The 71,410-nt window shown below is 41.3% G+C and overlaps 2 protein-coding genes across 3 annotated transcripts in view; both read left to right on the top strand.

Moving 5' to 3' along the window:
• The window catches only part of ANK3 (ankyrin 3), a 203,057-nt gene extending 197,751 nt beyond the window's left edge, over positions 1-5,306 (top strand). The window contains 3 exon segments of the mRNA XM_086616892.1: positions 3,148-3,231; positions 3,356-3,415; positions 5,238-5,306. Of these exon segments, the coding sequence (XP_086473018.1) occupies positions 3,148-3,231; positions 3,356-3,415; positions 5,238-5,306 (213 nt within the window).
• A 12,291-nt stretch (positions 5,307-17,597) lies between these two features.
• On the top strand, positions 17,598-71,110 carry CCDC6 (coiled-coil domain containing 6). Of its 2 annotated transcripts, XR_015222346.1 has the most exons (10): positions 17,598-17,906; positions 38,625-38,774; positions 47,381-47,509; positions 52,501-52,604; positions 54,706-54,866; positions 57,416-57,572; positions 60,836-60,936; positions 64,732-64,856; positions 67,194-68,148; positions 70,286-71,110. XR_015222346.1 is itself a non-coding variant. In XM_086616750.1 (9 exons), the coding sequence occupies exons 1-9, from the start codon at positions 17,598-17,600 to the stop codon at positions 67,383-67,385; spliced, it is 1,428 nt and encodes a 475-aa protein (XP_086472876.1). In that variant the 3' UTR covers positions 67,386-69,870. The 2 variants fall into 2 exon arrangements, 1 of the variants encoding a protein (XP_086472876.1); XM_086616750.1 differs by lacking the exon at positions 70,286-71,110 and having other exon boundaries at positions 67,194-69,870.
• Positions 71,111-71,410: the final 300 nt, after the last annotated feature.

Below are 71,410 nucleotides of genomic sequence, written 5' to 3'. Positions count from 1 at the left end.
GCAGCCTGCAGCCTTTGTGTGCTTTAGTCCCAGGGATATAACCGAGCTTCCAGTAATCGCAGTATTAAGTTTTCTCCCTGCCTTTCTAAAGCTCTTGGTATTGTGACAGTGATTTCGACTGGTCAAGGGTAAAATGAAGCCCACATAAGTATGATGCAGCAGAAAGAATTTTATTCTTTAGCTGTGACGCAGATGCACCAGCTTTGTGTTTAAAAACAGCTTTTGTTGACAAGGTCATCTAATGTGCCATTCTAACCCAAAGCTGGTTTGAGAGCTGACAAGTAAAACTGCCAGTGGGTAAGGCTTTTTTTTCCTAGCAAACATCCGTCTTTATAACTGCATAGGATTAGAAATGTCGGTAAATCAGATCTACCTCCTGCCAGTTGTGACCCCTCCTGCAATTTGTTTAACTACCCACCAGCAAGAGAATTGTGAAAGCTGGATTTCATGTGTGCTGACTGCTGAGACTTACAGCATTTATACTAAAACTGTGCTTAAAAACGTAGATTGACCATACTTATAAAACAGCATTTTCTTCCAAGAGACATCTTTAAGTGCATCAATACATTTTTCATTTTAAAGCTGAACGCAGTAATTCTCACTACCTTGTTTTAAGGAATAACCTCGCTCATAGCGGCAGTAAGGAGTCAGAGGACCAGTACACGCAAGCAGTATTGGTGTGCCAGGTAGTCTGGTGACCTTGCTGCTGGCTATGTTGTTTTATTTCTGTTTTCACGGTTTTTATTGTAGTAGCTTTGGAGATGCTGTTCATGAGAGCGTGGGAGGGACGCCTGGGCCAGGTTTTCCTCCCGTCTCTTAGGGCACTGTGCGTGAGCCCGCTGGGGAGTCTCTGAGCCCACGAGTGGGAGGTCAGGAAAGAAACTGTGCAGCTAGTTCCCCATCTGCTGTGCTTCTGATTAAAGTATTAAGTCTCCAGAATGAGTACTTCCCCATTTCATTGTCGCCAGGAAACCCCACAGGTTTTGGTTCCCAAAACCTTTACCCAGTGGTGGCCCCCCTGCCGCAGCAGCAGTCCCGGTGCCCTTCTCCTTTCTGCTGCCTCATTCACGAGAAAGGAAGGAGCAGGCTGCCATTGTCGGGGCCCTGCTCACCGAGGGGGACAGCCTCTTCCCTCCTCCTTCACGTAGCTTGACCTCGATACTTAGGCAGGTATATAATTTCTTTTTTCTGCGACCCCTCAGCAGAGTCCTCCTGGGAAATTCATTGTGTGGGCCCAGGCTCTGTCTGAAGGATTTGGCAGCTGTTTGTTCTGCCATGCTTCTTGTAGGGGTGCCACCGTTGCCGGGCCTGGGGACCTCAGCTGGGTCGCAGCAGCCCCAGGTGTATGTATCTCAGACACAGGACCTCATCCTCACGTCCCTATGCAGCGACGTCCACCTGGCTGTGGAGCCTGCCCTTCTCTCTGTGATGCTTGCTTGAAGCATCAACATTCAACAAGTTTATATATAGCCTGTGAAAGGGTGAGGAAAGAGATATGTAAAATGGCCAGAACTGTTTAATTACTTATTTGTAAAGTGGTGATTTGGATACAGCGTTCACTACGAAATAAGCAAAAATTCTGCACTTCAGAATAATGACAAACGGTGACCAAGGGCTCGGGTAGGGGCAGAGCTCTGCTCTGCTCGTCAGGACTCCCCTCTGGCTCGTGCCTGCTGCGATCCTTCTGCAGTGAGGAAAATGGAAAAGCTCGGCTATAGACAGAACCTCAAATGGCTTGTAACCAAAAGGAGAGGTTTATTTGGTTTAGAGCTTAGAAAAACATACAAACCTAATGTTATAATGTACATATTGAAAAAGCTCTGTTTGTAGGGAAAGTGGTTAAAAAGAATAAACATGGCATCACTGTATTTGTTCAGTATAGAGCAGCGCCCGGAGCTTATGTAGACAACTATGGAGCATACAGACCACAGTAAACAGGAATTGTATTTGCCCTGTGCTGCTTAGTATGTGGAAGCATTATGAAAGCTTGATGTTGAGCTGTAATAATCTCATTCAAATATTAATTTGTTGTCAGTATTGATATAATATGTTTTATACAATGTTTCTTTCTGCTTCCTCCCTCTAGTTGCCATTTTTCCATAGTGGGTTGAGGGTGAGGGGAGAAGATGTTTTAAGGATTTTTTGTATGTTTGTTTAAAAGGTTATTCGTTTACATTTGGAAATTTTTCATATGTAGGCCAGCTACACTATGATTATATTTGTTTTATTTATATGAAATAAATAAGCACAGACAATGGATATTTTTGAAGCATCAAATGCAGTGCTTGCTTCAGCATCCAGGTTGGAATGATGACTTTATGAAGTAAAATTGTCCAAGTTCTTCTAGAACATAAGTTCATGACTGCCAGCTAGCCTTAGACTCTAAAGTAATGCTGAGCATTTATTTATAGTTTGAGCAATAATTCTTGTAGTGGTTTTAAGTCACTACTGCAGCAGTTAGAAAACTGCTTTTACATTTATTTATGCTGGTCCTATAAATTGCTGGGACTACAAGAAGCAATGGCTGGGGTGCTGCCCGTCTCAATAAGTCATGCACCAGGCTGCCGAGGCTTCTCGGCGGGTCAGCAGGCGTTACCGTGCCAGCAAAGTGCCACGTAAGATACCTTTCTCCCTCTTGTGAATGCTGAGAAGTCTTGTCTTTTGTGCATGTGTTTAAGATCTTGTGTTTAGAAGGCTATAGGTAGAGCTGACTCTTTAAATCTCAAATTTCCCCCACCTTACTTTGGTGTTAGATCATGTTTCTGTGCGTGCTGGGCATGGAGAAGCTGTGAAAAGCTAATGGAGGTCCAGTTGGAGATTATAGCATCATGAATTTGTGCCTCCATCTCATAGGACTCAGACTGACCACAAGATGATTTGTTGCCCAGAGAGCTTCGTGTCACGCATTAGTTAATAAAAGCAGTGTGCTAGAAGCTCACCACAGGCTTTAAGGTCACATTCTGTAGAGTAAACGCACAGGTATTGGCATGCTAAATGAGCAAGGCTTTCATACTATGTGTGTGACATAAAGCAAACTGTTACATAAAGTTGAAGCTAGCATGTGCTTGTTGCTTGGATTGGTGTGGAAATATGTGTGGGTTTGGCAGAATATAGGCTGTGTTGCTAATCTTATAACACGTTCTTTAGGGTGAGGAAGCAAAAAACATTCCTGGTGAATCTGTAACAGAGGAACAGTTTACCGACGAAGAAGGCAACGTCATCACGAGAAAAGTAATCATGAATTACATCACTGCTCTGAATCTTTACATTCAAGTAACTTCTTTTAACATACTTTCTCCCTTTAGAATCTAGGGGAAAAAAAAAATCAATACTTTTCATGCATTGCTTCCCACAGATCACCCGGAAGGTAGTAAGACGTGTTGTTATCCCCCATGAGAGGAAAGTTGGTGAAATGGTAATGGAACGGGGACTACCAGGAAATAACAGTAGAGGCAAAGGCTTGTGTTGACTGCTAGAAAGTGCTGCTAAAGGGCTGGAGGTTTGCATTTAACAAGAAGCCTTGGCGAAGCACGGCGCTTGCGGTTATCAACAGGTCGTGCGTTCGGGTAGTGGGGCAGGGGTCTCTCCGTGCTGTGCGTGGGCAGGGCCAGTCTCCAGGGGCCCGGCTGGATTCTGTCGGCACAGCAGCACTGAGGTCTGTTTCTGCCTGTGGGCAACAGGCTTAGACCATGGGTTTGGGGCCTGTTTGGTGCCATCAGGATGAGCCGTGTCCGTGTGTTTCGTTAAGCCCTTGCAGAATGCGTGCCTTACACTCACAGGTGCAGTGTGTGGCTTTTCCACCAGCCCAAAGGAACGAGCTGCAGTCTGGTCCCCACCAGCCTGTTGCTCACCTGCGTAACACCCTGTGCTGGTGACTGAGGGTTTGCAGGATTCAGGGGAATGTGAACATGCCCAAGCAATGGTGTCCTTGACAAGCAAGCACCAAGACAGGATTTTGTTCCTGGTGATTAAAATTGGAAGCCCTTCTGCAGGGCTGAACTGTGCCCAGCTTCAGCATCCTCAAAAAGAAAGGAGGACAGCAGGAAAGGCAGCCTATTGTGCCCCATCCCCTCTTGCAGGAGGCTCTGAGGCTCTGGGGCTATGGGCAGGTGCGGGCAGGCTGTGCCTCTGGCTGTCCCAAGGAGGCCACAGGGGAATGGGCAGCACCTCTGGAGACAAATGGCTTCAGGGAAGCTCATGCCTTGTTCCCCAGTGCATGGGCCTGGGAGGTCTTTGCTCCAGTAAAGTTGTCATTGGGGTTAATGGAATTTTTGTCTGAGTGAAAACAGATTCAGAAACAAACAAAGATAACAAATACTCTTTATCTGCTGGTAGTAAAAACAAACAACAAAAAAAGGAGAATGACACAGAAACAGAGAGTTGAAACAAACATTTCCATCCTCTCTTTTGTAGCCCTTTATCAGGGAAAAAATAAACGCTGCCCAGCAAAGGGGAAACATTTTTAATTTGCTGCACCAGATTAGATTAGTCAGAAACTACAAATAGTTACAAATACATCAATGCAGATCACCCGAGGGGTGCATTCTGCTGATAACCACACATGAACAGATGCCTTTCTCTGATGTGAATGAGGCTTGTGATTACTGGAGTATTTATTTTTAGATTATTATTGAGCTACTTGTAATGAGCAAAGATGAACTTTATTTGGGGGTTTGCCGTTTTAAAGATGCTGAAACCTGCACTGCGTGTCACTGTCACTGGTTTTACTTCTGCGCTGCTTTGGTGGTGTTTTTTGCTGGCTTTTGTCCCGCTCCCTTTATTCCATTACTAACCTGCTCACTTTAAAGCACAGATGTTGTGAAACATCATAACAGCAGCTGTGGCCAGTGCTGTTGGAAATGTCCGCCAATCCTGGCTGACCCAGGAGGCCGGTTGGGAAAGGTGATTTTCCTTGACAGCGGCGCTGAATCCCGCAGCAGTTGACGGCAGGGCCTCTGCCGAGAGCTGCCAGTTGGGTGCTCCGGCCCAAGGCTCGTGCTCAAATTGTAGACCTGCATTTTCTACGTGAAGATGATATTTCAGGCCTGTGCTTTTGCAGCTCAGCAGAGTGGAGTGGATAAGCAGATTGTGTGTATCTTTGCAATGAAGCGTTAATGTGATTTAACTGCTTTTTACTTATCCTGTTACAGCAAAATGTGGAGCCTGTTTTGGAAGCAGGTTTGCAATTACAAGCCATCTCTGCAGACTGTGTTAATGTTTATACTTTTCCTTTGAAGCAGGGAGAAGCTTATAAGGTTAAGACGAAGAAAGAAGTCAGACATGTGGAGAAGAAGAGTTACTCGTGAAAGCTGAAAGCCGACCACTGAACGGTCAGTGTGACCAGTTTTCTCCCATTGCTAAAGCCTTTTGCCAGCAGAGCGCTGCGCGACACGGGGGCTGGTGCCTGGGCTGCGCAATGGCTCGTCTCTGCTACCTTGACATTGCTTTTGAGCTGCAAAGCCGAACCCTTGATCTTGGAAGCAGAAATGACCTTGAGTTCATGTGGAGAAACTGAGCTTTACTTCTTGGAACATAAAGCAAAGCCATAATGATGCATGTGTAAAATTTCTGGGAGTTTTACAAAGTCTGGTGTTTATAACCCATAGCGCTTTCTATTCCTGAAAGTCAACTTACACACAAATAGTGAAGGAGCTGCAGGCAAGTAAATCTGCTGGGAGTGAAAGGTTTCTTCCACTGTAGGGCATGTGATCTAAGGACACTTCTGCAAGTCAAAGTCCTTGTAAGAGTCAGTGAAACGTCTCAATGTTTGCCAACAAATAATCCTTCCCAACTGTTTCTTGTAATTTTATTGATCCAGCCTTAAAGACTGTAACAAAACAGCAGCTGACAGTGTAAGGCTTCCCAAACTAAAGTCAAATGCACAGACCAAGACGCCCTTGCAGGGGCTCCGTAACGGCGTGCCAGAGCACCGCGAAGCCAGAGGCTGCTTTGTCTCAATCGCTTCGCTGTAGTCACGCAGCAGATGTGCCTGTAAATACGGGAGCAGCCAGCCTGTGTCTGTCGATGCTGGTCCGTCAGTCATGGCTTCAAGTGCGTGTGTTTAACACGTTCCTGTCTTTTTTCTATTTGGAACTCTTCTTAACTTTGGTGGGTTTTAGGAATTGGGCAGAGGAAGAGTTTATGATGTGCAAGTCTATGTGTTATTCTTTTCCTATACGTCTGGTATAGGACTGACTGTAGGATTTAAGACCAGGATAACCAGGACCTGGAAAACACACCGAATAGCGATGTGAAAGCAAAGGACAGAACCAGAGTCTCTCCTGAGTCACTAGTCCCTTCCAACTGCTGCAATGTAAGGTAGCCCCTAAAGCCACCCGGCCCTGAGGGCTTTCTGTGTGTGTGAGTAGTGCCATTTGAGACCAGCAGCACTCGGTGTGTGGGATCTAGCTGAGGGCTTTATGATATCAAGCTGTAAGGAGAAAGCTCTGCGAGGCAACTGGCGTGCTTTCAGCATCTGGTAAGCACCTACTGCGTCCACCTAGCACAACCGCTGAATTCCTGCTTTTATTGAGAGCCCTCCCATGTGTGCTAATGGAATAACACCACTTCACGTGGCTTGCTGCTCAACATACTCATAAAATATTTAATGTTTCGAAAAGGAAGGTGATTCTGGTGACACGCCTTTTCTCCTTCATGAAGCTCAAGAGTACGGGAGGAAAGCAAGCCAAAGGGAATGGTGCTGCTTGTATGAAATTGTGTCCCAAGTTGGCTCTCGTGCTTCTCCACTACCCATCTACAGGGGGAAACCGGTGGAAATTTGTGCATTGGAAGGCACTGAAGGCAAGATGGGGCATCAAACTCCATAAGCAGAGCAGATAAAGAGCCTGCTGGCATACAAGCATGATGCAAAACACATTGGGATAAGGGAGGAGTATTTAATTTTAAAATAAAATGGCATTAATAAGGCAGTCCTTGGCTAATGTATGAAGCATATTCTGACCTTCAGAGAGCCCGAGTCCGAGTTCCTTGGAACTAGATTTGCTCCTATGACTGCTGATGCATTTCTACTGTGATTTCCAGAAGGCAACTCTTCTGTGCAAGAGCCCCTACGGAACTTGGAGGGTATTCCTTAGATAATAAACCTTTGTTCAGGAGGGAACTTTGTCCTGTAAGATGAATCTCTGTGGTCCAAACTTTGATATGATAAGCATGACCAAGTGTGCGTTACGTAATTGTGAGCTCAGTCAAGAGTCTATTGAAAACATTTTATTTGAACGCAGAAGCGGATGTATCTGCACAGACAGGGAATTCTGATAGAAAAGCAGCTTGTTTATTGATCACGAAAGACAAAAAAATCCTGTTCGGGAGGCAGAGGTGTTGCTTTTCCTTTGAATGTTTGCAAAAAAATCACAGTTAATTAGATTTTGCTGTAAAAACGTCCTTGTCACCAACGCAAATAAACCCATTGCGAAATCCAGGTGGAAAGGAAAAGCCAAGAACTTTGGCATGCGATTCTGCAGGATGGCACTGTACGATGCGCTGGCGCAACTGCTGCAATGTGAATAGGCGGCTTTTAGCGGTAGGATAGATTTATGACAACCGTAGACGTGGGCAAGGACAGATTGTTTTAGCATAGAAGTAGAGTGCGAGCACTCCTGGGGAATGCACGTGGACTTGTGACCTGATTAGTAAACAGGCATGTCCGTGCCAGCCTCAGTCCCGCAGGCGCTGCGCAAGCTGCGCTTCCAAACAGGCTTCCCTGCGCCCAGGTGCCAGGCAGCCTGCAGGTCTGCCAGCTCCCGTTCGCCGGCGTGTTTGTCTTTCTGCTTCCCAACTCCTTGCTGCAAGACCATCACTGTTGGACAACAGATGTAACGAACTTGCTGTCCTTATGTGCATGGCTGTGTGGCTGTTTTTGGATGGGCCAGAGAGCAGGAGCTGGACCTTCTGTCTCCTCGGTGCCGCTCATGCGAGCCAGCCGGGAGATGGATGGGGCGGCTCCTCTTCCTCGCTTTGTCCTTCACCGAGCCTCCTAAAGGCTGGACTCCACATTCCTGGCTCTCCTGGTCACGTTCCTCGAGCGACTGGCAGAGACGGATATGGAAGGAGTGCAGATTTTCCACCACTGTGGGGATGCTTGCAAACAAGAAACAGAAACGTGCTGTGAAAGCAGCAGCGCTCTCATTCCAGAGATGCTGCTGTTTTTTCTGCCATAGAGAGTACCTGCTCTTTGTCGTCATCGGATCTGACGAGCTGGGGCTTTGTCTGGGGTGATGAAATGCAGCGTGTTGCAAACGCATTTGTAAATCAGTTCACGAGCAACGTGGATGTCTGCAGCTGCATTTTCCCTTCATGCTGGGAGCTCAACCAGTGTCGTTACTTACCTAGAAAGTGTGTGATTTATCCTATTGAAGAATTCCGTAATGCCGATTAGAACTTCTCTGTTCAGTCAGGGAAAGGCATGAAATTGATTCCAGTGAGATACTCGGAAATGATTTGTGCTCTCTTTTCTCTCCATAGGACTGTGTGCTTTTACTGCCAGTATTCTAGAGGGACGCTCACGGAAGAAAAATCAACAGGAATTAAACATTCACATATAAAAGTGTGCGTGTGTTTGCTGCTTCCACACATTAACCGCATGGTTTTTATGCAAAGAGAAAAACAAACAAAAAAAAAAAGAGAAAAACAAACAAAAAAAATAATTTAGCATGAGCCAATTTACAGAGCATGGAAATTTCACGTTCATTCCCAGGATTGGAGGGTGCACAGTTACCAATGTAGTGTATATACAAGATGCCATGCTGTTAACAGCTTCTTTCAAGCAGTTTGATGTCATCTCAGAAGAAATAAATTCCTGTGGCCAGAGGGGACGTATGAAGACGAAATGGTTAAACCATGGAAAGACACTAAAATTACTAAAATCCACAACAGCTCGCCTTATTTTTCTTGGACCCAAACTGTCAGGGTATAAAACACTATTTGTTTCTTTTTTAAACATCAATAGTTTTGCTGTAAATAAGTAACACTGTATAAATTCTAACAAAATAGAATAAATGTTGATAAGGCACTGCCTTTTCGATCACAAACAGAATATTGCAAACGCATTGAGCAGGCTAGGTGTCTCAAATGGCTGCACCTACAGGGATATTCTGGGTGTATCTTCACGGATTCTTGTATATTAGCAATTATAATGTTTGTATATGCAAAAACGCTAGCTTGATTTTAAAAAAATCTTTAAAATCTGCTGCAAATTTAAATGATTCCCAAAATGAGGAATTCTGTAGTTCTGTGAAAATTTTTCTTCAGAGTACTAATATTTTGATGCATGTGTTTCACCTTATTTTGATTAAATCTTTTCCAGTTTTGCAAACACTATACCGCAACATGAAAAATAAGATTTTATCTGTAAACACAAAGCCCTTCATCTAATATTTGTTGCTGTTGCCAATTTTTCAATGAAATGACCTAAAACCCATAACATATACAGTAGTTGCATTACGGGGAGGGGGGTGCTATCTGTTCTCGCTTTATAACGGGGGTAATGCTTGCAGCTTTAGAAGTTGGGTTGGTGCTCTGAGGAGCACAAGTTTGGGATATTTTTAAATGAACTGAAGAGAAATTATTAGCTAATAGACTGGCAGCACGCTGTAAAATTATTACTGTATTGTGTACTGGCTATAAGATGTAGAATCTTTCAGTAAGCCAATCATCTGTAATCATCCTAGCAGTGTAATATTAGGTTGTTAAGGCTGCTGTGTTTTAAAGGGCATTTTTATTTGGGTTTTGGTGAAATACTTTAATTTGTTGATTATATTCATATGGAAACAGCATTCATTGATAATAGCTCTAATTACATATGTATGAAAACAACAAACACTGGATGATCTAGTTGATTATTTAAGCATAAAATAAATTGTGTTAAAACTCTTGGATAACGTGTATTTGGCACTGTTCTTGTACCCTCCAGACATGTGGCTTCGCAAAGGCAGCCGTTAACCACCCCTGGCTTCTCGCTGCTTTTCCTCTCCGTTCCTTTTGTCTCATCCACCTCCTCGGCTGCACAGGGTGGCAGGCTGTCTCCAGGTGGGGGAAACGGGAGGAAAATGCAGCAGCCAGCACATCCTCAGCAAAGCTAAGAAAACCGACCTCCTCGGGCACAGGGAAAGGACCTGTGCAACAGGTGCTCGTCTTCAATACGTGTTAACTCTGGACCTCCTTTAATTTCTTTTTTCCCATTGAGAACCAGGAAAAGCACTACTGAAAGCAGGTTTTTTTTTTCCCCAGCGTGTATCAGTGAGACCAATAACCAGTTCACAGCAGATGATGTAAACAAAGTGTACATCTCCTGTATGTTGCATGCACTTCCTGTATATTACAGGCGATGGACCACTATCTATATTAAAATGTTGCCGAAACACCATTTTGCAGGCAGCAGCAGTGCACGTCACTGCTCTGGACCGCAGGCTGCTGCTCGGGTGCAATAAATGGATTTTATTACTCAGGATCCAGTTTTACCTGGCTTTCAAGGCAACGTGAAGATGATGTATTTTACCCCAGCTTGGCACCTGAGGAAGCTCTGCTGTTACAGATCCAACTCCGTCTACTTGTTGTCTGCTGACCCACACAGGAACCGGTCCTCCCCTGGGGTCCATCAGCAAAGCTCCCCGACTCCGGTGGAAAAGCACTTGGCTTCAGGAGAGCGTATCAGGTTGGTCTGTCAGCGTTTCCAAGTCAGGAGGGCTGCCGGCTTTTGAAGCAGTGGCAGTAAATGAAACGGTTTTCATCGTTTTAGCAGCCAGCCTGTGTTGCAATGCCCGTTTTAGCTAGGTCAGGACACCGCTGGTGCAATGCTGCTGGTTCAGGTCCTCATGTCAGAGTCTGGAGGGCAAGTGCTCCTTAGGCTGCTGGAGAACAAACATGTCTTACTGCAGGTCACAGTCCAGCAGCAGTGATCGTACTCCCGGAGACCTCGCTGTCCAGATGCCTCCCTCCTGCCCACGGCTACCCAGATCAGCTGAGTGAAAAATAATGTTCTTAGTGGATGGTGTGTGGATGTATATATTTAATATTATATGATGATTTTACAGTTGGAAGCGAAGGCTGTGGTGACCCACCAGCAGGAAGGCAGGAGCCGCGCTGCAGAAGAGCCTCACTTCACCTCTCTGTAACAGCATCCAAAAGGCAGCATTTCCTTTGGCTCGTCTCTCTCCTCTGCCTGGTCCCCTGTTAGTGCTGATACTGATGAGGAAGACAGCTGGGATTGCACCTGGAATGGGAGTTCTGGCAGAAGCTCTCTGCGTAGGCAGAAAAGTGGGGTTGCCTGTGTGAGTAGCAGAGGTGTGTAGGGGAATCTTAACAGGTCTCCTGCCACTGGTGGTGATTTATGGGGCCCCTTCAAGCTCGTCGAGTTGGTGTTGACCATCACAGTAGCCGTGAGTAGCTGCTGGCTCAACTCGAGGCTCCTGAGGACGCTTCTTCAGCACAGCCCAGCCGTGGGTAGTGCTCAGCGCCCACGCAGGCTGTGACTGTGGCAGATGTGCCTCTCAGGCCACCTGGGCCAGCGCCATATGTGCCCAAGCAGGGTGGTCCCCCATTGCTGGCAGGTCCCAGTCCTCCAGCTCCTGCTGTGCAGGCTGGCCGTGACACCGCTCGCCGCCTCCCATGAAGCTTTGATACAACAGAGACGGCAAAGGTTGGAACGGGAGCTCCGTAGCTAAATTTACAGAGTTTAAAATTTCACAGTAGATGTTGCACAAACAGGGGGTTATGGGTGTTGGTTTGTTTGGCACTGAGTGTATTGATTCCAACAGTAGCTCAGGATATTTGGGAAAAACAAGGTTGAAGTGTAAACGGTCATTTGAGAAGGGAAGCAGAAATCTCGCCTGTACCAGCAAACAGCACAGGCAGCCCTGGAGCCCATGAGGGCTCTAGCTCTAATGTGCACTTTTGTCTTTTTTTTTCACATTTTCTCCAGTGAGAACGTTCCCCTTAGAGGCAAAATTGTAAGTCACGGGACTTTTATTGCATCTATTAAAATAAACTCAATTGCTAAAGACGGCGTTCTTTTCATCCTTTGATATTTGTTTTAGCACTACCTAATAATTAAGCTGCAGAGGATCCTATCGTACTTTTTCCTTTTCTGAAAGAATATCAATTACATTTTATTTGTGGCCAGTAATACTTTTAATGTGAGAAATTTTAAAGAGCTCCCGTAGTGCAGAGCTGACGTTAGTGGGAGAAACGGCAGTCGCTTGCAGGATTGCAGCACCCTGCTAATTAATGCTAATTTCCTGGGGGGTTGGTTAACACAGGCTTTGTCTGTAGCACGCACTGCGCAGGAAATCCAGACGTGCTCTCCCAGGGGCTGCTGCAGCCTGCCGTGTGGGGCACGTGCCCCCAAAAACCTCTCCGCGCCCGCTGTGGAAGGAGATTGTTACCAGGGCTTCTTTGGGTTCAATCAAGTCAAGAAAATGTGATGAAACTCACTGAAGTCCACCAGCAGCGATCTGCACCACGTCACCCACGCGATGACAACAAACTCGGCATGAGCAGCTTGGCCCGGAGGGAAGCAGCCCGCCAGCTCCCTCCCCGGGAAGGGGGTGCAAACTGGAGGGCTGGGGGGTGCCTGGCTGAGGCTGGCACAGGGATGCTGGGCAGGGGATCGGCAAGGGGCTCGTCTTTTGTCCTAGCTACGTGCACGACGTATGGGAAGGCTACCACTGCCCCGTTGCATCCTTGGCCCTGGGGTCACGTGCTGGGATTGCCCAGGGTCGGCAGGAGGGGGTGGATGCAAACAGGACCTCTGTTTTCAGGGCAGATCCCCCAAAGCGGGGCTGGAGAAGGAAGAGCTCCCGGCTCAGCTCCCCTCTAACCCCAGAGTGAGCGAGGGAGGGAAAACACAGTAGTAGTGAGGAGGAAAGTATTCTCACTTTGTTGAAAGCAGAAGAGTTTTCCAATGGAGATGCAGACGCTAGGGTAGGGAGAGGGAAGAAGGAAAAGTTAGACCCAGCCTGCTACAAAGTGCTTGACATAAAAAATAGTCCATTACTGGGAGAGAAAAAGGTTAGTGAAGGACAGAAGAATAAGCTGCTCAAAAAAAATCTACATATGTGCCACTTTTTTCATAACTGCTGATGCTAAAAGCAGTATGCTAATTGTGCGTGGCTTTATTTGACCCTAAGTCCTGGAGGAAGGTGAAGATTTATAATAAAAGTTTTATTGGTACTTTTCCCATCACACTAATGTTCAATTATTGAGAGCCATTTGGGCTATCAAACAGCAACGCACAGCGATCCCCTGCTCATCAACTTCCTTGGAAGGCTTCCAGAGGCTGCCTATCATTACGGCACGGCCGGACCAACAGAACCAACCTAGTGCGAACTCTGAAGAAAATTCCCTGGGAGAATAAGGACACAGAAGCAAAGCCCCAGAGCTAAAGATGCCCGAGCTACTGGGTGGCTACTGGACGGCTACCGCACGGCACATTCCCACAGTCAGATACTCTGCCCTGCACAGAGGCTTCTCTTCTAAAACAGGTTTCTGATTAAATAGTTGTTGGTCAGAAAAGCAAAGCAGTGCAGCATTCTTTTTGTCGGAATTGCTTGCTAGAAAACACATTTTATCCTGCACCAATGGACACCTTAATCCACAATATTGGCAAATTGAGGGGTTTTCTGCTCATACAAATATCTTTCAAAGCAAGGTTTCTCCCCTTCAAAAACCCTTCCACAATGGTAAAATCTCCACATATGCACTCCTTTTTCCCCTTTGAATATTGCCTTGTATACAGGTCACAATTTTTTTAAACACCACTTTCATTTATTTTCCTAGCAATGTTTTCCATTAACTGCATTTTAATGTGACTTTGGTTTTACTTTTTTTTTCCCCCCTCTATTTCAGTCGGGTACTCTGAGTACTGTACAGACTTTTTCCTGGGGTTAATTAGCTTCAGTTGGTCTTTTCAGTCTATAACTGTTGAATATTTTAATAAAATTGTATTGTTATAGAAGGTCTTCCAGCTGATTAATGGACCTCTGGAATTATATTAAGGATTACATTCAATCTTTGAACGTACCTCTTCTAAGCCCTCACTCCTAGCAATGCATTTTATACAAATATTTCTACTGATGATGTGAGTTTATGAAGCCCTGTTTCTGGTTGCCTGTTACCTCCTGTAATGATAGTTTCCGTGAATAAATCCCTGCCTTTTCATTGCTGCTTCTTGACGTGAGCATCTGCTCTGCTATTATTACAGTGCCAGTGATCTTTTGAGAGTCTTTATTTGGACCAGCGCCTCCACTTGCCCCCTTAGAATTTTGGGTTTATTTTTTGTACAACAAAAAAATACTGGGGCAAGGAGGATGGGGACCTTGTCCTGCAGGCGCCGTGATGGCGACGGGGTGGTCACGGTGGCTTTTACTGCCACATCAAGCCTTGCAGCCGGGCGAAGCTGTGATGTGGGGCAGCCTCTGTTGCGCGCCCCAAGCCTTTAAAAGGGGGTTTTGCTAATTGTGCTTGTACCACATAGTCATACTTCTTAATTGGTTTGGTTAACATCTTACAGATGTGCAAAGCATGTGCTTTTTTTGGGGTGCTAATGAGGATAAAGTTTTCCCTCCCTGTTTAATCTATTAATTTGGAGTGGTTGGCTGTAATTGTAATTAAATACACGGGTGCGATTTTTTGAACGACTGCAGCGCTGTTATGACAAGAAGGATGCTGTCTCAGATCTAAACATCAAGGACTCCTGAGTTTTCCTCCCACTCCCCCACTGACTCAGTGTTTGTCACTGGGCAAGCACCTCAGCTCCCTACCTCCTTTTCTTGCCTCCCAGGGCTGTTGTGCGAATTAATTAGATAATGTTTCGGCACAGCTTTGAACTGGGGAGCGCTACAGAAGTGCCAAGTTATAATTTATTGTTATGAAAGCGGCGTGCTGGCTGGGAGCGAGGCCTCTGACGCAACCCCAGCAGAGAGGGACGGCGAGGCGGCCGAGGGAAAGCTCCCTCTCGCCTCAAGACGCCCTCCCCGCCATCTGCAGCGCCTTCAGCCTGCCCTGGAAAGGTTCTGCTGAAGGCAGCACCAGCAGTCGCCTGCTGTGATGCTGGGGACGCAGCCCACCCGTCCCCGTTGCTGGATTGAGGACATTGCCTGCTCCTCCCAGTCCTTTTTCAGGCGAGTTTTGGTGTTGAAGGAGCGGCGGCCACATCCTCTGGAAAATTATAGCACTCGACATCAGCGAAGCACTTAAGATTAACATTGATAGGTCTGAAGAGTGGCTTAAGGTTAAGCACGCCGTGGGGCCGTGGGGCTTGCTGGGTAGGATTAGCCCGGGGCAGATGTGTGTTTTGCTGGTGCAGGTTTTCAAAACACTTAGGCCTCGATTCAACCAGGCACTCAAATGTGAGCAGTCCCACTAAAGGCAGTGGGAATAACTGGCTGATCAAAGCCGGGCAGCCGGACGAAGAAAGAACGTTAAGTTACAAACTTGTTTGTTTAGAAATGAGCGTGCTTTGAGGAGCACGTGTGCGTGCGGACAGAGGCGACAGAGCAAAGCGGCTGCGGAGCGTGTACGTGGAATAATGCTTCCTCATGACCCGGCTGTGTTCAGCCGGCTTCCCAAATACCAGCAGAGCTATTTAAAAACGATTCTATTGAACTGTAACAACCTGTTCAAAACAGTGCTCGTTATTTGTCGAATCCCATTTTAATCCCTAAGGCTTTTTATCCCAAAGCCTGCGTTGGCGGAGAGGCTCAGCCTGGGTGCTGCTGTGGGGCAGAGGAGTGGGCGGCCGCCCTGGGTGGTGGGGCTTGTCTGCCTCTGCAGAGCCAGGGCTTGCTGCAGGGGCACTTTAGGACAGCACCGAAGAGCTCCCGCAAGACCTCATGGACATCATCTAGCTGGTCTGTGGAGACCTGCACATCTGTAGCAGCATCTCTTGATGCTGACACTCATGTTTTGGGAGAAATCCCACCCTAACGAAGCCCAGCGATGGGAAATGCAACTGGGGGGCTGCAGCTGCCTGGAGTGGTGCCGAGGATCACTGGTGCTGATGGGCTTCTTACATTTTAATGGCATCACCAGGCTCAGTACAAAGGTAATGGGGTGCAGGAGTACAGCTTGGTTTCTCCAGGGCTGGGTGGGGGGTGCAGGACCTTTTCTAGGCTTAAAAGCCCTGAGCTGATGCATGACTGGATGGGGACCCCCCATTTCCCACCCCCCTCCCATGTTGAGCTCTGTTTGCACGGCAGCATAACGTGCCGGGGTCAGAGACATGGACAGGCACTGCAGAAAATAGTGCCCATGTCTGAAAAGTAGGAACGGCCCTTTTACTGGTTTTCTTGTGATTAAGAGACCAAAAATAAAATGACCTGCAGTTATATTCCCAGGCAGGCAAAAAGAATAATTACTTTACAGCTTTGGAATTCCTTCATATATTATAGCCATTAAAAAGAGTAACATTTGAAAATCTACTGTGGCACAGAACAAAAAGTGCAGTTAGAGATAATGAAATCCTCACTTGCCATTAACAGAAAAATTACTGTTGTTAAAAGACCCCTTCATAAATAATTGAGAAACCAATTACACAGTCTTGGTGACTAATTTATCCAGGAGCAATACGGACCACATTACGCCATGTAACAAACGGCGCGTATGCTCCGTTGTATCTCGCTACGACTCCTGCCTTTATTCAGCTGCTCCACAAAGAAATAATAAGGAAACTAACGCACACGGCGTATCAGCACAGACACCCTCTGAAACGAGAGACGGGCATTAATATATCTTCATTCGAAGCGGTTTCGCAGCAGTGCGGGAGCCGGAATTAACACGCCGCTTAGTCCCTGCGCCATGGCGGGCAGCGGGGCCGGGCAGGCCGGGGCCGGGCCGCCGCCGCGCTCAGCTCGCCCGGGCGGGGCGGGGCGGGGTGCCCGAGCGCGGGGTGCCCGAGCGCCGGCCGCCCGCAGTGCCCCAGACCGGGGCTCTGAGCCGCTCGCCGGGCGCGGGCCGGCGGAGGGGCTCTGGGCCGGGGGCGCGGCTCCAGGCCTGGGGCAGCCCGGCGGCCTCTCGCATCCCGCGCTCCCCGGGCAGCGCTGCCTGCGGCCGTACGTCACTGTATAGCTACATTCCTTCAAAAGCCCCGTTTTCCGTTGTTGGGAATGCCTGTCCATGGAGCGCCGGGGCTCAGCCTCGCGCTGCCGCGCGGAGCCCGGGCGTTCCCCGCAGGGCTGTGGGAGCGACGCGCGGGACGGCCGGTGCGCCGCGCGAAAAACCACCGGGATTGCGCGCGGGGCGGCCGCCGCGGGCCATTTAACCCCTAAGCAAAGGCCTCCGCGCAGAAGCCGCGCCGCCGGTGACGTCCGAGCGGGCGCTACGGCGCCATAAAGTGTTGGTTTTTTGTGTTTTGGTTTTTTTTCGGTTTTTTTTTTTTTTTTTTCCCCTTTCGCGCTGCTGACAGGAAACCCGGGGCGGCCCCGGCTGGCGGCGGCGCCGGCGCGGGCCGGCAGGCGGCGCTGTGGGCGGGCGGCGCGCGCGGGCGGCCCCTCTTGGCGCGCGGGGAGGCCGCGGCGCCGGCGCGCGGCGGGCGCCGCCCCCCTGCTCGCCTGGTGGCGCGGCGGCGGGCGGGAGCGGCGGCAGCGATGGCCGACAGCGCCAGCGAGAGCGACACGGACGGCGCCGGCGGCAGCGGCGGGGGCGGCGGCCCGGCGGGACCGCTGGCGGCGGGCGGCCCGGCGGCGGGGCCCGGCTCGGGGGCGGCGGGCGGCGGCGCGGGGGGCAAGGCGGGCGGGATCGTGATCTCGCCGTTCCGGCTGGAGGAGCTGACGAACCGCCTGGCCTCGCTGCAGCAGGAGAACAAGGTGCTGAAGATCGAGCTGGAGACCTACAAGCTCAAGTGCAAGGCGCTGCAGGAGGAGAACCGCGACCTGCGCAAGGCCAGCGTCACCATCGTGAGTGCGGGCGGCGCCGCGCCGCGCCGGGCCCGGCGGCGGGCGGGAGGGCGGGCGGGTGCGTGTGCGGTGTGTGTGGGGTGTGTGTGTGTGGGTGCCCCGCCGCGGGGGTGTCCGCGCAGGGCGGGCCCGGCTGCCGCCGCCCTCCCCTCAGCCCCACCGCGGCCTTTCCGCCCCGCCGCCGCCGGCCCCCCCCACCCCCCGCCGCTCCCGCCGGGGCCGGTGGTTGGGGCGAGTTTACCTCAGGCTGTCACCGCAGCCCGTCCCGGGGCGGGGGGGGGACGGGACAGGAGGGGTCACCGCGCGCCCTTCGCGCCGTCCCCGGGCCCTCCGCGGGGACCGCGGCCCGTGCGGGACGGGGAGGGAGACCGACCGGCCGCCGTTCCCCCACCGCCCCGGGCCCGCGTGGCCGGCCCGGCGCTCCCCGGCCGTCCGAGCGGCGAGGCTCGGGCAGGGGCGGCTCGGCAGGGGCTCGAGGTGAGGAGCGGTGAGGGCCGCGCGGAGGAAGGGCGATGCGGGATGTTCCCTGAAGTTTCCCAAAGTAGCGATTCTGTTCGAGTACAAGTAATCTGCGGAGATTACGGATTATCTCCTCAGCCGTCACCTCTTCAGCCACCGTGCGGAAACGGCGAGTTGCGGGATGGTGCCTTAGTCATGAATAAGTGTTTGGTTTGTTTGTACTGGGTTGTTAGCTGTGGTGTTTCAAGAGTTTTTTTTTTTAAAAAACTCATTTAAAATAAACCCCTTAAAAAAATGTGAGTCACACACACCAGTGTCCCGGGAAGAGCTCATCTACTGGTTCATGAGCACTGCGAGGATAACTTGGAACTTAACATCGTTTTACACAACGCTGTTAGGTGTCAATCCTCAATCAAGTGCATATGAAAATACAATGAGTATGTCATTATTTTCTTCCCTGTGAGTTGGGAGTTCAGGAGTTTAAATGGGGGGGTGCTAATTCAGGGGCTAGAGTGAGCATTTAGATGTCGTAATCGGCATGGCTGCACGCACACAAAATATGTAACGTGTTAAAGGTAACCCTGATGCTCGTGTACGCTGTCCTGTACATCCTTGCCAGTGCAGACAGAGATGCCTCGAGAGAGGCTGATCCCACCTGCATGTGCTCGTTCTCTTGTCATCTGATTTTTCATAGAGGTTACTTTATTGCAAGTGTAATGGCTATTTTATTGATAATCAGTTTTTTCATTGTTGATATATCTAGCAAAGAAATGGAGCTCGTCTAGGCAAATCTCTCATCTGTTCCCAGTAGTAAGCATTCAGAGTCTAGCAGGATGTGGGCCGGAAGAGTGCATGAAATACAATACAGAAGTAATTTATTCAAGGATGACAAATATAGTGCTAGTTGGGGAAACGCATGCTTTGTTAATACTTTACGAGACGAGAATGTGTCTTAATTAGGTAGCTGCGGAGTGCCTCTAATGTCGAAAGGGGCTAAGACATCTTGTCGGTCAGACATTTTCTCTTTGCCTGCTGGAAAGGCACAGCATCTTTCTGAACCCCTGGTAGGTGTATTGTTTGTAAACAACTTGGAAAAAATGCTTGCGTGCATTAAAGTTCTTTAGGCGATGTCTCTAGGGACCTATTATCTTGTATTTTCATCAGATTTTAATTTACAAAAGGGAAGTATTTTTCTTAAATCTAAAAACTCAGTCTGTATGTTTTTGACATCTTGGATAAGGAGAGAAAAGGTGTTAGACTTTCATAGCAACCTGTAGGCTGTCTGGAAAACCGGCATCTTTAGCAGACACTCTGCCTTTTGGTATGCTAAACTGTGTGCACAACTGAGTAAACCACTTCTAATTCAGCAAGCGGCGAAATAATGGATGCAAAACATAACTTTTTTTCAGGCCACTGAGACTTTGTGCTGTGGTTTACATAGTCTGTAATGTAAACACATTTGCAGTCAGAACACTTTGTTGTGTTCCTCTAGTATACAACTAACTGGAGATGAACTTTATTGGAACGTTGAAATGTGTGCCATTTGCATGTAAATGTAATTAAATAGAAAGTTTTCTGATTTTCTCCATTGTGATTCTAAACCTTTGTCAATTTACTCCTCCACCAGCCAGTTCAAGCTCCTCGTCATGTTGCTCTGCTGGCAAACAGGCGCTGCGTGCCAGTTTCCTGTTGTAGATGTTGTGATGTCACGGATCAGCTTTGATTTTTATCAAGTGTTGAGGATGAGCTGTGAAGCGCAAAAAGCGACAGGTAGCCAAAATAGCAGGTGAAATAACTAAACCTGTGTGCTGTAGGTGAAGGTGACTTCTTGAACCACGTGCTCTTCCTCTGTGAGCCTTCCGTCATCCCGTCATTCGATCTCCCTTGCTTGTGTGAGTGCCACAGAGACTCCTCACTTTCTCTAGCTCTCACCATTGTCTTCAATGGTTTTGAATATTTTTCCTTTAAGGTTTAACAGGTAAAAAGCATGGTCGTCTTCCTCTTGTAAGTCATATTAACACTTCCACTGGTGTAAGTGTTAATATGACATAGAATCATAGAGTGGTTTGGGTTGGAAAGAACCTTAAAGACAGTCTAGTTCCAACCCCCCTGCCATGTGCAGGGACACCTTCCCCTTGATCAGGTTGCTCAAAGCCTCATCCAGCCTGGCCTTGAACGTTTCCAGGGATGGGATATCCACAACTTCTCTGGACATCATCTTTGTTTCTGTGTTTGTGCGTGGTATTATTGGTGTCAATGTGGATGTGTACAGTTTGGGAATTATTTTAATAGCTTGACCCATAGGATCGTATTAGTCCTATTTTATAGTTAACTCTTGTGTAATAGGGTTGAAAATAAGCGTTAATGAAGTGTAAGAGACCTATGTTAAGTAGTAGCGCTTGGAAAACTGAATGAGAAAAGGTGTTGACTTGGCAGGCTTGTATGCTCACTAACTTCCTATGAACCGTCATCAAAAACGTGTAAAAACAGATGCTGCTTTAATACTGAAATTGATAAAACTATCTTGGACTAAACGTACGTCCAAAAAGTTGTGCGAACTCTACTCCTTCCGGTAGCCTGATATGCAAATGAAATTATGCTGTTGCTCTTGTGCAAGACCGTGAAATTAAGTAAATGTATGTGATAGCTTTATCTCACCTGCTATTACTGGTAACAAACTGTGAGGGAGGGAGCACGGCGGGGAGAAAGGTAGGTAAATTTGAAGTGTTATCTGGCAATGCAAGAGCACTACATTACAAGATGCAAAGTTTCAGATAAAGTCTTAAGAAGAAATAACTTAAGATCACTTGACCCATTTGCAGAGAGTTCATTTATGTGTATTTAGCAATCTTTAATTGTATGATCTCATGGTATGTTTCTGCAAGGTCTTTTTTAGGAAGTGGAATGCATGGTGCCTAGGTTGGGAAATATCACACACCTGAAGATCTGAGGTGCTGTGTGTTTGAGATGTGAAGTAGTGAGTTTTGGTTGTAGCACTGCGTTACCAGAAGTGGATTTCCTGTGTGCACTTCTCTAATTTTTTTGGTGATAAAAGGTCTACCAAGGAGATAGTCATATTTAATGGACAGCACAAATTCTCTAGTCAAATAAGAGTACTTTCAAAGCTGGGTGGTGGTGGTGGTGGAGTGACTGCTTTTCAAAAGATTGAATTGCTGCCTGTGACAAAAGCAGAAATACTTCAGCTGGGTGTAGGTATGTCTTAGTCAGGAAGTTTCTTCTGAAGTTGATAGAACTTGTATTTCTAACTTCTTTTTTTCTGCTTTTCAGTGTTTGGTGTAACAAAGTCATCCTATTTCAGTGAAAGCCGTGTAACCTTTACCTGATACTGAAGCATTTTAGTTTTCTTTGTTATTGTTTTGAACTGACAGGCCTTATACAAACAGAGAACTTTTAATAACAAAAAGGGTTTTAGTCCTTGATTACTACAGGTACATACATGCTTACTCTTGGATGTTAGATTGAGTAATTTAACTTGTGTAAATTGGCCTGCTGTAGTCAGGCATCTTCTGAAGTGTTAGAGAATTAAAGTGTAATAAGCCTTATTTTGTTATGTATTTTTTTAATTGAGATGAAGATAGTGTGTTCGAGAAGCCTGAATTTAAAAATGTTCCTGCTCCAGAGTGCTTGAAGTAGCAGTTTTAATACTTTGTAACATAGGTTTTACAAGAACAGCTTCTCAGTCTTTCCCCCACAGTTTGCTTTGTAGGGAAGGGAATTATCCTAGAAATCCTGATTTGTGGTGCCGTGCGGGTCCCCAACAGGATCGTCAACTCAGACGAGGCAGCCTGATCCATAAGTGTCACTTAGATGCTGGCTTTTGTGGGTTTGCTGAGTTACCACTGTCTGGTGGTGACTTCTACAGCACTTGCTGTCCAGGGGTGCTGGGACACAGGGCTGCTGTGGGTTGCAAGCAGCAGCATTTTCCTGGGAGACCTCTGCTACCCATGTCTCTGTGGCGGAACCTGCGCCTCTGCACCTTGGCTCTTGGCTTGACTCTTTTTATTCCCTGTGTGCTAGCAGAGGGCAGTTGTGTCTCCTGGCTTCTCGGTCTCCTCCGTGTTTCTGCAGAGCAATGTGAACAGCCTCCCACCAGACAGGAGAAACAATGGAAGAAAAAGCCTTACTCAGCTCCTGTTTCCTCACCCCTGCTCACAAATCCTGAAGAAATTTGTTGCTTTCGATAATAACCATCTCCTGAAAACAAAGGGGCTTTCAGCGACTTGCAGATCGGAAAAATCCTGTGTGGTATCGTAGACTTGTTACCGTTTTCTCAATAAGCAACCTGATTTAGATGCTGAAGATAAATATGATTTCAGCATTTTGTTCTCAAGGAAGTGTGCCGTGGGATTCGTGCGTGTGTTGTCATGGTATGCATGAGATCTGCTGTCGTGGGTCTTCATGGAAAATGTCAGCCTGGATGGATAGTTTGGGGAAGTGACTTGGTGCGCGATACTGTCAAAAATCCCCTGCAGAAGTGCTTTTTAATGGCTTTTATCTTTCCTGGAGTTTGCACCAGAATTTCAAAGCGGAACACCTGTTTCAGTACAAAATATGTCTTAGTAGAAGAAAGGGTGGGATAGGCTAACTGAATTGAAATACAAAAGGTGCTCACTTAAGGGCACAAGGATGGATGAACAAAATCAATTAGTAACAGCTAGAGGGAAAAAGCAAACCAAGACGACGAAAAGATGGATATTTTAAAAGAGGTATCTGTAAGTCTGTTACTTTTTATTTTGAAGTAGGTCTTGCTTGCATGAAAGAGGCCGACTTGCCATTTTGTGACATCTTCTGTAGGTGTAAGAAACCTACTTGGTGCTTTTGTATCCAGCTGTGTCCTTTGTAACTCTAGTTTGTAGCCAGACCAAAAGTCTAACTCAAAAATAACTTATTTTGGAAATTCTTTGCTTACCTGCTTTTTAAAGTAACGACAACATTGTTGCTAAGATTAGCCAATTCATGCACAATGAAACTCCATCCAGAATTCTTCTGGAAGAACAGGCAGGTAGGAAACGAGTGTCTTGTGTTTCAGTTTTACGTTTGACTCTGGATTCTCAAGAAGTTTTTATTGAGCTTCTACAAAACGTCTGTAAAGGAAAAAGGAAGCTTAGAAATGCACTTTAGTGTCAGCTGTTACGGCCCTTCGGTTAACGTGATAAAAGCAGTGCTGCTTGCTGCGTGGCTGGTGAGCTAGTAGTAGAAAGGTGTGTTACCGTCTGCTTCCATTTATTTGGGAGCTGTGCACAGCCACTAGCGTGTCGAGTTCCGAGGGAAAGACGTTGTCAATGCAGTGGTAACAGCACGTTGCCACGTGTCTCTGTTGTAGGCCTTCTTCAGTGCTGGTTAAAAACCAAACAACCGACACAGAAATAAGCGGTAATGCTTCTGAACTGGATTCAAATAGTTAATAAACAGGAACGGAGTTTGAGGCTTCAGAGAGTTACTAAGTCATCTGCTTTGATTTGTGTCACATCTTCGTGTTTTTCTGAGTTGTTCCTGCATTGAATCTTATGACTTACCTTGTAATGTGTCGTCGGGAAGGGTATCCAGTTTTAATTTGAAGGCTCGCAGAAGTGAAGAACCATTGTGCTTGGAAAGGCTCTGGTGTCCTGCCTCTGGTTCTTCCCATCAGCTCCGTCAGGGCTGAGCCGCTGGTTCCCGCTGTGCCTTTTGGCTGGATTGATGAGCTTTCTGCATCCTCTGCGTCCTCCTTACAGACATACAGGCTGTAACAGGCATCTTCTAGTTTACTTGGACAAACTGAACTAAGTGCTCAGACTCTGAGATGCTGGGAATCTAATGTGCTGGATCAAAAATGCTGCTGGTACATGATGCACTGATCTAGACTAAACACCCTTTCCTGCTTCAAATTTGCACAGATGTTTCTGGTACTTAGTTTGGAACTGACAGGCTTTCTTTCTTTATTTACTATGATTCTGTGATTTAATCTAGTATTGTCGGTTGTGTTCTGTGATCTTACTGTTGTGTACTCTGGCTAATTTGGCAGAAGTGCAGTATCCTCTTCCTCTTTGCCTGTGTCTTTTCCAGGTCTGATTTGTACTGCAGGATTGTCTAGTAGCACTTGATTTGGTGCTAATAATTGTGGAGCCATAGGCTTAGGAAGGGTATTTTCCTTTTTTTCTGGGATTTTTTTGAGGCTCTCTTCTCTAAACCCTCTGTTTTTCTTTACAAAGAGGTATCCGCCCCTTAAGTTTCTCCCCTCCTGCCGCCCCGTATCAATTCCACCAATGCTGTTGCAGGAGCGAAGGAGAGCTGTCTCTCTGGTGGACCTTGGGTAGCAGTCTGTGTTACGGCATCACGAGTGAAGCTAATACGGAGGTGATGTTTATTCCTTCTCTCCATGTCCGTTCTCTGAGAGAATCCCTTGGTCTGTGGGTTGGTCCGTTTTGTCAGCAACGCAGCTTTGGTAGAATGAGTTTGTTTCAAATGAAACAGAACGTGCAGGTGTCTGTTCTCTATTATTATTTTTTACAATCTTGCTAATCTTAGTCTCCCAGAGTTTATCAGAATTGACTCACCGAAGAATAATGTGCAGTGAATATTTTGAACAACCTCATGCTTAGTACACGTTGGTATGAAATTTCCCACTGACGTCTATTTTTGAGGTCAGTAAGCCATTTTGGAAATCCTGCTGTATACTTTGATTATATTATAACCATTTAAAAATAATGCATGGCATGTATTACTAAATCAAAAAGTCGTATGGATGCCATATACACATCCTACACCTTTGCAGTTCTCTTTATTACAAGTAGTCCTTGGCTGAAAGATGAGTCTGTGCTTATCTGCCACAACTTGTTCTCTATAAAACTGTGCTGAATGACCCTTTTAATGTTTCTGTCCTTTATACAGTATTTAATTTGTTTCCAGTATTGCCATTGGGTTGATACCAAACTATGATAACCATCTATGTCTGTCTTGCCTCTAAATATTACACAACAGCTCTATTTTTTTTATTGGTTACTTTATTGATGTTCCTGTGTTTAATAATGGTGGAATGTCTTCAGTCAGTAGGAATACTGGTGTATTGCTCTGAATTGCTTTGGGGATGGAAGTGAAATAAGAACTGAGATTTTAGAGTACGTTTGGGAATTTTTAATAATGCAGAGTTCTTGGTGTTTCTGTGGGCTAGCTGCTCTGCATAGAAAGTAATTTTGCCTTTCTCTTAAGCGAACTTTCTCATTGAGGTTGTATCTTGATTGTATGTCAGAACTGGTTTGGAGTCAGCTTTTCTTTTAAGAACACTGTTTAATGTCGGGTTTGAACATTTACTGAGACTAATGGCCATTCTTTCATACTGTGTCTCCAGTGACTTAAATACGTTTTGAAGGAGAGAGTTGGTTTAGTTTTTTGTGCATTGTATACCTAACAACAGGTTTGTTTTTACTAAAGAAAAAAATATTCAGATATGCTACTGCTGTATATCTGCTAGAAAGTTTTAATGATTCCGCACACACACACTTTTTCTCCCCCCGACACACTGACTGACAGTACGGGTCACTCACCCAAATGAGTATTCCCTACACCAAGAGTTTTGCATCATTCACATGTGCTGGTTTAGATGATAGAGTAACACATTAGTTTTTTTAAAGGTTCTAGCGCTGTTGCTAATCCCAGTATTGGAAAGCTAGTATAGTCAAGACTTCAGAATAATTTTCAAATCCTGGAAGTTCTGTACTTCATTTTAGTTGTGATTTTGACTGTGATAGATTTTAAATTTTATTGCTGATTTCAAAGGATGAAGGAAAATGATTGTGTTTGTTGTGTTTTTTTTTGTTCCCCCCAGAGTAGCTGCATGGTCTGTGGTTTTCTTACACTTGTTAATTCTGTTTACTCGTCCTCTGTGCTTGTTTCCTGCTAGTGCTGATACTGACTTCAGTTAATATTGAGGTTGTTGTTTTCAAAGATCTTACTTTAAAATGTTGGTATGCATGGGGTGTATTTTCATCTATAGACTGTCAGTGCTAAAGCTTCTTATAGTAAATGGAGAAATAATACTGGTGTGTGGCACACAGCTGTAGTGAGCAAGCTTATACATCTGCTGGAGACTTCAACATAAGGTTTTGTTTTCATGCTGCGCCTCGTAAGGTGTGCTTGGGTGGGATTTCAGGTGGGGCCTGGAAGAGCAGAAATCTCTTGGAACGGTGACTCCATGGCAGCTGCAGATGAAGCTGGTCAGGCAGCTGGACTTCTGGGGTGCTGCTGGAGGATGGAGTGCCAGTTTCTCACAAACAGATCTTGAGATGTGATTGGAATGAAGAAATGAGGCAGTGCTCTCCTCCAAAGGAATGAAAATTGTCAGCAGTAGATGTCTGATGTGTTTCAGCATAGCCTGGTAAAAACAGTGAGAGCAACCGTTGCTTTGCTCTTTTTTGGGCTGGAGGGTAGGAGGAAGTTACTGAATTTAGCAGTGGAGCAAGAGGTGAATCCTTTCTGTCTTTCTCTCTCAAAAAAAAAAAAAAAAAAACCAAAACAACACAAAAAACCCCACCACCAACCAACCAACCAAAGACCCACAAAAAAAGCCCAAAACCAAAACTGAAGGAGGAGAATAATAGGGACAAAATGTACAAATTGAATTATGCACAGGATTTGGAATCTAAACAGAATGAATGGAAAAGAGACAAAGGCATGCTCTAGAAGAGAGGCAAAAAATACGATATAAAGCAAGTTCCCATGGATCTGTAACACAGAACATTCCTGTGATGTCTTGCTTCCAGTGCAGCAGCCTGGGGATGTCCAGAAGGGAACATCTCAAGTTCCACTTCAGTTAAATCCTTCTGTCTGACTGAAGACGAGTATTAGTTTTAATTAGGTGGACCGTTCTTGTCCCATTTCAGTGTACAGGATGAGAGAATGAAGTAAAAATGAAGACAAGATGTTTGAGGTGAGCTATTCCACGGGAAAAACACAAATGTCCAAGTAGGAAACTCCAAAGCACAAATTGCAGATGTGCAGGTTTCACATCTCTCTCTTGGCTGCAAGGACTCCTTGATGGAAGCTAAAGGAAAATATTTACAGAAATATTGAAGCAATTTTTAATCCTGACAATTGAGTTTGTAATTGTTTCAAATTTTCTGTTAAAATACAGACATGGTAGGGTAATTGTCACCTATGGGGACAAGTCCTTTCAGCCCCTGAGAGTCTTCTATCCCTCCGTGCCTTCCATTGCAGCAGATTTGTTCCTGGAAAAGAGAGTATTCCCTTAGCTCATTGACTGATGCTCTAGTTGATGGAGAAACTCTTAGGATATGGCCTTTTCTTCCCCTCTCAACTCTGAATTTGACTTTGTGTGAAATTTCATCTTCTGTGCGTTAATATTATACACAGTATGTTTTTCAGTTTGGGGTAGGCTTAGTGAGGTAGATGAGTATCTCTTCAGCTGTGCTGTAGATCGAAATGGCCTATCAGTGTTTCAGCTATCTGTGAAGTTTCCTCAGATGTTTTAATTCTTTAAACTGCCTAACAACGTGATGTTTCTGCTTGTTACTGTAAAGCTGAGATCTTTTTATTTCCCTTATCGTTGTTGATACTGATCATACTTAAAGCTCCTACCACATATATAAATAATTCCGACAATGATATACCTGAATCAAAATATAGATGTTTCTTAACAAGTCAGACTTGATAAAACCTAACAATGTTTCATGGGCTGCAGTTAAAGTTATGCTTCTTTCTGTGCCTTACAGTTTTAATTTCTACTTTCGACAGAGGATGTTGGAAGGTTTTTCAGATTTTTTAGGTGGTGGTGGTATTTCTACTTTGTTTCCGTTCGGTTTCAAATAAACAGCAAAAGCAGTTACTATGAATTTTGCTACATGTAGGGGGGTTTAATCAACATTTTTCCAAGAGCTTTAAAAAGTACATTTTTCATATCTGTTCAAAATGGGGTAGAAATTTTGGCCTGACTAGTGTTGCCAGGAATTGGTTCATTAGGCAAAAGCCCTATCCTCACAGACCCTGAAATCCTGCTCGGGTTAAGAGGAGGAACACCTCCAGAGTCCTTTTCTGAGAGAAAATTTAATCTGAGATGTAGATCTGCAAAAAACTCTCTTTTCTCTGAAAATTGAGATATGTAACTGGAAGTTCTTGCTTCATGGCTGGAAAGGTGGGTAAGTGTTTCCTAAAAATTTCTCTGTGTACTTCTTCAGTTCCATATGGGGTGAATATTCAAGGATGATTGTATTCCCCCACATCCTGCAATCTCTGTTTGTAGAGATCAGAGACATAGGGTACAGAGCAAAGGACGTGTTTTTTTTGTATCCTCATCATATTTTCATACATTAAATTGATAGACTTGTTTCTTGTCTTGAAAGCCTGAAGAGATTACTCTTCAGAATACTGTGGTATATACTGTAACATGTCCAAACTGTAGAGAAGGAAAAAACGAAATATGACTCTGCTCACTGACTCCTAGGAAGGACAAGTAGAAACATTTGCTGTGATGGATGGAGTTAGAGCTAATGTGTCTTAACACCGATGGACACTGTGGTGTTTACTTTGCGAATGTGTCGGCTGGGAACAAGGTATCAATAGCAGACTTTGTCTCCAGCACTTGTGGGTCACTGAGAAAGTGTTTCTCTAGAAAGCCAATGTGCGTAAGAGGAAATTAGGGGAGACTTTAAAAGGAGCGCTTTTAAGAGGTTAGTTGCGTTGAGTGACTAGGGATATCTTGCTAGTGTGGGGGAAAAACATTGCCATCCCTAATCATTAAGTTGTGTTTAAACTAGTCATTTAAAAGAAACAAACAAAAACCCAACTAAAAAAAAAAAGATATTTTAAAGATAGTGAATCATTAAATTACATGGTGAATATTGCATGCTGTAGTTTGGAAACCCCAAAACTGGATTTTTATATGGTAGTCCTCCTCCCTACTTTTAGTGAATTCAAAAGAAGGTAGGTTGATCGATGTAGATGTACCACAGGTTGTACATACCTGAAAGAAGGATCTACAAGTGCTGAAGGCCACTTGGTTCTAGAAGAGAAGGATGATGAATACACAAGCAGTTTGAGCTCAGGACCCAGTCTAGAAGTGAGAAAACTTGTGATCTTCTGCCTGGGAACAAGGAGAGTGTCTGACTGATGCCAGTGGCACTGCGTGAGGGATGACGTGCAGCAGTGGTCTGACACCGTCTGCCGGGGAAAGCTGGATATACCAGAATTATACTTCAACTTTTATTATATGCTCTAAGGAAAGTAACCAAAAGTTTCATATTTGCGTGCTTGCAATGCTTTACCTGAGCTACATAAAGTGAAGTAGGGTTTTCATGAAGATTATTTGGAGGGGTGACTATTAAATCTCTGCTCCCTGCTTTTGTTTGTGCCCTTTTATCTTTGAATAGAGAAACAATTGCGGCAGCAAAGCTACATTCAACAATAGTTTGCTGTGGCTGCGTTTTGAGCAGAAGTTTGTTATTTAAAACACAACTCAGTGTCTGTTAGCACCAACATACTACCTCTGAACAGAAGCTGGCTAGTAAATTAGTCACCTAATACTCTATTCTTCTGCTGAACCTTTTGCTTTTCCTGCTCTGAAACTTTGGGAGTGTGCAATATTGAGTTTGCTAATTGGTCAGTCCAACAAAGTGGACTAGTTAATTTGTGGGTACATAGAAAATAAATGGTGAATTACCAGTGAGTGGAAAACAGGCAAAAAAAGTATTTAAAATATGTTAAAAATATTTTTTAAAGTATTTAAAATATGTTAGCGTTTATACTTTGAATGTCTGATATTACAGAATAATTTGGACTGATTTGCTGCAGTACTACATTTCTTGTAGGTTCTAGTATTGAGTGGTGGTGTTGCTGAGATTTAAGCTGTTGTTGATTATTAGTTTCTAAGAAGCACAACACAATCAAATTACGTTAAACAAGTATTTTAGATGCAAGTCTAACACATTTTAGAAGGATGGAAATTCTAGTGATCATGCAAGATATGGAAAAGAAGTTTAAAAAAAAAAAACACCAAAACCAATGAAACAGTATATGCTGCAACAGTAGCTATAAGCAATTTGATCTCTTTTTTCCTATCTTTCATATCCAGAGACCTGCACGTTCAAAAGTTCAGGCAAACTAAACGTAAAACTACAAATCCAATTATGTGTATATGTGCATCCTTGCGATGTTTTTCATCAGTTTTTATGTTGAGGCCGAACAAAAGCAAAACCTGTTCCATGTGCTTCTGTATCCTATTTGTTTTACACTTATTGATTAACTAGGAAACTATTTGCAGTACAAAAAATGCACCAATAAACGACGGTGTCACAGTCATCATCGCAGTCAGAGCGTAGCAGTCATCAGTAAAGGAATAATACAGAGAGATATTTCAAACTTGATTCAGTATTTGATACAGCAGTGTAGTTGTTTTTCCATGTTGGCTGTCTTTGTCAACGTAAATCTTCTGTCGGGTACCAGCTAACAGAACTGGGCAAGGCCCTGGCAAAGCACACATGTCTTCTGCTGGAGCAGAGCTGCCTAACCTTGGTGCTTGCCTCGAGGGGGCCGTGTGAGATGGCCCCATCCTTACTGCCTTCCTGGCCGCGTTTGCACGTGTGGTCGTTATCATCCTTCTGAGGAACATTTAACGTGTGTTTTGAAGAAATACTTTGCTTGTACGCAGCGAACCGGAGGACTTAGCTGGTGGCTTGTATGCACTGTCCTCATTTTACGCGCGCATTGGAAATCCACTGCTGCTGAAAACGCAAGAAGCGCCGGAAACGTGTACGTGGTGTGCATGGGTGGTGATGAGATGGAGAAACAGCCTCCTGACACAGAGCCGTTTGGAAAGGTCTGTGGGCTAGATTTAATTTTCCTGCTAGGTCATTCGTGCCTTGGCCTGTAACTTCTGTTGGCTCAGGTTACAGCTCTTGTGTGCTGGGAGCAGACACTCCAGCCCTGATAACCGTCTGGGAGCTTGTTCTACATGATGGTGTTTACGTGACTGAAAAATAAGTGCTATAAAGCATGTGTCTAGTGAATAGTCAGATTGTTAAGGTTATAACATTGCACGCTCAAAATAGGAAATGTTTAATGTTTGCCTGTGCAACCTTACTACCTTTCCTTTGTGGTGCTTTATTACCATATAGTCTTTAATTACATTAAGACTTGCATAACTGTGTGTGGTCAGGGCTAAACTGCTAAGTACAAGTTATTTGAGGTTTGATACCTTTTTCTAGACCCAGTCTCGACATTTTCTTCGTCACAGAAAATGTGGCTTTTTCAAGTGCTGCATTCATATTAGCTATTTAATGTCAGTATTTCGATCTAATAAAAACCCTTGAGGAGAGTACACTCTAATTTTTTTTGTCTGTTTTGAAGAAAGGCATTTAAATGATTTTTAAGTTACTTAAGTAAATTCAGGAATTGATTGTGTTAATTATGAATTTCATATAGCTTGTTATACCTTGTTGATAATGAACCAAGTGCATTAATTTTATAAATTTTTATGTTTGTGAAGTGAGCTTGTTTTCATAACTTGATTATTTCATTTTCACCACTTGTGTGTTTTCAGTTGTGCAAAACTTGCAGGTCAAGATCAAAATGCAGAGAGAGAAGCTATTTTAAGTGTTTACAAATCTAAAGAGGAATGGAATTGCATACCATCAAACAGTTTACTTGATTGCTAATGCTAGATATTATTTAGCATGTATGGATACTGCTGAACTTTTGTGTTTAGGAAGCTGGTTGGTTCTGAGGGCTCTTTTAAAGTGCCTTGTGTGGCTTCCCAAACCATAACATGTAGGCACCCGGGTCTTGAAGGTAGCTGAATTTTTGAGAGAAGGTCTCATAAGGCTGCGTGAGTAATGCTGAGCTGAAAATACTTGATCGTGGTTAAAACTGACTTGGGAGAAAAATGTATGTCTTATGTCGTTTGACTCGGCTCGTTCCTCCTGTTGGTCCGTGGCTGTTGAGGGTTCGTACGGCAGTATGCTGGATCGCTTGGTGGGCATGGAGTGAAAAACTTACTGTGACTGGAGTTGGCAGGAGGAGTGTTGTGACAGAAGCATTTTGACATGTCCAGCCAAAACCTAATTGACCTTTTAAAAAAGGGGGGGGGGGGGGGGTGAAAGGGAGAGAGAATTTCCAACTATAAATGGAAATTAAAAGGAACTGTGTTTGAACACTGAACAGCTGAAATGTAATAGGAATTGTGTTTTGAGGCAGTTCTGCATGTGGCTTTAATGTACATGATAGGTAACATTTAGAGTAGTTGGAGTTATCAGGCTGAGGTTCAATAGTGATTTCTTTTTTTTTCCTCCATTACTGTGTTTTGAAAATAACATCTGGTAAGCCTGTAAGTTGTTTGGGTTTTTTTAAACAAACAAACTCCTTTCTTCCTCATGTACCAGGTTTGTGTTTTGTGGTTGTTTTTTTTTTTTAAAAAAAAAGGCCCGTCAGCTTGGGGTTCTGAAGGAAGCATACCAAGGTATTACTGCTTGTTTGTTTGTTTCCAAAACTATGGGGCTTCCAGGAGATACTATATATCCAAAGATAAAAATACACAGTTCTGCTATTTGTGTAGCTCTATTACTCCTGAAAATGCATCTTAAGGAAGGGAAAAGGCAAAAAAAAAGAATGAAAAAGAAAAAAGTACTTTTGTGTCAGAACTGAGGAGTTGACTCTGGGGCTTGCCATAGACTAAATGGGAAATCACACTACAAATTGAACCCAGAACTTGAATTCTAGCTCACCGCTTTAACTGCGAGAGCGTTCACTCTCTTTTCTCTGCAGACAGGACACTCAGCTGAAACAGTACCTTTACTCAGGGACAAAGCTGCCCCCACCCACATCACACTGGGACTTTGGTAGAACTTCCTTGTCCTTCAGCCCGTACGGACAGCAGCGCGCTGCGGGGCAGTCGTGGTAGCTGGCAGTTGTGGGAGCCCTTGGTCTCTGAGTTACTGCTGGCTTGTTACTGTTCTTGTGGTGGTCCGTGTTTCTCCTTGTCTGAAACGCACGTTGCACGCAGCGTGCTCATTTCAGGTGCAACTGGAAGGTTTGTAGGAAAAAGTAGCTCCAGCCTGGGAGAACTGCAGTGTAAAAGTTCCTTCTGTAAGGGAACAGTATCGACTCACTGGAATATTTATTTCATTTCTAGACCAGTAGTTTTCCGTGCCGTTTTAAACCGGTGCCAGAAGGTATGGCCAGAGCAGTAACTTGAGTTAGTACTGCCAGAGGAGGAGTGTGTACTTCAGGAGAATTGGGAAACTTGGGTTTTATTTTATGCAAGAACTGCATATTCTAAAATCATGTCATGCCGTTGTAACTTTCTGCTCTTCACTCTCTTTTTACCTCATCATATTTTTTTAGTAGGACTTTTGGAACGGCTGCTTTCTGAAGTGACAGCTTTAGTTCAGCGTAACGTGCAGCAACTGAGATCATCTCTTCCCGAAGCCGCTCCAACCTTTCAGTCTATATTCAGTAGCAAAGATTGAGTTTCTTGTGTACAGCAACCAGATTAAACTGCTCTTCGGCTCCATCTGCAGGCTTATGTTGGCCTTGGGGTCCTGTCAACAGAGATTGCACTGTAAGATGATGGATGAATGGTAAAGGGGTCATAGTGGCTCTTGCCTTAAAGATGAGGGACCTCCAAGAGTGGATTAGATCAAAACTGTGCTTGGTAGGCTGTTTCCAACAATATCCCCAGAAATCTAGTGTTACCTCTGCTCTGGATGCCGCTGGAGACAGGTGATGCTTTGTCAGCATGCAAGCCAAGCGTGCTTGGCATCATCAGGCTTTCAGGTGGCTGAGCGGAGGTGACTGGAGCAGTGTGGGAAACACTTGTTACTGAGATTGTGTCTGAAGTTAGAGCTAAAACTAAAATGCAAGAACTTATCATGTCAGATCACTGATAATTTTGTACTGCTGCTGACTAAGGAGTAGGTATTAATTGTGATTGTTGAACGTGCATACTTACTGTGCACTATCAGGAAGGTTTGTGAAGCTTTTAAAAGAACCAACTGAGCGGAGAAGTGAGTGTAGAGAGCTGTGATTTTTTTTTTTTTAGTATTATTTTAATTTTATTTTATTTGACTGTATTGAAGCTGATACCTCATGAGAAATACTGGATTTTACCGATTCCTAAAATAGTGCCCCTAGAGCAGTGTGGTAGGGGTATGGTCCAGAAAGAGAGCATCCCACCGTAAGCAGAAGCTGCTGCGTGTGCTTGAAGCAAGAGGGCAGAGGGAAATCTAGCAGTGTGAACTGAGTCTGCTAAAGATAAATATACAGGAAGAACAACTGAGTGCAGAACACTGAACTTTTCAGAGTTTATGCTGGTATGTGCAGCATGTGGAAAATAACTTCTAATGAGATTCAGTTCCTAATATGATGCTCAGTTACTATATAAAAGTTTAGGAGAAATATGTTTCTTAATTCTTTTGAAATTACCTCATTGGATTTTAAGCTCCCAAGGACCGCTTTTTTACAACGCTTCACGCGACAGCTCTGCTAGAGATCAGGATTTCACATGCAGTAGAAATAATGGGATTATTCTTCCTAGAAAATAGGAGAGGTTTTGTGTGTTTTATGTGCATGAGGTGCTTATTTTCCCCCCACTTCATTCTTGATTCCCTGCAAAGTTACATGATAGCCTTTGCCATTTATGGTCTTGACCACAATAATTACAAATTTTTCTTATTGGATTGTTGTGGTTTACCTCGGCTGGCAACTAAAAGCCACACAGCCACTTGCTCACCCTCCCCCACCCCCAGGGAATGGGGAAGAGAATTAAAGGGGAAAAGGGAAGGAGACTTAAATTTATAGGGTTCCTGTTGTTTGTTCAGTGGAGAAATGTATTCTTTCTATAATGGAGGCAGATGTCATCACACTCAGCTTTTCCTCTGAGCCAGCTGAACGCTAGCCGACGTCCTACCCGGTGTAGGCAGAGGGGGTTGTTGCAGAGCAGTTTAAACAGGTCTGAATTGTGGTTGTTCATTCTTAGTTTCCGCATGCCAGCACTCTGCCTGGGTGGTACACCAGTTTAGGAAGCAGATCCAGGAAAGAAAAACGGGAGGAAGGGAAAGGATTATTTTTTGGGTGTCTCCTGCCTGCGCTGGCCTGCTGCCTGGCCACACGAGCACCTGTGCAAGCACAGAGGAGGGGCATTGCTGTTGGGCTGGGAGTGGGCTGGCATCTTGGCAGCCCGTGTCCACGTTGGCTTAAGCACCCGTCACTAATGTAGCACTAGGATCTGGCTACGAGGTGTTGTTGTGCGGGCTCCATGCTGTAATAATGTGATTTTAGAGCTTTTGGTTGGTGCAAAGCATGAGCAGAACAAATTGTGCAAGTTAGAGATGAACAGAAATCAAAGTAGAAACACTCGATTCTTTTTTAGGTAAGATTGGTCTGTGTTGCTGTCTTTTACTGTCTGAATCATTGAAAAGCGGACACCAGTAGAAATCCTGTGTAGTGAAGGCAACGGAGGAGTTGATTTTGGAACAGCATGCATGAATTTTAACGATTTGAGGACAAAGAACCCTTGCAATTTGACTTGTTTACTCTGTTCCGAAACGTCACTGAAGATGTAAGATTGTTAGTAGCTCTAAGTAAAGGCACATTTAGAAAGTGATAGGTGATGTTGTTGAGATCGGTTAGATTCCTTCAGTTTGAATCCTCTGAGATGTGAGCTGACAATTTAGCATTTCTTCAGAGTTCTTGGACAACTCTATGTTGTCTTGATGATAAGTCGTAATACCAGTGCTGAACATGCTGAAGTAACAGTTCTTTGCTGTTGAAATGAACAAACATTAGAGAGGAGGTGCTGTGCAGGACCTAAGCTCCTAAGCTAATAAACTGTGCCAGACCTTTATTTTCCTCCCTTTTCCCTTTTCCCTTTTCCCTTTTCCCTTTTCCCTTTTCCCTTTTCCCTTTTCCCTTTTCCCTTTTCCCTTTTCCCTTTTCCCTTTTCCCTTTTCCCTTTTCCCTTTTCCCTTTTCCCTTTTCCCTTTTCCCTTTTCCCTTTTCCCTTTTCCCTTTTCCCTTTCCCTTTTCACCCTTTTTCCGCTTTCCCTTTTCCCTTTTCCCTTTTTCCCTTTTCCCTTTTCCTTTCCCTTTCCCCTTTTTTCTGCCCTTTTCCCTTTTTCCCTTTTTTTTTTTTCCACTTTTCCTTTTCCCTTTTTTTTTTTCCCTTTTCCCTTTTCCCTTTTTTTTTCCCTTTTCCCCTGTTCCTTTTTTTTTCCCTTTTCCCTTTTTCCCTTTTTTTTATTCCCCTTTTTACCTTTACTTTTTTTTTTCCCTTCTTCCCTTTTCCCTTTTTTTCCCTTTTCCCTTTTCCCTTTTTTTTCCCTTTTCCCTTTTCCCTTTTCCCTTTTTTTTCCCTTTTCCCTTTTCCCTTTTTTTTCCCTTTTACCTTTTCCCTTTTCCCTTTTTTTTCCCTTTTCCCTTTTCCCTTTTCCCTTTTTTTTTCCTTTTCCCTTTTCCCTTTTTTTTCCCTTTTCCCTTTTCCCTTTTCCCTTTTTTTTCCCTTTTCCCTTTTCCCTTTTCCCTTTTTTTTCCCTTTTCCCTTTTCCCTTTTTCCCATTGTGTGCCAGCTCTGCTGCTGACAGGGAGAAGGGAGCTGGTGGCAGATAGATAGATAGTAGGAAAAGGCCAAGAAAGGAAAGCGATAGAGATGGGAGAAGACACAAGAAAGCAGAGATAAAGATGTGAAGAGGACTTGATGGAAGGAGGACTCAACTGGGAAGTTTCCAAATAACCACTTCAGATTTCATGATGCTGGTGATATCATGAGGAAAAATTTACAATTGTCCTATTATTCCATCAAATATAAAAGCACTTATGTTCTTTGAGTAACTTTTCTTGTAGGCATGGAAGGTGTCTCTGTTTAAGTCATTGTCTCTTGGACTACTAGGGAATATATCGTTCCAGTTACAAGATCACTGACATAATGAAATCTTTCGAGCATTTTCCACTGTACAGTATGTATAAAGAGATGGTTATTTTGGCACATTTTGAGCAGAACATTATGGAAGCTAAGCTTTCAGTAAAACTCTAGTTACGCATCTGTTTCAGTTCTTAAATTTCCCTCTATCGAATTTTACTGAAGGAAAACTTACTGAACCTTTGCACATGGTAATCTATAAGCTGGTATCATTTTATTAGAATCAGGGAAAATCATGAATCTGCAGTTCAAGTGATGTGGATTTTATTGCAGAGAAAGAAAACTCCTCAACACTGCATTGTCTTGTTTGTTAAAGGTAGTGGCTTGGGGGTTATATATTTCTGTATTTCTGTCATTCTGTTGTTTCGGTCTCTGTTTGGACTGTGGGATTAAGGATTGGCTCTACCAGTTTGTAGCTGTCCTCTTTCATTTGTCCATATGAAATACCCTTCGTGGCCTTTTAGAGCAGACTTCCAAAAGATAACTTCTGTGTTCTATTTACCAAGTTACCAATACGTACATTAAAAAAAACATACAAACATCTGAACTGTAGGGAGCTCACTCACAGGCTGGCTTTCTGTGGAGCAGTGCCTGGGTGCCAGAGGAGAGCTAAAATAGAAATTGTCTCCTCTAGGGATTCTTCATGGGGGAGATGTTCAGAGTAGCTCTCCTCTTGTGAAATTTGGAAATTCTCAGGGTAAAGCTACCACATGGCATTTTTTTAAAAGTTGATGATGTATGTAGGGAAATGACAGTAACAGTTCTGAGAAGTAACGTAAGTGACTGTTTTCCTGGGCTGGAGGTTGGATAGAAATCCTCATGAGATGAGCCATTCTGCCTGTGGCTTAAAAGCAAGGCATATCTGGGTGATAGAATAAATGCATTATTTGACTCCTAGAAAGCAGGGCTGCAGTCTAACGGATCTGGAAGGAAAGCACGGTGCTGAATGCAGCAGTCTGAGCTGTGCTTCAGCTTGCAATGGAGAACGTTTAGAGAGGAGTTTGGTTTTAAGAATAGAGTTGATAAAAGTAGGTATCTGTGAATCAGTAATGCTTTTATAAAGTTTAAAAGGTTGGGGAGTGTGCGTTTGGTTGGCGGGAGACCACTTTAAAGCACCGGTGTAATTTGCCAAGTTTAAAGATGGGGAACGAAGAAGGGCGAAAGGTGCTGTGTTAGGAAACGGGATGGTAACAGCACTCAGATGCAGCCTACTGTTCTCCGGGATGATGGGCAAGGTTAAAAAAAGAGGTGTAGGGTATTTAAAGGGGAATGGAATAATTGAAGCTTTTAATGTGGAAATTTGCTCCCTCTTTTCTTAAAACTATGTCTTTACTTCACAGCAAGCAAGGGCAGAGCAGGAAGAGGAATTCATCAGTAATACTCTATTTAAGAAGATTCAAGCTCTGCAGAAAGAAAAAGAAACACTTGCAGTAAACTATGAAAAGGAAGAGGAATTTCTCACTAATGAGCTCTCCAGAAAACTGATGCAGGTAATTGATGCCTTTACTGATGTTTCTCCTAGGAGCCTCAGGACTGATTGGTGGCTGAACTTTTTTGTTGGTGTGACTGCAGTCAGAGAGGCATGTGGTCAGACTGTAGCTGTTGTAAAGCTGACACTTGATAAAGGCAAAGTACAAGCGACTTAACGACTAAGAGGTTTTTTAATATGTTACTTTAAAGTTTGCAGATGCAAACTAATAGTGTTGAGAACCTGAAAGTTTATATACAGATGCGAATAAATGGATGTAGCTTAAAGTAAATGTTAACTGTCGTACAAAAGAGAGTTACTGGTTAATTTAAAACGTTAGTGAAACAGACACTTTTTTCTGGAGTATTTGATATTTAACAGGAGTCCTGAAATGTTAAACTTTATGTACAAGAATGCGCAGTGATGCTTGAAAGAAACTTTATCTGTAAGTATATCCATACTTTTAACAAAACAGTTTCTTCTCTTGAATTAAAACGCTAACGCCAGTCAGGTACTAAAAGTAAAAAGTTGAAGATGCTGGGACAGTTTATGGCAGAGAAACTTCTTTCTTTACCCAAGTTGCTAATTTTCGGAAAGCAGGTAAGTATTTGTTGGAAGTGTTGTGTATGCTTGTCCTGTTCCAATAGATGTGGCTAAATACCTGCTTTTGGCCTCTGTAGGAAGGATACGGAGTTAGGTGGATGTTTGGGGTGATCCACTTTGGCTTTTTTCATGCCCTTACTTATAAGCTTTGTCATGAAAAACTTAGAAGTTTTAAAGGACCTGATTTGTATTTTGTAAGCATTTCTTATGTTCTGCAGCTGGAGACTTAAGGCATGTTTAGCCTTGCAGTTAGAGAACATACTGTTTGGAAACATTAGAGCTGATCGTGTCTGACCCTTGTTTCTGAAAACTGAGACTTCCATGACTTTGTCTATTTGATGCCTATTATCACGTAGTAAGTTAAGGATCAAGACAAAATATCCTCAGTCTGGTATTACTATTTCCCCTTGCTGTTCTTGAGGACTAACAAGAGTGTTTCTGAGTAAGACGTACAGTTACTCTCAAAGTCGTACATTTTTATGAAAAATAGAGAAGCAGATGGCAGTAAAATAGAGGTATTGAGTGTTCTTTTCTAAATGAAGTAAGATGTAGCTATCACTATAGAAAAAGCTTTCTATTAATGTCTCTTCCTGTAAAGGGAGAAAATGGTATGTTGAACAATGTTGTTTAATTGAAAGGGGTGTGTAGACATCGGTTGCAGAACCGGGCTACTTGGGACTAGTGTACTGTGTATTGTGTAGAGCAAAGTAAAACTTACTGTAAAAGTAAAAGCATGAATTAGACTTGATTTGACTGAAGGGTTTTGAACTCATATCATGACCTTGCACACAAATTCGTGCTGCACAAGTTCTGCAGCAACTAAATTGCTATATGTAGTAACTGCTTAAACTATGCTTAGCCTTTTTCCTGGAGTTCATCGGAGACTGCTTTAAAGCTGTTTAGTATCTTTAGCTTTAGTAAAGTATCTTTAACAGCTCTTAAATTACTAATTTTATGTAAAATAGGTTCACACGTTAGAAATATAAACTTCTTGTGAACCTTAAAATACAATTAATTTGTATTCTTTTCTGCTATAGACTTTCAGAAAGTATCTAGGAAAAAACCTAGAAATCTACTGTTCTCAAAGTGGTCCAGGGAGTGCCTTATTGTAATGTACGAAATAATGCAAGGGCATTATGCTATTTATCCGTTGGAAACCCTTAAAAGGTGTAACTTCATTTTCACTAGTGAGAGAAAGTTTCAGAGAAGCATGTATATCTGAAACAGAATGCAAGTGTAAAACTGGTGACATATTATTCTCGCCTTTTGTAGCCATTTGGAGAAAATCCTCAGTTTTGGATTCAGCATCATCCCGTAAATTTTACCCAGCTTTCAGTAGGTAAGCTGCAAGCTTCTGCTGAAAGGAAGTAACTATATAGCCATAACTACAATAGTATGGAGGTAAAATTCTGACCACCACCTGATTTTATTAAGCAGTATCTCAGCCTACAGCCTTACACTGCTTTTCATGTGGCCTTCCTATAAGGCTCATCTAGCGTTTGATAAATGTGGTCGTGTCATCCAGAAGATTTTAAAAGGTGACAGTTCTAAAATGCACCTGTGTTCCAAATTGTTAGTCCTAAAGCTGTGTAATTTCTCGCAGCATCATTAGGTAGCACTTTTTGGAAGTGAATTGTGTTTGTCCTCTATCTAAATACTAACCCAGCTTACTTGAAAAAGAGAACAGCTGTCAGCATCCTGTTGGTGTTGGTAGCAGTTGTGGCTGTGAAGGGCGAGTGCTTACAGGTTCACCTGTTCACTGCAGGGCACAGAGGAGATGATGATAAGGGAAATGTCAGACCTCTAGTGCAAAGTGTATTTTAATCTGTGTCAGAGGAATCTGCCTGATCAGCAGGTTTTGTAGTCCATACATCTGGATGACTTTTTGTACCTTTGCAGTGGCTCAAGACTTCCATCACAGGTGGAGGATTTGTTTGTTTGTTTTAAAGCAAACAACTTAGTATTAAAATTATTACTCTGTGTGTATGCTGAATGCAGATCTCATTTCGTAGCTTGATTATGTCTTTGATGTGAAATGCCAAAAATGTATAGTAATGTATTCTCCTAAACACGAGTAACATGCTCAGCAGCTTAGTAGTTACGCAAAGGAAATGGTCCCTTTCCCTAAAGAGTTTACCTGTAGAATTAGGAAACATTTGAATATTACTGTATGTTTCCACAAATATGATTTTCTGTCTCTATAGTGATCATGGATTTAGTAAGCTGATATTAGAATATTGGTGAGTTGCAGGCAATTTTCTTCTGTAGCAAAGAACTGAAAATAATATTGACATTTATTTTTGTTTCCTGAAAGCTTATCTGTTGTTTGGAAAATTTGATTCTTCAATTATGAATTCTGGAAATTATACCTGTGTAGGCTGCAAGATAAAAAATCTGATAAGAGAAACTCCTGATATTGCAGAGAAACTTGTTTTGTGGAAAAGAGGACATAATTAGCACACGTCACATGGTCAACTTAGTATTTATTACAACATCTTTTCTAGTTTGGGATGCTCTTCCCATTACACAGGTGTAGTGTTAAATTCCTCTGAGTAATGTTTTCAGACACAGAAAGTTAAGATAATTACAGTTTACTTCTTTGAGATTTGTCATTGCCAATACTTACCATTACCTACTAGAATGTAGCAATTCTGTCGTTATTAGAGGATGCAAGACTGATGAGGCAGGTATAAGGCTAATAATGGATTGATAAATGCCCACTTCCATTTTCGGTATCTTTGCTCTGGAGAGAATTCTAGCTAAATTAGATGGATGGACTTTGAATGATGACTTAACCAGAAATACAGTAGTCTTCAGTGGAAGTGTGGGCAGTAATTGGTTGCTCCACTGTTCTTTGCTATTTAATTAAACTCTTAACCTCTGTGATTGCCAGGCAACATTGGTCTGACTTGGAACTAGACTTCAAAATTCATGCTGTCAGACATTGTGCATCAAATGGCTTCCTGGATTTTGTATAACTAAGGGAGGGGAAAAAAAAAAAAAAGCATGTGAACTTGTTTTGTCTAAGACTTTGCCTTTTGAAATGGAGGGAGGGGTATAATTCTGGTAAGCTGGATATGATAATGTAGTCTCTTAATTTTTCAAGTATTTACTAGTCTGTGCCTGTGTCAGAACTGCTGCCATGTTATTCAGTTGGAAGCCACCTAACAGAGGGGACCTTTTTCATAGTGCCTGTGTGTTTTTTGCTTTGTCAAACCTTTGTTTGTCACATTTGTAAGGGCTTACGCATCACATTCAGAGTGACATCTGGAATGAGCTCCCAGAATGGTAAAACGTTTTAAATGTGAAAGCTGTCTGCCAGAGCATGAGCTGCAGCGCTCCTCGCTGACAGCCTAGCAAGAATTTCTCAGTTCAGCATGATGTGCATTACTATTATAAAACACAGAGTGGCATCAGGTTTTCAATATTGTAAAAATTAATTGCTTACATTTTACTGTGTGCCAGACTTATTCTAAACATGCACAGTAGCACATAAAAGAAGGTCTTTTTTCACGGGAATAGTGCTGTCTTCCTGTTGCCAGGCTTTATGGTGCCATACCATTGCTTGATAATACCTGTTTATAACTGTATGGCATTAGCTTTTACTGCCTCTACAAGCCGGATAAATAAGTGTATGCTTTTACTAGTTAAATTTCCTTTGTTTAGCATAATTTTTAATTTTCTAGGCTGAATGCTGCGGAGATGAAGGAGCACATGCATCTCAACAGAGATTTTGGAGTAAACAAGTTTTTCATCACATACATTCCTGATAAAGTTCTTATAAGCTTTGTATTCATTCACTATGTTTTTCCATATACGTACTGTAAATATATTTTTGTCTACCTGACTAAGTCTCTGGAAAGTTTGAAACCATGTAGACTCCTCAATCTCTAGTCATTGTAGAATGATAGTAATATTTTGCACAGTATCATTAGAAGTGTTTTGATGCAGGATCTGTTCTTGCAGCTGTGGCCATGGACTTGTTGAGTTACTGGTTTGAAACTTAAAGTAGTAAACCTTGAAAATTCATCTTTTGCGAAACAAGCCTGCTTAAAAGAGTAAATAATTTTAAATATTGTTTGAACTTACAAAGTCAATTATTCTTTAAATTGCGCAACAGTCCTTTTCAAAATCAAATACAGATTTTTTTTTTTTTTTCAATGCCTGTATGTTTTTGGAAGTACAAATTGGTCCAAGTATCTGTCCTTGAAAGTAAAATGTTACGACATGCCAAGATAATAGCATAATGTGCAGTCAGGCAGATTAAGTAATTGGGAGGCTGTACAGAACTATTTCTCATGCAAGTCTGATTCTTCACAATTCTTTCAAAAATTACAAGTCTGTAAACATAAGCTATTACCCTTCCTGCTCTGCAAAATACGATGTGTCAGCTCGAGGATGCAAATGTGATAGTGCGGAATAAGCAGTCAGCTCATCTATCATTTATTTGATGAACATCTGGACAGAAAGAGGAGACAAACTGCTGATACAAATTTGTTAATAAATAAGACTTTCAGGATGCAGCAAAGGAGGAATTGGACAACTTCTGAGGGCTGGAGTACTAAAAATAGGCTGTCAGTATGATGTACAAGGTCATAGTCTGGGGAATAAATGAAGGCTTGTTTTTTTTTAAGGGGAAACTTCATCCATTAGCTCCATTATTTCATAAAAAACACTTTCTGCTGTCCCAGAATAAGCCAGTACAGTAAGGAAGTAAGGTAAATGTGGTCCTGCATTGTGTCAGGGAACTTATTTCTGCAGAGAGAGAAGGATATTACTGTAGTTGTATAGGACTTACCTGAACTAAAGCATGCACTCTTTCTGCTGCTTTGTATTTGATAGCCCCATTCTCACTTTAAACTACTGTCTCTCTTGCACTGAACCCATCTCTGGTCTTCGGTAGCTGAAAATTGCCCCAGTATCTCTCCTACAGTTTTCTATAAGACATTACATTCAAGGTGACACGTTGTAACACGGTTTTTCTTTCTCTTTAGCTGGCAGCTGTAGGTGTATCTGTAAACAGTTGTTACTATAATTGCATGTAATTAAAAACAGTTTGAAAATACTCTCTTACTTCACTAAGTAAAATAAACATTATCCACCAGTGTTTTACCAGTGGATATTTTCTCACTGTTAGCTATTATGTTTTTCAGCGTTAGGGTTTCAGCATTAGCTGGTTTTCTTTGCTTTGGTTTGCTTTTGCGATCAAAGCCAATAAAAGGGAAAAAATATTTTACACAATTATGAGTGACAGACATCATCAACTTGTATTTTGGGGTGTGTTCACAGAATCACAGAATGTTAGGGATTGGAAGGGACCTCAAAGGATCATCTAGTCCAATCCCTCTGCCGGAGCAGGACCACCTAGATCAGATTAGTGTTATTAGTATTTTTCTCCCACTTTGAATAATGAAGCTGAAAGGGTGAAGGGGAGAAGCACAGTAAAGTAGGTTCATCAGGATGTCCGAGAGGGCTTTCATGTTGTAATCCCTTTTAGCACTCAAGGGGAAAGGGTTTGTGGGTTTCTTTTTATTCCCAGTCACTTTGCTTTCTGGTGTATTTATGTTAAAATCAGAATGGAAGATATTAACGTAGTAGATCTTTTCTGGCTTCATTTAGTAGCTTTCTGATCAGCTGGAATGGTCCTTCGGCTGCATTATGTTCACACTCCCAAGGTAGGGTTTAGTAGATTCTGCACATCAGCTCCCCTGTGATGGAAATTCCAGCAAACTTTAAAAGAAATGATTTGACTAGCAAGACTGTGCTATTGCAGCTCAGTTTGTTTTAAATAACACGGTAGTTGTGTTTGCATGAAGCGCACAAGAGCGAGAAAACAGTATTTGTTGTTAAGTTGGCTTGCGGTGCCTTCATCGGGCTGCGTGGTCTCCCTGACTGGCTGGACTGCAAGTGCTCGCGGTTCCCATTCCCAACGGCACGCTTTCTCTTGGCAGCATCTGTCCTCAGGCTGAGCAAGAGATGCTGGCTGTGTGCCTTTGCGCACAGTTTGATTTGCTAACCAAATATATGCTGATTACAGCAACGGGCTTTGGTCTCAGTTTTTAGCTAGGTGGAAAAAAAAAAACCCAAACATCTAGCTTTTTTTAATGAAGCAAAATGAAAATCGATGAAAGTGCAGCAAGTACCTTGAGCTGCACTCAAGGTGATCCACGTGCTGTCTGCTCCTTCAGCTCTTTGGCTGTCTTCAGTCTGAAACTGTGCCTGCTGCCTAGGGGTGGGGAGGGACAGGAGAGGGGTTTACGAAGTTATAAACTGAATAACATCCTTTTCATATTAAACCTGGTTTTTTTTACAACCAAGCATAAATGCAATACTGAAATAAGAAACTTCAAATTTTTGATTATCAAACAACACAAACAGTATTTTGATTTAGAAGTGTGAATATACATTTTTCTTCCAGTCTCACTTAGCAGCCCTGTGTATTCTCACATGAGAAATGAAATGGCTTTATTTCCAACTAGGCAGTCTAACAAAATTTCCTAACCATTTGATCAGGAGCCGCCATGTTAGTCTGTGATTATTGTGTTGGAGTCTAGGTGGCTTCCTCCAGTGCATGGGGATTTCGGTGAATGTCAGGGGTTTTGTAAAATGTGCTGTAATTTAGTAAGTGAAATGAATAAATCTCATTCATTTTTTTAATTACTATTCTGGTAGTTATTTTAATTTGCGAAAAACAAATTCTCCAAATTGATAAGCCCTGAAAACACAGTCAAACTGCAAACTTCTCCCATGTGTATATTGCCAGGTAGTTCCTGTCTGCCTGATGCTCTCTCCACACAAGCCTTTCTGCTCTGAACTCTCTGCCAGGCTGCACTTCACAGACCATCTTGTCTCTAAATGGCAGCAAAAGGAACTGAATTAATGAACTCGCCATTTTAGCTTGTTTTAAAATCAAAGTACGTTTCCTCACCGTGGATATCCAGCAACCTCGACTTGTGTCCCTGACTGTGGGGTGTGTCTCCATTTCCTCAGGCTTTCCTCACACATTTAAACGCTATGATGTTACGTATCATTATGTGATAGCCAGAAGAACTGGGGTACAAAATAAGCAGGTGGGAAAAAGTGCCTGCAATTCTTAGTGGATGGAGAGAGCACAGTGTGATTACACCATTGTCTTTTGGTGACATTTGCTTTTCCCTGAGTCAAATCACATGTTCGTACCATGGTGCCAGTCACACTGGTTTAGCTGCAGGAAGACTTGGATCCCTATCTCAGAGGGATTCCATTGTGATTTTGACTTCAGTGTTAAAAGTGACTCAGCTCGAAGTCATAATTTATGTTAAAATGTGGGTTCATTTGGGGTTTTTTGTTTGTTTGTTTCCATCTGCTTGAGAGCTTTGAGTAAAGATTTTCTTCACTGTAAATATTAACCGAAAAAGATTTTCCCTTGAGTGTTAAGAAAATTTATGACATTGATTTGAAATAACCAGTGTTTTGTCATCAAAATCTTTTGATTCTTCATAGCATAGGAATAGAAATCAGATTTATTTTATTTATAAATTGATTTTTTTTTTTTTATCTTGTTGCACAGCAATTTCAGTAGTATGACTTCAGTCATGATTTTAAGCTTTCAGCTGCCTGGGAGAAAGAAGTGCTAAGACCTGCATTTTATGCTTTGTTTATTTGTTTTATGCTTTGGATGCTCTTGAGATGAGGCATTTAGATTAAAATTAATGCTTTTGTGAACATTATGATAGATTTTTGACTTTTGAAATGTCTATAATTATTTCATGTTATATATAATGTATCTATTTTGATTTGACTGTATTAAACTGTGTTCCATTTACAAAGCAGATGGAAGTAAACTACATTTTCAAATATTTAAAATGATGCTTTTTGAAGGGTTGTTGGTTGAACTGTGCATTTTGAAGTCTTTTGAGAAGAATTATCAGTAGCAAATCTAATGTGCAGTAAGAATAAACATGCAAGTAAACATATAAAAGGTGCGTAAGGTTTCTTACTTTTATTTGTGTGTTTAAAATACTTCTGTGTCTTCTGAATTTTTAGCTGCAGCATGAGAAAGCTGAACTGGAGCAGCATTTAGAGCAGGAACAGGAATTTCAAGTGAACAAACTGATGAAGAAGATTAAAAAACTGGAAAATGATACAATTTCGAAGCAGCTCACCCTGGAGCAGGTAACTCCTTACTTTCAGATTTGTATGACTATAAAACAAGGAAAAAAAAAAAAGCAACAAAACCCACCCTTGTGTTAGATTTGACTTCATTTTTTAAGTATGTAAGAAGCTGGGCGGTATCAAGAATATAGAAAAGACAGTTTGACTTTCAAAGCAATAATTTATTATGAGAAACTTTTGGTTATTTTTTTTTCATGGCCATTTTAACTTTTAGTAGCCTTACCACAGACCTTCGTATCCAGTGGACAGCTGTGAGTTTTGCAAATGCAATTTTTTTTAAGTAATGCTTCTTGTTGCTCTTCATTAGCTTCCACTCTGATGCTGTTGGTGAGGAAGGCTGTCACTTTTGACAGTGGTTAAGCACAACAGTAAACGGTATGTACGTGGTCTCGTTGTGCTTTAGGTCACCTTTTTGTGGCAGCTTGGATAGCACAGGACTCAAACCGTGAGATGTCAGCTGTGTGTATACTTAAAAAGATTTGAGATTCGACTACATCCAACTCCCTTTCTGTCTAGACAGTTACGAAGATTGCAGATATAAAACACCACTTGTTTTGGTCATGTTTCCACTGGAAGTTTAGACATTGGGACTGCTCTTATGTCTAATTTTAGGCACATGCATCAAACCATCTCAGTGGTGTTAATAGGAGTCCTTTTGACTTAAAAGGCAAACTGATGAAACATACAGACTTGTTAGAGGACTTCAGCTTTTCTGGCTTGTGGAAGCCCAGTAATTTGGGTGGTGTAAATATAGTACATTATTTCTGTGATTTTTTTTTTTTTTTTTTTTTTTTTTTTGCTGTTCTCATCAGATGTGGAACTTTGTAGTTGCTGGTAATCTGCATTTCTACCAGTTTTATATGATTCCTATTTCTGTTGATATTGTGGATAAGTTAATTAATGACTGTCTTAATGATGAAATGAGTTTTCTTGATTCTTATTCTAATATTCTGTATGGAGAGATCTATGGAACAAACGGGAAAATAGAAAGGTAGGAAGATGTAGTTGCCAGAAAATTCTTAATCAGTATGGAAATTAACGTGAAATAGAAATAACTCTCTTAGCCACAAGGTGGTGGTGGTGACCACTTAATCAAAATGCAAAGTAAGGTTACATATTAAGCTGTTTTAATCTTTGAAATGTTAGCATGAGTCACAGCTGAAAGCTTAATGGCATTTATTTTTGTGTCATTGTTCTGAGCTGACAGACATGTGAAATCATAAAATTTGAAACTTGTTGCTACATTTGAATATGAATGATAAATTGTTCAAAAAGCACGGGAGCTCAGAGGTCTTTTTCTCAAATATCTGACCTTGAAAACTTGCTTTCTTTATGAAGATGTTAAATTTGACTCTCAGTCTTACTTAGAAATTCCATACATATTTATATGTAATGCAACATATACCTTTGTTTTCTTTTACAGTAAGATATAGTAAATTTCAAGTTACTTTGAACTTCAGCATACTTTCTTCTCTTACACAAATTAAAAGCCAAACAAAAACAACAAACTTACTGTGCTAATTAGCCAGTTGAAGGAAGCAACAGCATTTGGGGCGTATACCATACCTAGCAAGAAGCCACCAAAAGTTGTGAGCACAGCAATGTTGCCTTTATTGTACATATAGGCAATTAAGGAAGAGAGAGTCACAATGCTTCAATGTAACCTTTGGGAGACCTGTTTAAACAGCTGTGAAAGGAGTACTTCTGCAATGCTTTGGACATAATCTAGGGCTGCATTGCTAGATCTGTCACTCTAATCAGTGAGCAGATATTTACAACACATGTTCACTAAACTATTATTTTTAAAATATGGAGTATGAATTATCTATGCTTTGTGTCCTTCCTCCTTTACTTTCTCTCATCTGAGCTGCTTGTGCCACAGGATATTGGTAGGTAGCCAGTTTGTTGCCGTGATGGTTGCATAGAATGTTATTCCTAAATAAAAAATCAAGTTGGATCTTAGAGTTCAAATGTGACAGAGTTTCTTAGTTAGTTTTCTTATTTATTAAGCTTATTTGTTAAGCTTAGTTTTCTTAAGTCAGCTTGAAGAGGCAGAACATTCTTCTCTGAAGTCTAATAGTGAAGAAATTGGCAACATGTGACTATTTCATTAGCTGAATGTCTCAGTTAAAATGAGCAGTAATGTTCTGTGTTATAGTTCAGTGGTTTGAAAGGAAGTAAATAGCTGTCAGTTTTGTCCTGCAGCGGCCAAGATTGTGTAGTCTTGCTGTTACTCTTTTTAATTGCTTTTCTGTTTCATACAGTACGGTGAGAAAACTTGGATTGATGCAGTTAGGAGATGAGAAATAAGAACTAAACTGCTAATAATCATCTCCTATGTCTGCTTCTTTAAAAGGAGAACATGAAATGTGTAAAATGTTCTGAAAAGAGTCTTGGAGAGCGGGAAAGAATTAAAGCTACAAAGGGAAAGGGGCAGATGAGAAGCAGAGAAGTGAAATTTGGGGTAGTGGGCTTAGGCAGAGATTATATTCAACTTTCATTGACTTGGAAGATCTCCTTTTCCGGAGGGAACAGTTGTGCTTGTTAGTAAGTTGGCAAGAAGACTGAAGAAGCGGTAATCCAGGAATACACAGACAATGGGTATTTTAGCTGCTTTTGAAGTAAAGTAAGTGTACGTGTGAAAGAGAGTCAGACATTAAGAAACACAATTGGATCATGAAGAAAGTTAAAATGAATTTTTCCCTTCCTCTGAAGGGAAGATTGTGATCCAAAAAAGCAAGCAATACTTCCTTGTTTCCCTGTTGTGATGTTAAAAATTAAATTATGTTTGATTGAAATGTAACCTTGAACCCATATGGAATGACACTAGTATTGATACAGCTGCTGGTTTGGTCTTGATATGATCTCATTCTGCTTATTTTAGTTCAGAATATTATCACATTCCTAACAAATTCATTGACTCAAGTTGTCTACGTTTCAATATACACCTGAAACTACCTAGTACAAAAAAAACATACCTATTCTCTGAATTCACAGTTCTGGTCAAGATGCTGCAGTTGCCTCTCCTGTAGGTTCAATTCAAGGTGTTCATCCTCAAAGCTTTAATATCCTGATACTGGGTGGAACTGAGACAACCGTCAAGATCAGGAAAGGAAGATAGTTGTTTCCAGTGTGTTTTCACATTGCTGGAAATGTGGAGGTTTAGATCTCTGTTTCACAACCCATTGTCTCTGGTGTTTCATCAGAGCGTTTGTGTCAGCCTTCAGAGCACAGCACAAGGCTCATTTGTATATTGTTCCTGATGATCTGGCTTTGCCGTTGTGCATGCTCACCTACATGCAGATTTCTAATTAATGGACTCTGCTGCCTTGGTGATGGTTGCTATAATACTAAATGTAATCTTAGATTTTTCAAATCCAAGTTTATAAATGATTTACTCTGTCTGCAAGTCCCAGTGTGCTCTTCTTCCTACCATTAAATGAAATAGATTTATTTTCACCAGTATGTTTATGTGGGCCAGTTTAGTGCTAGATCAATAACATAGTCGTAACAGGACTGTGCCAGAGCAAGTGAGTCTAAACCATGCTGCACTGAAGTGGTGCAGAAACCATTGCTGCAGAAGTAGTGATCTGCAGTCAAACCTCTTTCATCGGGTGCTTGTATAGCTAGCTATGCAATGCAGTGAAGATCTGTGTGTTGGTAATGGAGAAGCACGGTGTGCAGATTCCCAGAATGTTTTGTGTACCTTTTTCCCCTCTAAATGCTGTCGGCCCCAAGCATTGGCCAAACTGGCTAGTGAGCAGTGCTCTGGGGCAAAGCGCCCTGTGTCTCCTGGGGCTGAGCCCTTTGCCTCCGTAACACTCCAGCTGCTGCTGGCGTGGGGAGCGAAGTGTCGGTCAGGATCCAAGTTCTCATTCCTCCTGTGAGGCTGAAGCATATTGCTCCTGACTCCTCTGTTATTGAAGCGTACGTTAACAGTTGAGGGACCTTACATCTGGAAACTCAGACATGGAAAGATGTACTAAACAGTGTTTCTTTTTCTAATTATATTCTCTGTTACTCATCAATGTATGTGTGTAACTAACTCCTCTAAGCTTTGAAGAAGAAGGTTGTACATTCATTAAACTTGCACTGCTGTCTGAAGTGTGTGAGTTTAAATTTTGTTGGGGTATCTCAATATATGGTGGTTACCATAGAGCCCTTACAGGTTCAGATGCTGTAAAGCACTTCACCCAGTGATGCAGTAAATGTGCGAGGCAATCACTTAGTCTTTTTTCAGTCTTTCCATTTTGTAATGTGGGATTATTTGACAGTCAGGAAAATGGTGAGTGTTAACTCAGGCTTGGCTGGGAAAAATACTGCCTTATTAGCTTACAGTAGAATCAAAAACGTTTGTTCACACAGTAAGTGAATGGGAAGAATGTAAAGTTAAGTGTGTACTTTTATAAAGTCTTTGCTAAGATAGAAAATACATTTGTTTCTGCTAATAAGGGTTGATACAGTAACACTTAAGGCGGTTCACATAATTTTTTCTTTACTGTTTTTGTTACCTTGCTCCTTTATGTAACATGAGGTGAATGTTTCTCTTCTCTTCCATTTCTGACTCACTTAACTATGATTCTTCTACTTAAAAAGTCTAAATACTTTTCAAAAGAGTAAATGTTGGTGTAGTGAACAGTAAATTCAGTTTGAACTTCAGAGATGCATGGAAGAGATGTCTTTGAATAGGCTTGTCATGCCATCAGTGACCCCTTGTTGAGATTTCAAACTTCTCCTTCTTGGCCAGAGACAACAAGTTCTGTGAGAAAATTTTTTGTGAAGGAGATGACAACTGTGAAACTCCTGAATCTTGTTTTTTCACTGGCTCTGTGACCGATGTGTTGTGCCTGATTTTTGTCTCTTTTTACCTTTACCTGGCTGTCGTAGAGTGTCATGTAAAATGGTGTTGTTATAGCAATGATCTTTCCTAATGATGGTTCCTTGCAAAAAATATATTTCCCTAATTTTCGTTGCTTATTTCTCCTCTCCAGCTAAGACGTGAGAAGATTGACCTTGAAAATACTTTGGAACAAGAACAAGAAGCACTAGTGAATCGTCTCTGGAAGAGGATGGATAAGCTTGAAGCAGAAAAACGGTTTGTCTTGTTGCAGTGTGTGTGTTGCTGTGGGAGAGATATAATTTAATACATTATGTTCTGGATTAAATATGTTCACGTCTGTCCATAAAAGTTGGTTAATCTACAAAAACCTGGAAGTTAAACCATTTTTAAAGCTCCTTGTTTACATTATGCCAGATCCTTGATTGCTTAAAGTAGATGAAACTAAATAGTATAAGAAATGACCTGGGAAAGCTCAAAGGAATTTGCTGAATTTTTTCAACTGCTGATAGAGTCTTTTTAAAGCTTCTGGTTTGGGGTCAGCTTTATATTCATGGCCCAGAGAAAATAACATGGTGTTTTAGTGTATTTTTTGTATGAGAAGCTCTTGGTTTTTCCTCTGCTCGAACAGAAGTTCAGCTTTTTCTCAGCAGTGTGCACTCATGTCATTGAGACTTCCTGCTGCTTCTTCAATAGAAGTCAAGACAGTGAGACTTTATATTCGTGGGAAAGCTAAGATTAAAAATATGTATTAAAGCAACCTTCTCTTTAGTGCCATATTATAAGAACTCTCTTTTGGGAGGCAGTAGAAGAGAAGAAATGATTAATACCTTGTTTTCTTCTACATGTTTAAGGATAGTTATGTTAGTGTGACTCTGTGAATCTTGACTGGGGCCTCAGAAAACACCTGAGCCTAGGTGAACTGTAGGTTTTGTAGTTTTATTTTACAGAGCCTTGCTGTGTGGAAGGTGCTCTGAAGATCTACATGTGATACTTAGCAGTGGTAAATTCATAGTGGGATCCTATCCTTTGGTAGGACTTTTGTGCATCTTAGATTGAAAGCCTTCTTTAAGCCAAACCATTTGTGGTTTAATTTTTCTCAGTCTGTGTGCCTTCTTACATGGAGCTATGGTGGAGTCAGACCATTCTTTAGGACCATTTTGTATGGTATGTGTGAATACTAGGCCATGCAAAGAGTTGTGCTTTCATGGTGCTGTCCCAGCTCTTCTGGGCAGAGTTGGATCTGGCCAATCAACATGTTTCTAGTGAAGAACAGTTTCATGCTTTTAGGCTGAAAATACGTAGAATCATAGAATGGTTTAGGTTGGAAGGGACCTCCAAGATCATCTAGTTCCAGCCCCCCTGCCATGGGCAGGAAAACCCTCCACTACACCAGGTTGCCCAAAGCCTCATCCAACCTGGTCTTGAACACCTCCAGGGATAGGGCATCTCCAGCTTCTCTGGGCAACCTGTTCCAGTGCCTCACCACCCTCTGAGTGAAAAATTTCTTCCTTATATCTAATCTAAATCTGCCCCCTTTCAGTTTAAATCCATTTCCCCTTGTCCTGTCACTACACGCCCTTGTAAAAAGTCCCTCTTCAGCTTTCCTGTAGGCCCCCTTTAAGTACTGGAAGGCTGCTAGAAGATCACCCCAGAGCCTACATCATATGCTAACTCCAAAAATCATCATTTAGAATTTGTAATGTTATCTACCATGTGGTTATTTCATTATAAAAGAAGTTCGTTGCTCCTGAATTTACAATCAGTTATTATTAGAGGTACTTGAAACTTTGACTATATGGAATACCTGTCTGTTTGGAAGTTTTTATTATTTTTATTTTTTAAAAAGGGAGACTATTTGACTATGCTTCAGAAAATGTCTTGTGAAGTTTTCTCTTTTGGTGATGGTGAAATGCAGAAAAGCTTGTGTTTCACCACAGACATACTTTACTCATCTTGAATATGTGTTCTTTCTCTAAGAACATAAATTAAAAACTCGAGATTAATTGAATTTGCTTAGAAATGATTTTGTGGAATAAGTAGCGTTTAAGTATAAAATTGAAGTAACTATATGTAGTCCAGAATTTGTTTTTCCTGAGCTGTATGCAGAAATATTTCGGAGTGTCAATGTCTGAATGTTTTAGAAAATTCATTGTGCTTGGACAACAAATTTTACCTTTCGTCATTTTGAGTTAAAAAGGAAAGCATTATAAATCGTCCCAAAATTCTCTCCCCAAAACCAGTAGTTAAAATAAATATTTTATAGCTGTCAGAATCCTTGCAGTAGCTTTCTGGGGGATTTAAAGGGTTTTCTTTTCATTAGAATTGAAGGTAAAGTTGGAACTATTTTTTTATACAGAATTTTGCAGGAGAAATTAGACCAGCCAGTATCTGCTCCGCCATCACCCAGAGACATATCAATGGAGATAGATTCTCCAGAAAATATGATGAGACATATCAGATTTTTAAAGAACGAAGTGGAAAGGTTAAAGAAACAACTGAGGGCGGCACAGTTACAGCGTGAGTAAACAACTTGATTTAAATCTTTTTAAGTTTGTGTAATGTAAGATTTTTATATGCACACTGAGTTGGAATTTAAGGTAGAAGCAGGAACAAACAGGGCAGGTTTGGGTTAAAACCTTTTCATAATTATTGTTTGTTGATGTATTTCTACTGCAGTTCATTGGGTTTTTAGCTTTACTAGTAGGGTGTCTGGAAGAATCGGTAACTATTTCTTGAGTATTTTGGAGTAGAAAAAAATGTATCTTTTTTTTCTTTTTTTCAGAGACTTAACAATATTTCAACATAAGGATTTTTCAAGACATACTTATGGCGTACTTTGTAAAAGTCTTGTTAAAATTAAGAGTTACTTAAAGGAATTAACAGCTAGCAAAATAAAGTTCAGTTGTATGTAAGAATGTCACTTGTTAACGATTGCAGCTCCCTTTAAATAATTGTAACTGTGTTAGGCTAATTGTTCAGGCAGCTATTTGACTTCACCATATAGCAGAAGAAGTAATCTTATTTTGTTCTTGCCTGTGTAAGGTCATTTTGAAGGTGAACAGAATAAATAGTTGTGTAGAAATCCTTGTGTTTCTGTTGGGAAAAGTGTCATGGACCCTTGGCCAGAAGTGGAAAGCCTGCTTCTGCCCCGTCTTTCAAGAGAAGAGACTACAGCTCTGAGCTCATGGTCTCAACTGGCAGGAAGGTCGCTTGCGCCTTCCTGTGATCTTTGCAATGCCGAACCTTCATTGCTTCGTGCTAAATCTAAAGCTTCTATCCGAGTTTCATCAGTTCTGCCTAGTTCTTCCTAGTCAGTAGTGTTATATTTCAATTGATAGGTAAGCAGATATCTAACCACATAAACAGAAGAATTCGGTGAGTGGGAAACAGGCAATATTCTCCCCCTCTAGTGTGCTGTCCTTGACAGGCTAACTAGAACATGCCAAGCCTCGTTTAGAGAAATAGCTTGCCAGGCGCAGCAGCTTTCCTTAAAGACAGAGATGATGGGAGAGTGCTCTTTTGCAGCGGCCTTGTGTGCAAGTTTGTGGTATTCATAATTCATGTCAGTTGAAAGAAGATAAGGACTGCTAATCTTTGTACTTGCCAATTCTGCACTGCAGCCTTCACTTGCTGAACTTCAGAATGAGAGCAAGGCCTTAGATTTAAAGTACACTCTGTACAAATCTGGCCTAATTAATTTCGTTTCAGATATTCTTGACTATTTTCAAGTGGTTTCTTTTTGAATTATTATGATTTAGAGTACAAGTTTAGAAGCATTTAAAGTAAAATTCTCATTGAAAATAAGAGAAATAAGGTTTAAAAGTACTCTTTGTGAACAGATTAAACAGCTGCAATATGAATAGCAATACAGATAGAAGTGGTGGATGTGCTAGCCTGCAAGCAGAAGATAAACCTGAAATACAGTTTTCAGTTTGGTGTTTGCAATATGTGGTCATTAGAGAACCCCTAGGATTATACATGAATACTTAATAAGATGTGCATACTAAATTCTGATATTGGTAGCACATTTTGTATTCCTGAAGCACTTACTTCTAGTCTAGGAACTGTTTTGGTATAATAATAGTTTTAGATAAGTGATACTGTTACGTTTAGAAGTGATATTTCCACAGAACAGAGATAAATCGTGTATTATTGATAGTTTGGGAACAGTCTTCTAAAACAGAAATATTTAAAGAAGTGCATAAAGAAGTGATTACAAAGCATGATGAATTGTGATTTTTTTTATTTTTTTTAATACCAAGGACTTCACTGTAAACTTGCTCAAACATTAGAAAACCTCACAAAATACATTGTATGTCATAAGTCTTCATCGTGTGTTCCATTTTATTTAAATAATCTGTCAAAATGCGTTGTAGCTTTCCACAGTTTGATTTTATCACTTTAAATAGCCTACGATACCAGACCATTTAAGTGACATTTACTGAACTTGTTTAGAATTGCAAACTGAAATTGCCCTTTGATGTAAAGAGTGAACTGCTTCTTGGCTTTTCCTATGGGTACATGTTCTACTGGCCAATCTCTATGATGAAGTGTGTAATTGAAAGAGTGCTTTAGAATACATATAAGGTAGAACTTTAATGCAAGTTTGAGTGGTTTAGGTTTCAGAACTTGTTTTGTGCTTACTCCTTTGAAATAGAAAAATACCTTTAAAATAATGTCTTGTGTGTGTGGCAGTAAAATCTTTGTAAACGTAGAATAGCATTATTTTAACGGAGCAGGAATCATTATGTTTCTTCTTTATGATTTTGGTTTTATTATTTTGTTCATAACTTTTTTCCTTTCTTTTCAAATTCATTTAAGTAAATACTTAAAACTTTTTTTTTCTTTTTACCTTTTGTTTCCAAAATTGCTTTCAACAAGTAATTTCTTTTAGTAGCTACTGTTCTGAATTAGACTTTAAACTAATGACTTGGAGATGAGAATGTTGAGTCATCTATCCTGAGCGTTTTCTGCACTCTTATTCTGTAGTAAAAATCAGGCACAACATATTTACCTGTCTGTGAAAATGGATTTTAATCAAATTTTTACAAAATTCTGGATTTCAGATTCAGAGAAGATGGCACAATATTTAGAAGAGGAGCGACATATGAGAGAAGAAAACTTGAGACTTCAAAGGAAATTACAGAGGGAAATGGAACGTAGGGAAGCCCTCTGCAGGCAACTGTCAGAGAGTGAATCCAGCTTAGAAATGGACGATGAAAGGTTTGTATTTTCTAGCCATCCAGATATGTTGGCAGTGAGCTTTTTAATCAATACTCATACTTCTTTTTGAATATTGTAGAATAAGTATTAATAGACATAACCTGTATATGGGTTTAAAACACATATCAAATTTCAGCATTGTCTGGGAATATCTTCAGTAGAATCGTATCAAACTTGTGTAGAAATGTCATTAACAGTGCAAAAATGTTTGTATCTGAAGATTGCTTAGAGTTTTGATAATGTTCATTGAAATAAATAGAGCTGTGGAGTTGAGATTCAGGATAATTCGATCATTCATAGTACCTTTGTTCTGCCCCTACATTGGTAACTGCAAGGAATTCTGTGAGGTAGGAACAACGTCCTTACTTGGGGCTAATTTGTCCTTTGCAGAAAGTAAAACGTGTTCAGCCAAAGACAAAGGCATACCGTGTAAAGCCTTAGAGAAAGGAAGCCTTTCCAGAACTGTTGGGTTGTTCTTGATGTCCAAACCATAACATCCTTGATTATTTTTTTTCTCTTCTGCAAGCTGCATTGCTTGCACTGACCTTATGGATAGTCCTGAGTTTTTAATGGGTTCATATGACGTCTTTTAATGTTTTCTGACATCATAGTCATATGACAGTGTTGTATCTTGAAAGAGGTTTTTAAGTACACTTTGAATAAAACATTCTTAATTCTTATCAAATGCTCATTATCTGGTTGTACTATTTTGCATTATTTTGGATTTATGGTGGTCCTTTAAAAAAAAAAAGTTACCCTGTGCTGTGTGTTCTTCTGGTACTGAAATATTTCTTCTTGAGTCATCAGTATATTTATTATAAGCCATAATTTGCTGGAAACAAAGTACGAGATACTTTGTTTCAAGGAGCACCCTTAAAGTTCAAGGTAGTGTTTTCATTTTAATGAATTACTAGGCAACTGGCATACATTGCAGTAGCATCTGGTATTAAGATGTAATGACTGCTATGTAAATTAAATTGTTAGAAACACAGCATTGTGGTGTTTGAGTCTACTTTTATTAGCCTAATCTTTTTTGCCAGTGTCTACGTTGTAATGGAAATACAGTCAAAATCTAAGCCTGTGTGAATTACAAGTATTAATCCAAAAATGTAGAGTATCCTAATTCTTTTCTCGTCAGCAGTTGTAGGTAGTGATAATCAATAAGATGCAAGAAAATTTGATGAACTATTCTGTACTTCTAAAATTTCTTTGTCATGTTGATTTTTTTGATACTACAAAGGTGTGACAGAATCGCTCCAAAACAGGTATTTGCAGTGTAAGTAATACAAAGTAAAGGGAAGGACGAAGCAGGTAGTAGAGTGGTAGGTCCTAGAAAAACTGTGTAGACAAAAGAATTGTGGGACTACATGCAGTAGTGATTTTAGAATGTAAATTTTTTTCAGCTTATATTGTCTTCTTAAAAATGATGGTGGTAATGGATTGGGTACCCACTTTTTTCAGTTGCATTCTCTTAGTTGTTGATACTTTTTTTTGTAGATGGGGTTAGATGAAGGTGCTTTGCAGAATGCAAAATACTCAACTCTCTCAAATTTTTGATAAGTAAAGCAATAGCTTTGTCTTCTCAATCCTCCATCCTATTCTCTGGAGTAGTGGGGAAATATCTGAAACCAGGAAGCATACTGACAGTGTGCTGCTGTTCCATATCACCTGGTCCATGTACTGGGATGAAAATCGTCTTTGGAATAAAACACGATCAAATCACAGAGACCACTGCCTTGCTGTAATACATGTACTGTCTGCATTACAAGTTACCCTGTGTTGCAGAGGTCGCCTAGTCAGTTCAGTTTTGCTAACCTTGCCGCTGGTAACTCTTTAGAAAACTTATATTTAATTAAACTTTAATTTGCCAGTTTGTTAATTTTCTGTTGTTCTCTGTTGCAGCTACTTTTATTACCTGATTTAAAGCAACTTTACAGTGTGCTGCCTGTGTTAGGTGGTGTGGCTTAGTAACTGAATATCCTGGTTTAAAAATCAGTAAGGTGCAGTAACAAAACATGTTTCAAATAGTTTATGAACTGACTCACAGACCTCAAAGTAATCATCCTTGCGAGTTCCATCAAATAGGAATATTTCTAATGCTGGTTTTTTTCTAATGGTTTTTTTCTGTGATTGGGAAATAAATGTAGCTACCAAGAATTTCTGAGAACAGTGGTAGAAAGGGAGACAAGTAAGAGTCAAAGGGCTGTTAGGTAGCTAATTTTGCCTGTTGCTTTGCTGTGCGAGTAAGGAAACACAGTTAATGTAATAATGTAGACCCAGGTGTGCTTATTTACAACCGTATGTGCAGGAGAAAGTGAGAAGGGAAACCTCTCATCTAGACAAGGACTGAAAAATCTAGGTGGAGAGTGTGTAAGCAAGTCAACCTGAAAGCTACCAGCTCAGTGCTTTGGGAAAAAATACATAAAATATAAAGAGAGAAACAGTAAGTGGTGAGTAGGAGTAATTAGTATGATTTTTATCTCCTTTTATGTAGCACTTGATGGCTGCGAAAAAGCTTCAGTGTATTCAGTGAGGAAAGTACAAATTAATACCATTTAAATTATTACAGGTGGGGAAATGTGCCTTGCCTGAGGTTCTAATCTGTCAGTTTATCACAGTGAAGTGTGGGAGGTATCTTGCAATACAGCCTAGAAGTATCTTTAGTGGGAGAAAGTCCTCGGCTTGAAATGTCTCTCTGTTCCAGTGGCAAAAGACACAATGAGCAAATGGCTAAATGTTGAGACCAGAGGGATTCAGGTAGGAAACAGGTCATGTTTTTAACTGTGAGGCTGATCAGCTGTTGGAAAAAGTTATCAATACTTTAATGCTTTCTTCCCACCCCTCTCTTTTCATGATTTCAGCTTAGTGCTGAATACCTTTCTGGAAAGTACACGGCAGCCAGATAAGCTGTAGAGTTCAGTGTAGGAATGATGTGTGAAGTGCAAGAACGTAGTATCGGTCAGATTGGATGACATGATTTATACCCCTTGCTTTGATATCTGCTCTTCTAATCGTATGCAACTTGTATGGTTTTAACTGCAAATGACTAAGATAAGTCCAGCTATTTCCACTGAAAGTTCAGCCAGTATCTGAGCCTTCAGCAATGATGAACAAGAGCTCCTGTCATGACTTCCTAAGGGTTACTGGTCCTTCATTAATCTAATGTGATTCTTATGGGAATTGAAAAAAAACACAGTAAAACATTTTAAATATGGCACGTTTTAAAAGGTTTTATCTAATTGTTCTTTACCTTTTTTTGTTAGATATTTTAATGAGATGTCTGCACAAGGATTAAGACCTCGCACTGTGTCCAGTCCTATCCCTTATACACCCTCACCAAGTTCTAGCAGACCTATATCACCTGGTAAATATTTAACCCAGTTTCTAAAATTATTGTATGCATCACATAATAACGTGCCCTATTAATATATTCAGGTCAGAAGCCTTTCAAAGCTAGTCTGGAGAAAAAAAACTGCATCATAAATGTAAGAATAGTTTTGCCATAGATGTCTTCTAGTGCAGCGTGTTTTCAGATGGTTCTATTATGCACTGTGAACAGATATTACAGATCAATTAATTAGCTATCACTTGAGCTTTTCTTTCTTTTTTTTTCTCTCTTTTTCTCTCTTACTCTCTCTCTCTTTTTAACCCCTCTCTTCCATAGAAGCCACTCAACAAGAGGTGTAATTCAAACAGATTTCTAGAGTTTGGTGGTGAACTAGTAATGAGACTACTATTGTGCTCGGAATCAAAACTTCTGAAGAATTCTAATCTTGAATGTGTTGGAAAAAAGTCAATTTCCGTTTCTCTTTAGTAGAGAAATGTCTTTTGGACTTCTGCTATTTTCTGTTGTGAAACAGTGACTGTAAAATTAAGAATTCCTGTTTCTTGTGCTTAGTATAATGCAGGCAAACTAACCTTTTCTGAGTTTTTAATTACTGAATATATTTTTTAAGTCAAAGGAAATGTATGTACGTTACTAACACATTTATTGACTGAAATTTAAAATCCCTTAAAAATGCACTTGGACATTCATGAAAAGTTGTTGGCCATGGATGCTCTATGGCGATCACAAAGTCACTTGTACATGATGAGGCGAATCCTCCATGCTCTGCCTTCCCAAGCTCACCTTTAGTTCACCAGAACCTTCAGACAGAGCCCTACAGTAAGGGTAAATGAGATGTGCTCTAAGTTGACACATTCTGCAAGATGGGATTGAGATGTTTTATTACACAGATCTGCTAGAATGTATACAATGTCTTTAAACTCTTGAATATTTAAGAATAACTTTAGTTTTTCAGGACTCAAAATACTTTTCATCCAGGTGTTGCAAAAGGAGTAAGCATGTGTGAAAACGAGCCATGTTGCAGAGTTAGAGGTGGGCATTATGGTAGAGTTTTTCAAGAGGCTTTGGGGATTCTGAAATGAGCCAAATCACTTGACTTTCCAGTGTTTTGCAAGATACGTTATCAAGAAAACAATATTTGTTTTCTTATCCTTTTCCTGTATTGTATACAGAGATGTAGTCATGCTGACAACTATTCTGGAGTAACTACTTTGGATGTTCGTGGCTATATATGTGCAGCATTCATAATAATGCAATATTCAGCTGCACGTGCTAGCTGTAGTCCACACAGTGGTTACAATAAAAAGTGTGTGTAGGGAAAATTATCTGGTAACTTACAGGCTTGCATCCTAGATTGCCTAGAAATGCACCCAATTTAGATGCTGATGTGTCGGTGCAGGAGTACTCTGTCGGTTTGGTCCTATGCTGGGACTGAAGCACGTTCCTTGTTCCCTGTGAAATTTTACTTCAGTAGTTGTTCCAAGAGTGCTGCATTTTAGTGGGAATTACATCCCACAGGCAGGGAATGCTGAAGCAGAGTTAAAAATAGCATAACTGAAATGATCATTTCTAAGAGAGGTCACAATTTTGGTAATGGTGTTACAGTAAGTGTTCCAGGCTAGCAGTTCTGCACAGGCAGATATGTTACTCTCCTTCACATCTAATAAATCAATATCCACAGCTGGGAAGTTTCAGGCTTCAGAAAAACAGAAGCAGCAGTTTGTTAGAGAACTGATGTGATCAATAGGGAATTTTGTTCAGCTGTCTGGTATATGTGAATGCAGTAATGGATGAAAACAAATAGTTTTTGAAAATGCTTTATATCTAAAGTAGTACAGTAAGACACTGTCAGAAGTATCAGCACAGAATAAGAGTTATATTTTGCATCAAGTAATTGTATGACTTGGCGTGTTTCGTTTGGGAAATGATGTGGCTGAATTTGTAGAAACATAATTTGAAACCAGTTAGAAACTCTGTAATTTCATGTGTGTAACCAGTCAGGTTTGAGATTGTGGCTCCTGAACCAGAGCCTTTTGTGCTTGCGTGGCTTGAGGGGCTCCTTTTGAGGACTCTTTCAAGCTGAGATTCCTAACATAGTGCATGGAACTTTGAAGAACTCTGCTACTTCTAGGCAGCTGGGGATTAGTTACTGTAATTACCAGTTAGTCTGTAGTGTAGATAAACTGTTTTATGCTTTGCTCTTCTGCACCTAGGCTAGATAGAGATTTTGGGCTGCAGAGGTGAGCTACCTTGCATGTACATGCACTACTCTGCTATCGCTTCTTTGACTGCCATGTAGACTTGCGTTTGTAAAACTTTCAGACCTGGTTTATCCCAAAGCAGTCTAAAATTGTAATGTTGCGCAGGTGACTTAAAGCATATTTTTTGCCTTTTACTGTTCTGGGCTCTCGTCTCTGACTTGCGACACGTTGTCACCTACCTCAACGTTGACTTGTTGCTGTCCTTGTGCTTGCAAAAGCACTTACTTGTAAAACACGTGCTGTACAGACAATTAGATTGTGTAGTCAAAAAGCAGACTGATTTTGTTAATCTGCCTTGTTTAACAGACAAGGGGATGTAGCAGAATCAAACTTAGAACTGAAGGAAGCAAAGGGAGTATGCTTTCTTATATGACTTTATTAGAGCTTTATTAGAGATTTGAGCCTTCTTGGTTTTTGTGGGTTTTTTTATCTTTCCCCTGAGATCTTGTTTCGTCAATTGTAGGCACAAACAGATACATGCAGTTAAGGACAAAGCTAGGTGTTGGTGAATGCTGTAGCTGCAGTGGCCCTGTTTTGCATTGATTTAGTGATGAAGAAGTGTGAACACTCTTAAATCCGATGTGGTGTTAACAAAAGTTTAATAGACCTTTAGAAATTTTTTTTGTCATAATTCTTAGTTAAATACTAAACGGCTGAGAAAATCTTGTCTCCTGCTTTACTGATATTTTTGCCATAAAGTGATAATGAGCTAAAAGTTTTGGAAAATGTGCTGTTTTGAGAAATACTCAAAATGCTCAGAACACTTCAAGGTCTGAACTTTAAGCACTTAGCAGTTGCTGTTTCTGTTTACCTTTGTTAGCCATACAGGTACTCTGCATTTTTACAAATTACTCTGCATTTTTATAAATTAGTTCTTACAGATAGGCAATAGTTAGATGGAAGAATTAGATATTTGCACTTTTTAATATTAGGCTTTCCTTAATGTGGATAAAACAAGTTGTGATTTTAAATGCTAGTTGCTAGCCTAGTCCTGCTAGCAACTAATCCCACAATGTTTTAACTTCATAGCCCCAAGGATCTTTGGGTCCCTGCCTATAAACACTGAGACAAAACAAGAGGGAGCCTGGGGGTGGGTCTGGTATGCATTGGAGGAGCCACCTATATCCAGTTTCTTTATGGAAACTTGTAGTGGCCCAGTGCTAGATGGCTTTTCCAGGCACAGCCTCTCTGGTTCTTCAGACTGTATTTTGTTCAGGGAGCCATTTCCTCCAAGGAGAAATGGAAGGCTGGGTGGAAATACTTGTGAACTAAGCTGCCAGGGAGCCTCACACCATTTATGTTAAATGAAAATCTGTGTTTAATTTTGTGTAATGTATGTTTTGAAACATATGGTGGTTTACTACAAGAAAAGAAACTAATTTTACGTCCTGCTTTTCAGTACAATGACTTTTTTAGGTGTCTGATCTGACAGCAGTTATTTTTTAACCTATCATTGATTTAGAACTAAAAAAATATAAAAAAAAAAAACCTTGCACTTTAGTTTGTAAAATAAATAAGAATGTTGATGTTACCTTGTTTTAACAATCTTTAGGTCTGTCATATGCAAGTCACACAGTCGGTTTCACACCACCAACTTCACTGACTAGAGCTGGAATGTCTTACTACAATTCCCCAGGCCTTCATGTGCAACATATGGGACCATCCCATGGTATTACAGTAAGTATTGAAAAATACTTGTTACTAATGTCAGTTTGGTTTCTAAAAGTTATGATTGCTTGTCCTTAAGCTTTTTTACAAGACCTTTTCTGTAAATGTTTTTTTTTTCTCCTTACTCCAAGATACCTATTGATGCTTTCTTCAACCCTGATTTTCCTCTTCACCCCTCAGAAACTGATTCTTTTTGAAGAACCTTATTTTCTGCAAAAAAATAGGATGTATTATCATCTTAAGGACAGTAATAGGTATCATCTTATGGATCAGCAGGCAGGGTGTGAGAAGTGATGTTCTAAGCTACTAAGCCTATCCTGGGAAGTAAAAACATTACTTTCATTTTTCTCCTAGTCTCCACCATCTGACGGATGAGTCATCTGAGGTTGCTCCAAGCTCAGGTTTTCTTCAGGATGACACACAATGCTACCACCATGTCACTGTAACAGGCAGTTAACTATTTTCTGTTGTCATTGGCAAAGAAGAAAGTTAATATAAACATTGGTTAGGACAATTTCTCATATCTTTCAACTGGATTTATTTCCTTTTCACCTCCGATGTTTGACGCATTTCTACTTAATCATGTTTGTTCTAAATATTTGTGGAGTTTGATGAGCAAACAGAGCCTAAATATTAACCATTTGGCAAAATACCTTGTAGTTGTTGTATCAAGAACATTTTTCTCAACAGGTATGGTAGTATATAAATATCCTGCAAGGTTTTTGCATATACTTGTCATTCACAGATGTGAAAACGTGTTTCAATAGAATTTTTAGTAGAATGCTAAAATATGACTGCTTCTAAAATTGTTAGGTGAGCTTGCAAAAGTAATCATTAATTTCATTGAGCAAAGAGTGATAGGAACACTACAGTAGTGGGTAGAACAGAAGGGAAGCTGAAGCTCAGCAGAAATACCCTTCTGAGTCCTGGTCCGAGTTCAGCCCACTGCTGTATGTCACATGAGTTAGTCACAGGAAGATCTTCATGCTTCTGGAAAACCTGGAACCTAATTTTATAAACAAGTTTTTCAAGGAACTTGTACTGTTCAGTCTCTGTGAAATAGTACTCTTTCTGAAACTGTATATTAATTGGTGTCACATTGAGTCGCTATGGAAAAGATCATCTTCAGAACAACATAGTTGTTTTGAGAAAGGTGTTGATGAGTACCTCTTGGCTACTACTGAAACCAGGTCCCTTCATGTTATTAGATGTATGCAAATGCAATAAATTATTGTTTCAGAGGCATTAGTCAGTTGTCAAGAATCCCTTGGCTTTTCGTATAGAGCATTAATCTATTGTACATAGTTGTGGAGAAAAATAGATACAATATACCTTATTTGACTAAACTGCAGTTGGATTCCTGACTCTTCATTTTTGTTCTCCATTACAGAATAAATTGACTTTACCTGTAGTACATTTGGTGTAGCATTGTAATCATGCTTCTCCTCAGAGCTGATCACCTTTTGTTGGTTATTAATTGTGGGTGGGTGGTTTGTCATGCCATGAGGTTCTTGATTAATGCTGACCAGGTCGATAAATAGTGAGCATTTTAGTTTCAAAAAGTGCAGAAGTTAGTGTTGTGCAGTGTAATTTATATTTTTACATTGCCAATGTTGAAGAAGGTGTGTGTTCCCCACCTGGTTTGTAAAGATAAAGTGGATTTTAAATTTTTGCGTTTAAACATGTAGGTTGTTGAAAATCTGTGATTTCTGTGGAGGGGAGCTCTCTAACAACTGCTTCACTCCTGCAGCTCAAAGGGTTGTAATCTTTTTTTTTTTTTTTTCTCCAAAGAACTACTAATATTAATGCTTTGGTTTTGCTTCAGCATGCAGGCTGAGTCTTTCAGAAAACTAGAGATTCTGGGCAAGCCCTCTGGCATTTGAAATGTTCCCACCCGCACTCAGGTGCTATGTGGTTGGACTTCATACAGCAGCAGCAGAAAGTTAAAGGTTCCTCAGCAACTGGAAGGTGCTGTCTCTACAGCATCTCTCATTTCAGTTTAGGTTGCTGGTCGTCATAGGTAAATGTATCTTCGGGACATGTGTCTTGCGTTCATTTCCTGCAAGCTGACAGGAAGGAATGCGTGTTCTGTTTGATCTCAAAAGTACTTCCTCTTTCCTTTGCTACTCCATTACAGAGAAACGTTTGTTTTATGTAAAAGTTGTATTGTGATTCTTGCAATTGTTTGGATAATTGTTTGGATAATTGTTTGGATTTTTTGCGTTGGTTTTTTTTTGGTTTTTTTTTTTTTTTTTTCCTTTGCCAAGCTCAGTACATTGATTAGAGGACTTGAACCTAAAGTTGTTCAGGAGTGTGTTAAACATAATTTCAATATTTGTTCTGCAGAGGCCTTCACCACGAAGAAGTAACAGCCCTGACAAATTTAAACGTCCCACTCCTCCTCCTTCTCCAAACACGCAGACCCCAGTGCAGCCACCTCCGCCACCACCTCCACCACCTGTGCAACCTACGGTCCAATCCGCAGCATCGCAGTCAGCCACTTTTCAACATTCAGTGCATCCCTCCTCTCAGCCTTAGTGCATGTGCTCAGCAGTCTGTATGTCAGAAGTGGACTCATAACATGGAGCAGTTTACTAAAAGCCAAAGGCTTACTTGGCATATTTGGATTTGACTTATTTGCACTGAGGTTGTGTAGGCTTCACTGTTAATTGTGTTGTAAACGTTTGTATAAAATGCAGCCAGTGTTGTGGGTCTACAACACTAACTTAACAAAGTTTTCCATCAGTGTTTACTTGAACTACATGTATGTCCATTCTCTGGCTGGAACATTTGCTACTCTGTTTGGTAATACGGCATTATGTCGTTTTGCTTGGCTCCAAAGCTTCATTTTCCTGGCTTTTAGGTTTGTAAAATTAAAGGGATACCTTTTTATATTTTTTCATGACAATTTGCAGAAGATTAAAGGCATGATGGGCAATATGATAAATTCTGAAATATTACAGTGTTTACCAAGCTTATGGAAAATCAGCACTACATTTCAGTCATTTGAAATAACAGCTTCTAGTGCAAAAGTGAGCCAGACACCCTAATCAGTGCCCAAGACACATACTCTATTGTATTACGTAGTAAATAAGCTTAATTCAGCACACAGGACACATCCATACTTCTGTTTAAAAGCACCTCAAACATATGGTACAGTCTGAATTTTGCAGTGAGGGAACTGGCTTGTTGGAGTCTGTGGAATGTACAATTCGTGGACCTTAAGATTTGATGATTTCACTTGACATTTACATTAACCTGTAAGCTGCCCATACTGTGTGATCTCTCACGATTAACTGCGGTAAGTGTGGTCCTGCCCACAGGTTACTGATAGCTGATTAAGTGTGCTCTTTGATTTTTTTGCTGCAGAAGGCAATGTGATTGTAGAGAACAGCTGATGATAATTTTTTTCTTGTTAAAATATATGAATTGTGATTTCCCCTGAAGCAAAGTTTGAACAGGTATTCTAAATGTTCAAAAGTCTGTTAGAAAATAAGATACAAGGTGAGCATGTAGGAATATATTGGCCTAACAGCCAAAAGGTATTGCTTGGTAGAAACAGAGTACAAGAAAGTAGCACAACGTGGCACTAATGAATGCTTATTTAGCAGCCTAAGCCGGTACAATGTATAAAGAGATGTATTCTGAATACATTCTTTCCATTCATTTAGCACAATAAATTGGTTTCACTTTGCAGTGGAACGAAGTGTCACTTCTTGATATTGACATCTTAACTCAGTTAACGTTTTTTCTGAAGTTCCTGTTGAATACTGAGGTTTATATATTATTGATGATTTTAAGTGGTTTACCTCATATATATGGATATGTGGGCCATGGAAAATGACAAGAGAATGTTTATTTTATGAGAATATGTATCTGGCTATAATCAGAGCAGAACATGAGTAATTTATCTTTTGTTTACAAAAGTTTGTTTGACATGCCTAATGCTTTATTAAGGACATTTTTAAGAAGGAAGTACAGCATTCTGGTAGTATACTAACACTTGTACATATATTTTCGTGTTTGCCGCTCACCTCTTCAGCAAGAATTGCAAACGGAAAATCGTTATAAAATTAGTGCTCTAAATCAAAATAGTAAGTTAAAATAATGATGTAAAAGGTTCCGCTTAAGGCAAAACTAGAATTTCTTCACTGTAGCTAGGTAGTTTTAGCTCTGAGAGAATTTAGAGAAATGCATATATAGCCTATTACACTTTTTAAACCAATACGGGATCAAGTGCATTATCAAATTACATTAGTTATGGTAGTGACTCTCCAATCAAGTGATTCTCAAGATTGTGGCAGACCTAAAATTTGACCAGTGCTTCCATCTGAAAATAGTTGACCGTAGCAGATGCTTACCTTTCCATAGAGGAAACTAAACTCTGAGCATTGTAATTAAACAGAACTCCTGAATCAGTGGTAGGATTGCATGTGAGAAAATTACAGGCAGTCAGAGGTGGGACTAAAGTCAATATAGTATTGGTTTAGTTTGATGCTTGTCCTTTTGTAAACATAAGACAAAAAAATATATTCTTTTATAAGTAGGATTCCAGCTGAAGTATACTGCTATTTGAAATGGTGCCCTCCTTTCTGAAGTGCTTTGAGATTCTTGGACATACGGCTCTACAGAGTGTGAGCTCATAGTGGTGGTAGTATAAATGTTGGGGGGAGGGGGGAGAGCCTTTGACAGTGTTGTTTTAAGATCTTAATATGGAAAATTGCCTAGAATAATTTAAGTTTGAAGCATATTCCAAAACTGAATTTGTCAGCTGCTGTTATGAAGTGTCTTAGTGAACTCTCCTTACTGTTCCAGTGGGACTGTTACCAGAGGAAAGTAAACAACTGACAAACATGTACTAAACCTTGGAAGTGTAACAAGGCACTAAATTGGCCTTATCTAACGAAGAACATTGAACAAACCTTTGCTTGCAATCAGAAGTGTTAAACTCTATTTGTAGACTTTTTGAATAAGATGAGAAATTGTGCACAACCATCTCTTAATAAATGTAAATGGATTTTCAGTTTTCCTTGTGAATGATAGTTATGAATTATGATTGTGCAGCTGTGATTTTTATCAGATCTCCTATAGACTGGAGCAACTCACTTGGTGGTGAGGTCCGGCTTACTATGAGGGCTTAAGTGCTTGGCTTCTTTATCTCAGAAGCACCTGGGTGGGTTTCTGTTTTCCTAATTGACTAATGCCTGTCAGTTGTACACTGCATCATCACTGGTTGTGTAGGGCCACAGAAGCAATTTTTAGCTGTGATGAACATTTTGTGAGTGTACTCCTTTACAGCTAAAGTTTTTTTTTTTTAAATAAAAAAACAACAAAAACCCCACACCAAAACAAACAAATAAACAAACAACGTATAGCTGTTTCAGCAGTGCTTTCCTCTCTGACAATCAAGCAGCTTTCTTTTCGCTTTTTCTCTCAAGGGATCTGGCTTGGACACTGGAATGGAGCTGATACTCTGTAGAGCATTAAGAGTTTATTTCATCCTTGATTTGTTCCAGAGAAGTTCTTTGGAAGAAGAGGTGGGACTGTTCAGAGATAGTCTTCCAGCTAACAGCCAGATAAGATTGTTTTAATTACATATACTCCTCTGAGAGCATATTCCCAAGGGCAGAAAGAGCTATGAGAGTTTTCCAAGAAAGTGTCAGTGCTTTTCTATTGGAAATAGCTGTAATGGAGCTGAACAGAACAGGATTCCTTTCCTGTTAAAATGCTCACGTTCAGTAATCCATCTGCCTGGGTGGAATCCCAGTGCACTTCAGCTGAATGAGAAATGCAGACTTGGAAGCAATGAAAACGAGAAGGCTTCATGGGATCTGTGCGAGCTGCACTGCTGACAGAAGGCAATATAGACTGTATTTTGTGAAATAAATGGAAACTGATCACAGAAACAAATAGAAGAGCCTTGAATACTTTGTCAGTCAAAGAACACAATCTCTCATCCTCTGTGTTGATTATTGCTTACTAAGAGGATGCATCCAGGGACCTTGTTTAAGTCTTGTAATGGTTTTTCTAATCCTAATGCTTAGTTTTTACAAGCAGTATGAGTTCTAACACTGATCAACTCTTTCTGATGTTTCCTTTTTGTTTCAGTCATGGCAGTCTATTTCTTTTTGATCCTTAGGAGTCTACAGAGCATGGACTATGCAGAACATATTTCTCCAGTTCAAGCCATCTCATAAGAAACCAGAAGGTTTATGAGTGTAAGCTATAAAATTATGATACATGCATATTTTACAACAGCCTCCTTGAGGGGAAGGATCTGTCTTCTTGAAGAGGGAGAAAACAGAGCCCCTGACTACCACATAGGCTGTATACATATACATCTGGTTTCCTCAGTTCCCTGAGGAGCTGAATTTCTCTCCCAGCCCTTTCTGGATTTGGACTAGACTTCTTAGTCTTTTGATTTTTAAATTCCACATCTCACTGTAATAAGTACTCAGGATATCCTTCATGTTCTTTTTGGGTAATAACCACTAGTCCCAATACAAATAGAGGTTAAGAGTCATTGCCGCTTTGGGGACCGGAGGAAGTCACTGAATATGCCA

The sequence above is a fragment of the Tauraco erythrolophus genome, chromosome 9 (assembly GCF_009769465.1).
Source record: "Tauraco erythrolophus isolate bTauEry1 chromosome 9, bTauEry1.pri, whole genome shotgun sequence".
NCBI classification, from domain to species: Eukaryota; Metazoa; Chordata; class Aves; order Musophagiformes; family Musophagidae; genus Tauraco; species Tauraco erythrolophus.
The sequence above is the reverse complement of the archived record's forward strand: the minus strand, read 5'-3'. Positions and strand labels throughout refer to the sequence as shown.

Excerpts from the sequence above, each read along its gene's own strand:
- CCDC6 (XM_086616750.1), top strand. The coding sequence starts at position 17,598 with ATGGCCGACAGCGCCAGCGAGAGCGACACGGACGGCGCCGGCGGCAGC. Across the intron at positions 54,867-57,415 it reads GAGGGCGGCACAGTTACAGC|ATTCAGAGAAGATGGCACAA; the intron begins GTGAGTAAACAA and ends TCTGGATTTCAG. Across the intron at positions 57,573-60,835 it reads TTAGAAATGGACGATGAAAG|ATATTTTAATGAGATGTCTG; the intron begins GTTTGTATTTTC and ends TTTTTTTGTTAG.